This window comes from Haemaphysalis longicornis, unplaced genomic scaffold (genome assembly GCF_048455015.1).
Source record: "Haemaphysalis longicornis isolate Haplotype H1 unplaced genomic scaffold, Haemaphysalis longicornis Haplotype H1 scaffold_10, whole genome shotgun sequence".
Taxonomy (NCBI): domain Eukaryota; kingdom Metazoa; phylum Arthropoda; class Arachnida; order Ixodida; family Ixodidae; genus Haemaphysalis; species Haemaphysalis longicornis.
Window position 1 is genome coordinate 81,032,151 of NW_027526204.1, and position 72,089 is coordinate 81,104,239.

A 72,089-nucleotide genomic window follows, 5' to 3' on the forward strand; every position below is an offset into this window, starting at 1 on the left:
TCAGTGCTGTTGGACAGCCTGTTATGATTATCCAGTTCGTACGCAAGCTTGCACGACTCAGCGCTCCCAGATCACGTGGAATATATCCGCAATATTTCAGCGCGCTCATTCTAATAAAATTCAGTCACGCGTTGGGGTTCACACGGTTGCAGACAGGTGGTTCGAGCACGTTATACCGTCTGTCAGCAAAGTTGCTTTTATTGTCACTCTGCCATTTTAACACCGGTATTGAGCGTACAAGCAAATGATTCTCTGAACAGGTGACGTGCAAGTTCTCTGGTTATAAAAACACCGGTCTCAACACCTCGTGATGAGTTTATCGACAGGAGAACCTGGCGGCGCGTTTCATTAACATTTTGGCAACATTTGCGGATATGTTTAGAAGTTTAATTCCTGAAATCGGAACTGATTTGTGAGTCTTACTTACACGTACGCTGCTTGGTTTCAGAACTTTTGCAAAATTTGTTGGGAAACGGCACGAACGCGAACCTTGGAGGCTCTTGTTCTCAAGCCGAAAAAAACTTGTAGTTGATTCCTCTGTCATAGGAATCGGTAAAACACGAAATCGAAATGTGCAGCGAAATTCTGTAGCGGAGCATGATTTGGGAGTCGGCGGCTGTCTTGTGGGTGTGCTTGGCGAGCGACGTCCTGCTGGCGGGTCGCTTCGGCAAAGGTGTACTGGCGTCATTTCCGTGACGCATATGACGTCAGTGAAATGTTGGTGTATCCGGGCATAAAACACTTTCGTGTCAAAATATAAATCCCCCAAAACGAACACCCCTAAAAATAACGCACTTTTTGGTTCTAAAGGTTGCTTCCCCGCAAGAAGACCCTGGGTGTGGGGGTGCATGCTTTACAGGACGCTTTCTTCGTTGTACTGGCGTCACTTCCGTGGCAGATATGACGTCACTCAAATATTTGTGTATCCAGGAATAACACACTTTCGTGTTAAAAAACAGTGCCCTTCCGAAGAATCTACGAAGAAGGATGACTAACGAAGCTGGGCGTAGTCAAAGCAACGCGCAAATAAAGCACGTTTGTTTGTAGTTTTCGATTTCGCAAACTTCCAAGCCAATTGGCTGACTGAAACTTGGTAGGACTAGAGTTTTAATCTAACGGACAAATGTGGGGCTCTCCGTTTCCATCTTGCGTGTTACACAACTTACTGCTGCGTAACACACTAACTCAAACATCTCGACCTCGGAGTACAGCTGCCAAGTCTCATCGGACCGTGAGATGTCCACGTTTAAATCTCCCACCTGAACAACGGGCATGTCATCGGTGGGCACATAAAGCTGGCTTGCACGCCTCCCCCACTCACCCCATGCGCGCATAACTGGAAACCGGTAATGAAAGCGTGCTTAAATGTGAAAGACACCGGCCAAAACGTCGCTCCGGAAGCCTTCGAAACTGTACGGGAAAGACGCCCGCCAAAATGTCCCACCAGGAGTCCTCCAAGAAGGAAACACAAAACACTAGCTCTTGGGTGCGAAGAATTTCCATTATACGCCAATTTGTCCACACACGCTGTATGTGGAACGCGAGGAATATGCAGCTTCGCTCTAAAAAATGGCAACAATTTCAGGCAGATGGGATGAGCAGCTAACCCTTTCGAACGGCGAGAGATCTATCCCGTCCCAGATAATAACTCACGATTGCGTCAGTTCGAGGTATGATCTTGTAGCCCACCGCGCTGTACGTGTGGCACGTGTTTCTGCAGCATATGTTGTCTTCAACTTTTGCCCAGTTTCGAACGTCAAGTGCAAGCGTTTATTGCAGTATGAAGACACACCGCGTTCACGCCACTCATTTGGCTAATGTGTGGGGCACCCCACGCAGCGTACGTTGCAGCACCTCACAGACTCATTTCCTGTGCAGTGAATGGGCACCGCGATATGAAGTCGTTCATGAGAGCCCCGTCCTACGTCGTAGAAAAATAACATACGAACAGTTGTTGCGCTGGACATCTCGACGCCGATAACTGAGAGGATGAAATGACCCGCCGGACCCTTTAAAGTAAGACATATTGGCAACAGAATTGTCGTACCGAATATCGCAAACCGTTTTGAGTGTAATAACCGATGCAGTATCATTGTGTTTGCACCCATTTCGCGCACTTTGCGCGCTGGACGCCTTCGCAAAGGCCACAGTCAACGGCCCTGCATATTCAAATATTCAGCGCACGATGCCCCATCTCGCTGCTTTGCAGGCCGTTAAGACGAGCGTGCTTATGCATACGAAGTCACACGGACGCGAAATCACTACCTCAAATATTTATTTTTAGCGCCATTTTTTGACGCTCCAAAAAGAACGGCGGAGGGAGCAGTTCGCAACCTTGGCGCCTTGGTCTCCAAACTGGGCGCGCTTTTCGGCTCCCCCTCTATGCCTCTTTCGTGCGCATATGCGATGAGCTAGCGTTGGAACGAGGTAGTTAATTGCGACGTCGGGCTGAATAGCCCGAGATCCGCCCGACGCCATAACCGAGAGCGCAAGGCGCCCTGTGTTGCGTCGGCAGGCGATATACCTCGGAGGGCTCATCATAAGCCCGCGGGTGGGAGAACGCTGAAAGAGGCGAGCGAAAATTGCGAATGAAGAAGTGATGTAGGGGCGGTAAACGGAAGCGAGAGCGCTACTTCCTGCCTCTGCACCTGAGACCTCTTCGTGCGGTGCTTATATATGAACACCCTTGAAGCGGAGGAGTCAAGCGCGCGTCTGCGAGTGGTCGATTCTGTCGGCTGCGCCAGCGCCGGTGACGTAGGTGCGTGGCGCCGACTGGTGGAGGCGCGTGGAACCTTTGTTGGATCACTCTGCTCCCGTTTCAAACTTTAGCGCGGCACTGTAAAGCGTGCTTCCTGCTTCGTGGGGTGCACTGTAGAGTCTTTGTCAAAATTTCCTAGGCCATGCCTTAAGCGCACAGGACCCAAGAAAATGAATGCACAAGGTTACGTCCCGAGCGAGGCTGGAACATTTTGTGCGGGAAAGCGAGAGAAAGCACAATTCTTATTTGCTGTAATAAAACAATTTTGTCAGATTAAAGGTAAAGCAAATTTTTTGAATTATTTTGGTTCAGAAGGCTCAGGATTGGCCTACAAAATTTTGACAAAGGGTGTACTTCACTGTATTTATAAGATGATGATTAAATGGCGCTGTGCAAATGCAGTGCTTTTTGTTTTTCTAGAAAAGATGTAAACGAGTGCATTCGTTTGGTCCTTTCTTTGCAGAGATAAATTCCAGTTTTCTTACATTGACGTCAATGGCGAATACGTTTATTATCAAGGGCCACTACACAAAAAGACATAAATTGGGATTTGCAGAAACTTGTCGCGAGCCCTCCGGTTTTCAGATATTTGCTCGGATGCTGTTTCTTACCTCCTTCTTGCAAAATGTTTAGTGTTGAGACTAATTCAAATGTTGATTTAATTACAAAGTCGAGGGTGTAGGCGAAGTGAAAATAATGGGCCATTTTGCATATCTACCTGACTGCAAATTATTCAAAACTTCGTAGCCTAAACACGCCGTGCGAGCATTAAGGTTCCTGATTTCAGGGCGATCAGTACTAAAAGAAGCGGGAAGGCAGAGCGAAAAAATTAGCAGTGGCAATTAGCTCGGCTATGCCAGGATATACGTAGCGTGAGCTATGGTTCACCTGGTTATTCTTATGTTTCCTGGTTGTCTAGGATTAGCTGATTATCATGCCTACTGCTGCTAAAGTGATTTCCAATCCAATCCAGTCCGGTCCAGTACAATCTAGTCACTACACGCCGCGGTGGCTCAGTGGCTAAGGCGTTGCGCTGCTGAGCACGAGGTCGTGGGTTCGATTCCCGGCCACGGCGGCCGCTTTTCTGATGGAGCCGAAAAGCAAAAACGCCCGTGTGTACGAGATTTCGGCGCACGTTAAAGATCCCCAGGTGGTCAAAATTAATCCGGAGCCCTCCACTACGGCGCGCCTCATCGCCTGCGTTGCGTCGGCGCGTTATACCCTACAATAAATCAAATCAACAGTTTAGTCACTGCTCTTCGCGATTGCGCAGCACGGCTTTCCAGGAGCCACGCGAAACGGCTATAAAGTGGATCCGGCGCCGCGTCAGATTTGGCTGCTGCGCAACCGAGGCGCACAGCTGGGCACGCGCCGGTCCCAGTGCATCTGCCGCAGCTATGACGTCACTCGTCTGGAATGCGCAGACCGGCGAATCTGCAGACCCAATTCTCTACACACCCGTGCTCCAATTGGATTGGATTTCCAATCCAATCCAATTTAATTTAATCCAATGCAGTCCAACCCAAATCCAATCCAATCCAATGCGCCTCGCGCTTGCGCAGCACGGCCCTTCAAGGTCCACGCGAAACTGCTCAACCTCGGCCGGTGTAGCTTACGCTACAAAAGACAACAGGCAGACGAGAGCCACCATGACCTGTCCAGTTGTACATGTTTCACGTCTTTCCGTTACATTGCCGCGCCGCCTAGTTGCCTTATGAGGCCACGTTTTTATTTCAGTCCTCAATACGTTATTGTACCCCCTTACTCTTTTTTTAAGCTTTTCTAATAGGCCGGATCGGGTCCTGCCAAAAAAACTGAAGCGCCCCTATGGACCGGTTGGTCGATCGAAAAGCTCTGATAAGATCTTTGGACACACGGCACACGCGTGAAACCACACTTCCATTGTGTGAAAACCGTTACTTGAAAATTGCCAAAAATGCGCGGTTGTAGATAAGACAATACACTCATAGATGATGAAGAAGCAATACAAAACTCACGCCCCCCTCCGTATAACCACGACGATGGTTGAACGTGAAGTTTCCTCGTGACGAATTCTTTGGTTGTCTGAGTTTCGATCATGTAGAAATGGAGCAATCGGATATACGCCGGCTTCACAACGTGAGGGGCACAGGCTCGATTGCGGCCAGTAAAACGTTTCTTTTTTATTTCGGTTCATTGACGATCATTCGTCATCATCGTCAGAAAAAGTTGGCTTTGCTGCAGGGCGTTTTCGCGTTACACACGCCATCAGTGGGAACACTAAAGCTTCGCTGTAATACTATGCTTTTATCTCATAAACCACGTATCGGTATACATTTGGATCGTTCGTAGATGCGTTTACATAGCCCGCGAAAAATCGCGGCACGGGTTCGTTCGTCGTTGGCGATTTGGAACTTTGCAGGATTGACGATCGATTCGACGCGCTTTCATCGAAGGCTTGCTGCATCTTTAGCCTCCGCACTTCTTTCAACTTTCTTTAGGAAGGCATATATAATTCTTTTATACTTGGGTTACGCTTGCGTAACTCATTCCTTCGACCCAACCAATGCTTCGCCGCATAAAGAGCCCTGCAAAGGAGAAGTCTGATTTACAGGAGACTCACGTCGACTTAGACGAGCGGCACGACCTGGCAGCAGTGGATGTTAAAAAAGAAATGGCTGTGGCTTAGCTAACCCTGGATTTGCAAAGCTAAAACTTCGCTTAGCCTGTTTAAGTCTTGCTTTCACTTGGTTAACCTTTGATTAAGCTGTAATTATTATACTTTCGTACAAAGCCTGCCCTTGTCCAGGGTTGTGGTCCCGCTTCCGGCGTTTTCCGAGCCGAACGGCTCGCCGTGAGATATCTGCGGGCTGGTCAGACGCCACTTCCCGACGACGGCTCCCGCTCCCGCGCAACGCTCAGGGAAGACGGCCCAGCCTCGCTCTGATTCATTGACAAGCTCGCATGCACGCGTCGGGTCACGTGGTCAGGCGAGAACCAGCTGCAGACAGCGCATGCGCCAATCCGGCAGTGGCGGCGGCGACAGCGGCGGACGCGGTCATCGGCGGATCTCGGCCCGGCGAGTCACGTGGTGCACTGCCAAGGATACGGCGCAGCTGCGGTCCAATGAAGGTCAAATTCACGGTGGCAGCGAAACCGCTCTACGAGATTAGTAAAGCGTTGCTCGAAAACCCCGAAAACATTAAAGCACTTAGTATCAGTTGTGAATGCCAAAGCATTGATGTTTGATTGAACGCTGCTGAACCTCTTATTAGAACGAGTGTCGTATATGCGACGTGGGAAGATAACGTGGAATAAATGCGGCATCGGCATGAATTAAACTGCATGCTCTCTCTCTCTCTCTCTCTCTCTCTCTTTCTCTCTCTCTCTCTCTCTCTCCCGGCGTCAATGTAAATGGTGAAAAAACCACAAAAACGGCCAAAAGCGGACCAAAGCATGCCGTCTGTGTATTAGAGATGGATAATGATTACTAAAACTAAATATTGGTTAATTAACGATTGGTAGTAATGAAAAGTAAGGTAAATTAAGACGCTTAGGATGGCTTAACGTGGACTAATATTAATGAGGGTGGATTACCGATTGATTAGTGATTCATGGTAATCATTAGTAAGGTGAGTTAAGGTGGTTAAGAGGAATTAAGATGAAGTAGGGTGGGTTGAGACTGTCAGGGGCTACGAAGAATTCGCTGGGGGCCGACGAACGAAAGAAAATAGAAGAACGAACGGAAAGCGGAGAAGACGGCCCTGCAGCGTATACGACACCGCCACAGCTTACGCCGCCAACGCCTCCCCGAGTCGCCGCCAGTGTTTATATGTACCATCACGCGGCCCCGAGCGGCGCCCGCGTTTATACGTGCTGTGTACTTGTGGTTCGGATTTCGGACCCTCGCTTGCGAGGGTAAACTGAACTTCGTGCACAGAGAGTCGCCCCACCGCCGCGCATCCCGACGGACGTTCTCCGTGCCAATTCCCCGATCACATAACGCAATGTAATCAGTTTTCCAGTCATTAAACAGTTTAATCCATTTCCAAGACAAGTCCTTACTAAAACCGGCCACTCTGACATGGCGCAGTCGAAAGGATCAGGATTTGAGTCCACGGAACGAACGGACGAGGAAACGAACGACGCGGACGAACTGCACCACGACTACGAGAGTGCGGCACGCGGACGAGGGGCAACGACGGACTCCACGTCAACGGTGATCGACCGGCTCCTGATTTCAACGGAACGCGACGTCCTGTGTTCAACGAAGAAGCAGCAGTTGGTGAACGAACTACGATCACGAGGGCTGCCTTGCTCTGGCCGTAAGGACGACATCGTCTCGCGTCTCCTAGAGGACAACGAAAAACGTCGCCAGCTCTCCAAACGATCGAATGTGCCAACGATACTTCAGGCTGCCTACGACGACAAATGGCAGACGAACCTGCAAGCGGCACTATTCGAGAACAGGAGGCTGCGCGAAGAACGAGAACGCCTTCGGAGACAACTGGCGATATTCGGCCACACGTTTCCCACGATGTCAAAGCCAGAGGCAAGCCTTCAACGATACGACGCACACCTTGGTCCGGAGACGCGCAGCACGCACAACAGCACGCACACGAACGAAACGACGCATGCAAAACGGTGCACCGCCCGCTCATCGGACCTCTCCCAGGTGATCGCCACGATTACGGAAACGCAAGCGAAGGTCAGTGAATTCCTGGCGAGATCGCGAACAACCGCTGCTCTGACAACGAGCCAACCGACGAGCTACATCACCCACGCACAGGTCTTCCCGGCAACAAGCAACGAGACGCGCAACGTACTCAGCGCGCACGAGCCAGAACGCAGCACGTACCTGGTACCCGCTTCTTCCGTACAGACCTTGCCCACGAACGGTACCGTACCCGAATTGGTGGAGCTCACGAACGAAACGCCCAGAGCACCGAACGCAACCGAGCCAGCGCATACGAAATTTTCCGCACATGCTGTCCCGGCCCCAGTCCACGCAACCAACGACAACGCACCCGGATTGGTGGACATGGCCCCGACGAACGCGACGCAAACTACACGAAACGCATCCGAGGTGACGAACGACATCGAACCCGGATTGGTGGAGCTCACCACTACAGCCGAAACGAACAGCGCACGGAACGCACCCGAGCTGGTACGCACGACAACCCTCGCACGCGCTGTTCCACTCCAGGTACCGCCCAAGAACGACATCGTGCCCAGACAAGAGACGCTGACCACGACCAACGAAACGCCCGACGCACGGAACACGACCAAGCCAGCACGCACGGAGGAAACGCTATTCATGACACCCTCCGGTCCCGCTGCTGCCTTCCGGACTTGGCCAGCGAACGTAACAACCGCAGGAACAAACCTTGCCACGAGAAACGAAACGCCAAGCGCACGTGGTTCAACCCAGCCGGAACGTACGAGCTCTCCGGCACCCGCTGCTCCAGCCCTGGTTGAGCCAACGAACGACATCGCACTCGCGCAGGTGAACCCGTCTACGAGCAACTACGCACCCAGCGCACGCGGCACGTTCGAGCCGGAACGTACAAGTTACCCGGCGTCCGCTGCTCCGATCGAGACTCATCCGACCAACACCACCATGGTACAGGAGGATGCAGCCGTGAGCGTACGGGCACCAGGCAAACGAGACGCCATCGAGCCTACTTGCACGAGAGGAATGCCTACCGCAGCACTTTCGACCGAACTGGCAAGCAACGAGCGCTTGAGCGACGACACGGACACGGCGAGAACGACAACGAACGAGACCGACCCAGACAAAGGCATCGAATGCCCTACCGAGGAAGCCACGCCTACGACGCCAAAGATTGTGGCACCGAATGGACGAGGCGAACTACGCCCATTTTCCCACAACAGCTTCGCTTCCGAGGGCAACCACGGCGAAGGCGAGCAAGGAGTCGCAACGAATTTGTCCGATCAGCCGCGCCACTTCACGACAACGCCACGCCACCGCAGGCTGAACGAAAGGACAAACGGCTCCCGAACCGAACGAAACACACACCTCGAGCAAAACAACGCCCTCAACGCACCGAACTCCGCGACTTTCACAGAACGCATCTCGCCACAAGACGAAACGCACGCCAACGTTCCCACGCGCATCAAACCCGCAAGAAGCTACACAGACTCAATCGCCGACGGAAGCGACGTGACCAACGCAACGCCGTAAGTGCTCCCAAGTTCACGTCCGACGAAACGAATCCCACGGTACGCAAAAATCAAGTCAGTCTGATATTCACCGACCTCTTCGAAACGAACGCCCACTAAACGAAGTTTATCCGGAGCAACGAAAAAAAAAACGCCAGCATCGAGCTACTGCGCAAACGTTCGTGCACAGTTGCGTCTCTGGATACGAACGGACGTCAAACAACGCGGACACCCACAGAGCTCGCGGATAGCTCCATCGGGCGCCAACTCGGTGAAGGACCTGGGGACAGATCCTTCTAAAGGGAGGTCGTGTCAGGGGCTACGAAGAATTCGCTGGGGGCCGACGAACGAAAGAAAATAGAAGAACGAACGGAAAGCGGAGAAGACGGCCCTGCAGCGTATACGACACCGCCACAGCTTACGCCGCCAACGCCTCCCCGAGTCGCCGCCAGTGTTTATATGTACCATCACGCGGCCCCGAGCGGCGCCCGCGTTTATACGTGCTGTGTACTTGTGGTTCGGATTTCGGACCCTCGCTTGCGAGGGTAAACTGAACTTCGTGCACAGAGAGTCGCCCCACCGCCGCGCATCCCGACGGACGTTCTCCGTGCCAATTCCCCGATCACATAACGCAATGTAATCAGTTTTCCAGTCATTAAACAGTTTAATCCATTTCCAAGACAAGTCCTTACTAAAACCGGCCACTCTGACAAGACAAATTATGGTGGATTATGGTAACATATAGGAAATTAGGGAGAAATAAGTTGTATTAGGATGACTTAAGGTGTAATAAATAGGTGGTATTGAGGTGGACTAAAATGGGCAAGTACTGCAGGAAATGGAGCCGTGGGCTCGGTTATGCACTGTGGCTCTCCTACATTTATTGCGGGTGCGCAAGGCCCGGCCGGAACTTCGAGAGCGGCGAAGACGACCTACCGCCCAGGCGCTCGGTCGTGTTCGATCTGTGTGTCGCGTATCACTGTTCACGCGGCCGGGCAAGCCCCGCTGATGATGATGGTGGGATAATGCAGATGATGATAGTGGCGCTGCTAGAAGATGAGGTGCACGCCACTACAGTACAATAAAATACAGCGTCTGCTGTGTCGACGGGTGGACGTCAGTATAAAAGGACACCGGAAAGCCACGCTTTCGCTTGCAAAACCCGTTAGCAGGCTTAAGTGCTCCGAGAAAATTTTGAAACGTGTAGGGCACCATGACTCGCAGGTGACTGCTGTGCCGCCGGGCGAGGGGAGCACAGGCGACCGGAGTGCCCAAAAGAAGCCATATTGCCACCGCCGCCGTCTCCAGTTTTCACGTACGCGGCTTTCCGTTGCCCAGGCGTTGGTACCAAGGCGCACGTCCTTCTCCTTGGGCAGTGTCGTTCAGGATAGCTTTTTGACACGGAAAATCCAACTCGCAAACACCGGGTATCCGCAGCCTCCGTTGACCTCAGTAACTGGAAATTTATTAAAAATGAAAAGGGCAGTCCCTCTAGTCAACAGAAAGGGAGACTGCGGGGTTTTCTACAATGCCCGCAGAAAAAAAGTGGCAGTTATTTTTTACCCGCATGAGCTAAGCTGCAACATCAAGCACATTGGTTCACATAGAGGAGTGAATGTGCTTTCAGACACTCGCCAGACTTCATTAAAGATCGCTCTCTCTCTCTCTCTCTCTCTCTCTCTCTCTCTCTCTCTCTCTCTCTCTCTCTCAGACACTTGACAAACTGGCAAGACTGCCGCCAAGTCAACTCCAGCGCAAGACAACAAAACAGAGGTGCGACGAAGCACCGTGGCTAGTTCATGCACTGCACATCGTCAGATGTGTATGCTGTTCTGCAATCCTCTAACAGAGAATACGTTAGGCAAACTGCACGTTGTCGTCATGACAGGCGCCGAGAGCAAAATGTGAATAAGAGCAATCAGCGGGTATCTTGGCACACTATGCCACCAGTTATTCCAGCAGACTGGGGTGCTGGCTAAAAAATAAGGGTTAGTTGGCAAGAAAATTATTGCAAGCCAAATAAATTTCTCCCCGGGATGAACAGCAGCGTTGCCGCTGTTCCACTTTTGGTTTGAACTTCCTAGGATCTTGATGGCGTCCAATTTGTATTGGGGTACCTACCCAACAAGGACCGTAACTTCATGCGTTGATTCTCCGGTGGTGTTTTGTTGCTGGAGTAGATTACCAAGAACTTCGACTTTTACGGCGAGTACAAGTTTCTCTACAACTTCTATTGCTGTTCTTAGAGCGTTGAATGCCCACGTCCCTGCCGTCTGTAGTCAACAGCATGATGTCGTTTGCGTACAGACTGTGGCGGAGACCCGGGATCTGGTCCAAGTGCTTTGGTGGATCGCACATTGCCGCGTCGAAAACGAATGGAGATAGGACGATCCGAAATAGGAGGCCTCGCAGGGATGAGCAGGTCCACACCAAGTGCTCTCCCGAATCTTACTCAAGCCGAGCGGGGCAGAAGGGGCACGCCAACTCCAATGGGGCATGGGACTGAGGTGGCCCGGTCCCCGTCACAGCCGGCGTGAAGGCCACGTCGGAGCAGGACCTCATCCCGCCAGAGAGATCCGTACCGCGTGGGGGTATCAGTGGGCACGCAAAATGATCCTTTTTCGCTGGCGAGGCGAATAGCCGCTGAGGAAGCTGCCACTGGAGCGGGATATGGCACACGCGCGGGCTGCTCTTGCATGGGTGGCGTGGTATAGGGACCGGGCAGCTGGACGGGTGGCGCCACCACTCGGCGCTCCCTTCGTTAGTGGAATGAGCCGGTGCATTGGACTACGCACCCTCCCGTTGCATTTCCCGTGTTTGCTTCGGTGTTTTCAATGTTTTGGGAGTGTTGTGGGCGGACATGTGCGGGGAAACAAAGTCTAGGCAGATGTGGTGGGTTCTTAGATGCAGTAACGGCTACGCAAACTTGTCGGACGCTTCTATATGGGCTACAATGACATGAGCACTTTTTGCAGCGATCTACGCTTGGCTCCACCCTCTCTGAGTACGAATAAAACTACTATTATTAGCATTCATTTCTTCTTAAGTGCACTAATGGCTACGTAAACTTGTTGGACGCTTCTAAGTTTGGGAATGGGCTACATTGACATGAGCACCATTTGCAGCGCTCTGCGCCTGGCTGTGCGCGATCTGAGTAGGGATAAAACTCTTAATATTAGTATTCATTTCTATCACTTTAAATTATGTTCACTGATTTCAGTGACTACGGTTTCCACTCCAGCCGCGGCAACGGCTGGAGTGGAAACCGCCGTCACTGTGGAGTGGAATGGAGTGGAGTGGAGTGGAATTTACCGCGACAGCGGAACCGCTCGACGAGATTACTAAAGCGTTGCTCGAAAACTCCGAAAACATTTAAGCACTCATACTCGGTTACAACTCATGAACGGCACCACGTCATGTAGTGTATCACTCCGCCAAAGCGCCGGACCCGTGACGTCAGTGCGCGCGCGTTTTGAAAGGGGTTTGCTATGAATGCGTGATATCGTCTGTCTTGTCTCACGCAGTTTGTTTGTCGTCACTGCAGTCGTTTATAAGCATATTAAGTTCAAAAAATCACGGGAACGGCTCACGCCATGTTCAAAATATTCCCAGTAACGCCCTACCGTGCGCCGCGCGGAGAAACATCCGGCTACGGTGATAAGGCTCAGTGGCAACTTCCCGTGCCTAATTCTTAAGTTGTCACCGAGTATAGAGCTTTCTTTTACCCTTGCTACACTAGCGTCCGAATGTCATTTGAACTAAATGTCGATTGATTGATTGTAGGGTTTAACGCGCCGACGCAACGCAGGCGATGAGGCGCGCCGTAGTGGAGGGCTCCGGATTAATTTTGACCACCTGGGGATCTTTAACGTGCGTCGAAATCTCGTACACACAGGCGTTTTTGCTTTTCGCCTCCATCAGAAAAGCGGCCGCCGCGGCCTTGAACTAAATGTCATTTGACTCAAATGATAAGTTGCGCTGCTACACTAGGTTTTGAAATGCCATTCGGCTCGAATGACATTCGCGCCAAACGAGCACCGAGAGAGACATTTGGGATTTCAAATGCCATTTTCTAGCACTCTCGCACGCAGCGTCTTCGATCGGCAATAAAAAAAAACATAATACTTCCATACGTAAAACAAACAAGATATTTTTGTTTGTGGAAGTTTGTTCACTGTGCATTTACTTGAAATGTGAAATCAACATATTTAATTTTCATGCTCTCAAAACCAGTGGATCAGTTTAAAAAAAAAAACTACGCAAACAGCCACCACATTAGAGTCAAAACTGGTGCCTCTGCTAATATGATACCATTTTACTGCCTTATACTGCTCTTAAAGTTGATTGTTGCTTTATTGTACGAAAACGGAACGGGGCGACAACAGCGCCACTATTGCACGGCGAGCAATTGTGAAAGCTTTGAAATGCCATCGGAATTGCAGTGCACGGCCGATTCTGAATTGCATTCGAAGCGCCACAATTCAGTCAAATGACATTTGGTTCAAATGACATTCGGACCCTAGTGTAGCCGGGTATTACAGATGTCCAGGTATAAACTGACCAGATCGCTCCGTTTTTCGCGCCGCATACTACCCCGGCGGGCCCGGATACTCGCGACGTCTGGTTTGTGCTGCTGATCTGCCGGTGGAGGGCGCTCGCGCGCCCGCGAACGCAGGTCACTGACCCCGTGGGGGGCAGCCCGGGATCCGGGGACGCTGCCCGAGTCCCGGGAAGGGATCCCGCGTCGCTAGGACGGATCGATGAGAGACCGTGACGTCACAGACGCTGCCACCACCACGCCGGGAGCACGCGCGCGCGCTTCGGCTTCCAACCGCGTGTCTCGGGCTCCCTCCGACGCGCGCCAGAATTCCTCTGTTCTTATCCCTGCTCCCACCCTTCGCTTTGAATCTTCCCTTCGAATGCGGCCAAGCTATTGTCGGAAACAACGGCGCACAGTCGCGGTACCAAAACAAAACAACGCATTATAAAAACGGCAGCAGAAAAGATAGCGAACAAATTTGTTCCGGTTGTAGTCAATATTGCGACGCACAGACTTTTCTTAACCATTCGTTTCTTCTTTTCCATTGAGCAGAATTTGTCACAAGCCAAGCCAGTCGTGGTTAGTATTAAAACTGCAGCAATTTCATACGCCATTATTAAGGGGAACTTGCACTCATCGTCGAAATAGGAACAAAATACTAGAAAATTTAATAAGTAAGCTCGTGAAATGACCCGATGTCTGGATTTATTAGATTTATAGCCGGGATCCTGCTAGTTATAGTTATCCAGCCGAGGATGGTCCGCAAAAAGTATAACGAATTATCAAAAACTATGCGCGACATTATACAACCTGTTGCGGCAATTCAAACACACCTGGACGCAGCCGCTGTCGCATCATTCTGGGGCACCTATCCTAACCTTCCGGCTGCGAGCCTCCCATCGGCATTTTCTTTTTTGAAAGGCGAAATATTCAAGCGCCCCGTTCTGCGAAAAACCGACGTTGTTGTCGTCGCGTGCAGGAAATGGCCGCCATTGCAAAAGGTAGGTAAAAGGCGCGTCTTAGTTCGTATGGGACTTCAACCCTGGGCTCCAGAGGACGAGCCGAGGGCGTTACCTCCGGGATACCTTCACTCCTGGTCAGCGGTGTAACTAAAGTTAGACCAGCACCGGCCCCCTGACGCGTGAACGTGACGCCCCGTGACTAAAACAGGGACGCTCCAGCCACGCAGAACTCTCCTTCTGGGCATCGCCTCCCGTATTGTTTCCATGCCAAACGCAGCAGCTTCGACCGGTCAGCAGCTTTCCTTCTGCAATTGGGGGAGGGTGGCAGGCCACCCTCCCCCAACTGCTAGCTTTTTCGGTGCTTTGGTCACGTCACTGGTTAATATCGGGACGACGCGTGGTGGAAGGCGGCAACGTAGGCAAAACGTGCTCCATCGCGACGCTGAGTTTTCTATCGCTGGTCAGAGCGCCACTACTTCGGCAATCTGAAACACCGGTTACCATGGCAACCAGGCACAAGCCGCTCTCGGATTCAGTTACGGTGGGGTGATCCCGGTTAAGCTTAGGCCCCACCTTACGACATGTGGCCGAAACAGGCGTTCCACTCAGGCGTTCCACTGTGAAGCGGGAGAGGCGTTCGGCTTTGAATACAGGAGGTGATGTTCTGGGGAAGCCGCGACAGAGACGCAAAATTAGTGAAGTAGTGAACAAGTTTTTCATTAGCATCATTAAGCCTTCTCCTTCATAGCACATACATAGACGCAAGTTTTCGGGAATATTTTTTGCAGTCGTTTGCGACTTGCTATAGGGTGTTTCGCCGAGAATTCGTTCGAGCCAGGGTCGACCGTTTGGAATCGCAGAGAACAGTCCCGGTACAATGTTAAGTGAGCCCGCCTGCGCGGGCATGCTAACACGTTGTTAAAGTGTCCATGAAGACAAATTACAAGATTGGTTAATGAAAAGGCTAAACTGCTTTGTCCGGATAACAATGATACCAATTCTATCGTTGACATCAAATGAATAACCGACAAAAATCATGGAAATCTTGTTTCTCTGATTGGCGGCTACCGAGTTAGCCCCTACAAAGACGCATGACCGCACGGTTGCAGTGGGGGCTCTTTCATTGTATGAGTCGAATGCTAATGTGCAGTTATGTTAGTAGAAATTGGTACAAATTAAGAAGAAGAAATGGACGTGGGCAGGGCATGTAATGCGAAGGCAAGATAACCGTCGGTCATTAAGGGTAACAGAGTGGATCCCTAGAGAAGGCAAGCGTGGCAGCCTGGAAGGCAGAAAGCTAGGTGGGCAGATGAGTTCAAGAAGTTTGCGGGGACAAATTGGTCGCAGTTAGGACAGAACAGGGATAATTGGAGATCTAAAGTAGAGGCGTTTGCCCTGCAGGGGGAGTAGACAGGCTTATGATGATAATGGTGGTGATTATGATAATGATGATTCAGTTAACACACTAACAACTATGTTTGAGGGCTAGCCCCTAATGACGCCCCTCCTGCCCATATCACGTCGCGGTAGCGCGAAATCTGAAAACTTTACTCTATTTCTTGCATTATTAGTTTAAAAAACGTGTTTCGCGGCTGCAATCGGGCTTAGTGGGGTGCTGAAGCCTAGTTCTTTCAAATTAAACAGTTGTATTAGCACGCATCATGGGAATAACCATTCGCATTTATGGCTGCCGCCTAACCACGCTAGCAAGGCGTGAAGCTGTTATTAATCTTCCAAATGCAGCGGAACAAAACAAAACACAGAAGGGGGAAAATAAATTTGTTTTTAAGCGTAAAACCAAGGTGCGGTTTTTGCGCTTGGGGAACTAGCACAGCAATAAGCAGCACAAACACACATTTCCGATCGCTTTTCTGCCTAAGGATCTACAGTCGCTAGTGAGGAGAAATGAACAATGAAGCTGTGGTTACTGGCCGTAGGTTCAGTGTCGCAGAAAACTTCCTGAGAGGAACGCTATCACGCAGCTGCCGGATCACCCACTCGAAAATGGAAAGAAAGACAAGTGATAGCGGTCGCCGCAGCGCTCGAGGTGAGCGTTTCGCCGTAATCGTCGCAGCACCACGACGGAACGAGAAAGACACGTCATAGCGTGCGCTTCTGGGTTCGTTTGTGGAAGAGTCACTTCTCGTGTCGTGCGCATGCGCTTAGTTCGTAGAAGAGCCATTTACGTGGCAGCGTCTGCCGAGTTCTCGACATGGGTCGGTCGCGGGTAGCTAGCGTGGTCGAGGAAGAAGAACAGGCCGGGCTCCGAGAGACTCGGCGTTCTTAACACCGAATATGATACTGAAGCAACTATGTGGTCGTAAATGCTAACCTACAAGTTCGGCATTGAAGTCTTGCGCGTGAGTGCAAGTTTCCCCTAATTTTTGTTGTAGGTATTTCGGGGAGGATTACTATACGAGCGTTATTCAAGAAAGAGTCGTTTAAGCTGCTGGGAATGTTAACCTAAAAAACATGATCAGGCTATACAGTTTACACATTATAATTCTCTCCTCGACCAAGCTGCCATTATCGTTGAGTGGTCTGGCGCCGTAGGTCCTTGTCTTGCAATTCGCAATTTCGAATCCCCGACAGCGCCTGTTTTTTTCTTTTTAGGTAGTTTTTGTTTTGGTGTAATATTTGTTATACATAATTAACCATTTTGCGCTGTAACTTTCATTGCTCCATAAGCGAGTTCTCAGAATGCATGCAGACTTGCACTGGCGAGTGGGCGTGGTGTTGACATAAGCACCGACTGCTTGTGGGCACAGTGCCGAGTCAGACGACTCTCGGCCTGGTGCGAACGCACCTCTTACGACACAGGGACGACCCAGACAGTTCCAAAGATGGGGTAAAAGCGCGTCGCATTGGAGCGTCTGCGGTGACGCGGAGAGCGTTCATCCCCTGCGTACGCCTCGGCTAGGGCTTATTACGTTTCCAAGCCGTGCTGACCGGCTATTCTGATGCATTTTACAGCCGAAAAACATGACAGAAGCGCGCAATGCCCATTATTGAGATATCGATAATGCCAGTCCCATAATGTCAGATGCCAAGCATGTTGTTTTACAGAACCGATACCAAAACCGGTTTGAATTCTAATCTTGGACATCGTCCAATCACGTAGCACCTTGTATTGACGTCACGGCTGTTATTGTTGCCGCCACCGCAAAACCGCGCTTGGTAGTTTTTTTCTTTCAGGCTTTATTAACGGTATCTTTTTATCGACCACTGGATAAACGATGATAAGTGTGTTTATTTGAGCCGATCTACGCAGTGCAAGCACAAACAGAAGCTTGAGAAATCCACTTCAGTGTCCCTTTACAACAAGCACCCTTCCGTGTCGCAAACACCTTTATGGCAGGTAACCTGATCAGTGCTCTTCACCCCTGTGCCCCTCCGCGGAGATGACGACACCATCTGTCAAACTATGTGGGCGTGCCTCCAAAGCCCGTTACCCTGAATCATGGAGCAAGAATTATTCAGGAGGCGCAACAGGGCTTGCCCCAGCGGCGCGAAAGTCACGGCGCCGGGCACGGCACCGACACGTCCTCTGTCGCGAGGCGCCAAAGAGAAAGGCTCGCCGTTTCAAGGGCAGTTAGTGCATAGCCGGCTGCCGCCGTCGGCAGACGACGCCGACGAATCCCCAGCGCTACTGAACTTTCATTGGAGTCGGTTTGCGGCGGAAGAAATCATCGCGTTTCAAACATTTTTCGTAGGACGAAGGGGCTTTGATTTTTGTTCATAACACGAACCAAAAAAAAACAAAAAAACAACTGGTTGAGAATCTAGGTATGATTAATTCAGTGAATGATTGTTCTTATCCTCTATGCCATTAGTTCATAATTAGACTGTCCTAACTTCGCCGCCATTCCTGTGCAACATGAAAAGCGCGCGCAATTGAGAAGCCGCCCGCGAGAGGCGAGAGAGAGCGGCGAGAGAGAGAGAGAGAGAGAGAGAGAGAGAGAGAGAGAGAGAGAGAGAGAGAGAGAGAGAGAGAGAGAGAGAGAGAGAAATAAACGTCTAAAAAATCCCCCGCATTTCCCCGAGGGGGAGAATGTGAAAGTGCGAATGCACGGTTGTCGGCCCGCTTGCGGCGCTTGCGCTCGGCCCCCGCAGCCCACCGCCTTCTCTTCCATCTCTTCCATCGGGTTTGTAGTATCACGTGTACACCACGCAGTTATCAAGCCGCTATAACGCCGCTGAGTCGCCAACGCACGCCGCTGACGACGTAGTTTGAATGCGTTAAAGATATAAGGCGCGTTACTCACTCTGATATCAGCGTGGCTTCCGTGGCTTAGTCGGTAGCGCGTCGCGCTGCGGCCGCAAAGTCCTCGGATCGAAACCTGGCGCCGGATGCTGTTTCTTTTTTAAATGTAGAGGAGCACTGCGGACGCCAACGCCGCCGACGCCGCCGCCGCCGCCGCCGCCGGCGGTGGATGGTTTGGGGTCGCTTATAAAGAGCATTCGCTCTTAATAAATATCGGCAGAGACGCTCAGTACGGCTTACATCCAGGAATGCGCATGCCGAGCAACGGCGCCAAGCACCGCCGCGCTCCCCCACTGCGCAGTTCCCGTCGCTGAGGTCATGTGACTTTTGGTTCCATTCGTGTTGACGCCCACGGCGGTCACTGTTCGCGTTTTATGAAACATATAACGCTTTCGCCCAGCTGCAAGACAGGTTTTATTGACACTAACTGCTAGAAAAACTGCTTTATTTATTGGTGCAAGACGAAATACCGGCAGCCATATCTCGGTTTGATCAACGCGAAAATCATGAAATGCATAGGTTCCCTAGCGCGACAATTTAAACCTGATGGTAAATTCAGACGATGTAGGGAGATTAGCGTGGCTTGTACTAGTCCCTGGAATTTGTTCACGCCTTGTTTACGAGTGATTGCAAGTTTTAAAGGGGCATCGCAAACGAGCTGTGGCAAAGGCACTGTTCACGTGAGCTGAACCCACCGTGATCCGACATTGCACTAAAGGCCGCACTTGAACGGTTCAAACGAAACAGAGGTGCATCGCAGTCGCCATGCACACTTCCTCTCCAGGCGCGGAGTACCTAGGTGGTAGATTTGCTCTAGAGGGCTTCTTCAAAGCGAGCTGCTGTGGTGCAATCATGCAAAACAGACCAGACGGAAGTGCGAACAACGGGCACAGACTTTCGGCCCCCTGGAAGAGTGCGTGTCCGCACAACGCCCACGACGAATCATACAATGCTGCAGAAAGAGCCCGTTACGTATTATCAGCAGCTCTGCGTCCTCACTATGAAATGCCAGTTTACATCGTTACACCGAAAGGTGTCACTGCACGTACCGAGTATAGTACGGTCGCGTCATCCGTTCATTCCTTCACGTGGTGACGGTACTCGCACGCCTGAGAATCCATTGAAACATCTGACGAAAGCAAGCGTTTCTTTAACGTCACAGCCTCGCCTCGCCATTACTCCATTTTGGAACGCTGTTGCAGCCACGAGTTGAAGGAGGCGCTGCCAAAAAGCAAAAAACACAGGAGGAACGAATCCGAAAGTGCGTCGTGTGAACACTTCTTATGATGCTGCCAACCAGTACAACACAGTGCAATGTAAAAATTGCTTTAAAATGATACGTCCGGGTCACCTATTTATGTGCATCACCATGTGCCTGCTACCTTGATTGAGTACTGCCAGTTTAGACGTCACCTAATCACCCCGATACTTCGTACTCCTGGTCCCTACGTTTTAAAGTTTTTGTCGCCCCCCAATTTTACCAAACTCCAGCGCCCACCTTCGAGCTACCTCGGCTTTCTCGACACGCCGGCCACTCTAAAGCATAAATCTACGAAGCATTTGATGATCGTGTCAGCTTTGGCGTGGCCTGTCTCCCGTCCGCCGGATGCCTCCAGGCCCTCCCAATTACCTAATAAACCTTTCTTTCTTCGCCAGTCTCTTATCCGCACTCCTTCCCCCCTCCCCCACCCCCTGCCGCCATCTTCGGCTACCCATTAACATACCGACGTGCCTCCAACACGCCGTCTCGTTCGACGAACCCTGTCGCATCTCTCTACGCGTTCAGAAGCCCCGGCGGCCCGGGCATCCCCTCAGGTCGTGAACTGTGGCCGCCACTTCTCCCTCCATCGGTCGTTGGACTCTGGCGCCCTGCGCCCTCAGCGAGCGCCTAACAGGTATCGGACGTCGCCCTCCCGAAACGGCGACCCGCGGGCGCGCTCCGCCTCTCACTCTATTAGGGAGTGTCGCCACATGCGCGCTCCCTACCGCATCTCTCCTTCCTTCAAGCCGCATTCGCATCTGCTTTCCCAGTGCACGATTACTCCGTTCCGCGGCACGTTTGTACCCTGCCTCCCTTTGTTCCGACCCTTCATTCCCCTTCTTTCCTCTTGTTTTCTTTCGATCCCTTTTTCATCGCTTCCCCAATGCTACATCGGAGTTCTTTTTTAATTTTTGCAATTTTTTGTTCAACTTCTAGCGTCTGTCCTTTTGCTTTTCTCAAGTCCGTTATCTCATTATCTCTCTCCCTGCTCCCTCGAAATGCCTCGCACTTCCTCCGGCTCGCAAAAAATCGTTAGCTCCCCCTCCACCATTCCCATTTTCGTTTCCGTTCACCTCGCATGCCCTTCTTCCCGCCACCCTTCTTCCATTCTTTTATTTTCCAGCTCATTGTTTGCGCAACCCCTCGTTTCGTTATCCCTAGTTTACTGGTCCCGCGGCTCTCCTTTGCGCGTTAGCTTTTCCGCGATCCCCTTGCTTGTTCCTTCTCTCTCCCTCCCCATCCGCTCTGTCCACCGCTTTCAAAAACTTCCTCTCTGCATACCACCAAAGTTTTAATGCTTTCCTTTTTTTAGCGCGCCACGGCTAAAAAAAGCCAAAACAGAATTGTCTGCTCCTGTTTTTATCTCTCTCTTCTCTCTTTACCCTGTCTATCCCTTCCTTTTATCTTTTGCCTCGTTAACATCCCGAACCGCGTGCCCGGGGATGACCGGGCAGACGGGATGGAACGAACGCCCGGCAGACGGGAAAACAGGCAGCGTCAGGGAAAACGCCACCGACGCAATAAAGGATTCGGCGAACCCGTCTACACTCCCCATTTTTATTGCTTTGCGACGGCACTAGCTGGCTCACTTGTGAACCGGAGGAGCGTCCATATCTTGGACAGTAACGCAAGAAGACGTGGGAGGACTCGTCCCTAGCAGTGGATGCAGAGATGAAGCATCTTTACCATGGGGTGTCGATTAGTCTGCGCCGCAGTGGTTTTGGCCGACGTCGGCACCTGTTGGGCTGTCTTCGCAAGACCGCCGTTCGACGCCCTCTTCGGACACACACCAAAGCGATGAAAATGGCGTTCAGGCAAGTTTTCTTCGGGTTGCTTAATGCGGAAACAAATAGGAACTGCCGGTTAGTTAGTTAGTTAGTTAGTTAGTGAGTGAGTGAGTGAGTGAGTGAGTGAGTGAGTGAGTGAGTGAGTGAGTGAGTGAGTGAGTGAGTGAGTGAGTGAGTGAGTGAGTGAGTGAGTGAGTGAGTGAGTGAGTGAGTGAGTGAGTGAGTGAGTGAGTGAGTGAGTGAGTGAGTGAGTGAGTGAGTGAGTGAGTGAGTGAGTGAGTGGGTGAGTCGCTCAGTTAGTGGGTGAGTTTAGCATTAAGCGTACTGCAGGAATTTTGTCTGCTTCTAAATGCTACGCAAGACAGCAGTTAGCCCTCTTCTGGCGCCAAAGGTGGAATTTCAGAGCAGCGAGCTGCCGAAAAAATAAAGAGCATCAAGGTCATTTATCTGCCCCCAAAAGACTTTCACCGTGCTCATTTTAATGTGTAGCATTCTTCGCCGAGTACTCCCTCGCTCCGCGTTTTCACAAAAATGCAGATTCGGCGGAAGTAACCCCTGGAATCGTTATAGTAGTGTAAATGGAGATGGTTGGTCGAACAGAACTAAAAAAAAAAAATAAGAAAACTAGAAAAAATAAAATTTTCACAAAAATGAACTGACACAATGAGAAATATGCCTATTATGCCTCTCCCCCAAATATCCAAGAATAATCAAAGTCTCAAAAGAACGTTGGAGATACGTATAAAAATAGCGTAAATGGGTTAACTCTGCAGTAACCCTGGCTTCTTCGGAAAAGAATAACAATTATTGAAGGAAAGACGAAGTGGTATTTGTAAATATATACATAGCTGGCGTAAAGAAATAAAAGAAAACTTTAAAATAAAAGAAATATTCCGACGTCTTTTGCTACTCATAGCCATATTTGGATGTAAATAATCACTCTCTAGGCAAGCGGCATCAGAACGCTACGCATTAGCAGACAATCCTCTTAATTTCTGCGGATTTTTCATTCCTTTTTCGAATGCAATGGAATTAGTTTCACCCAACGGGTACGAAGGAATATGAGATCAGATCCAAGCCCACTCACTCGAAATCTAAGTACTCGTATGTTTAATGGTTCTAAGCAGCAAACACCTTTAAAACAGAATTATGTGCAAGCCGTTGCGTTAGCTTGGCATGGTCGCTGCATTTCTCTCAGGACACGTTTCAACTGCGGGCACTAGCCAGACCGGCAGAGAAAAAATCTAACTGGTTAGCCGCCGCCTATCGTTCAACTTATACCCCTATCACACGTCAGATCTAATGACATTTAGAGCAAACGTCATTTGCTATTAGTTCGGCGCTACACGAGAACACTAGACATGTAACTTCTGTAATAACCCAAAGAACACTGTTTTCAGAACTGCTAGTAAACTTGTATTCCCTTTTCATATAATTTTAAATGCAGAGCATCTGTATAACTCACGATGTCACCGGTGCATCGGCGTCCGCAGCAGCCAGCCTCCCCCTAAACTATAAAAAGAAAAAGAAATAACAGTTACCGGCGCCTGGTTTCGATGCCACGACCCTGCGGGCGGAACGCAAGGTACATGGTGCTCTACACACTGCGCCACCAAACGACACAGAATCAAAGGCTACGAACGCGCCTTATATCCTTGACTCATTCAAACTACGTCGTCAGCGGCGTGCGTTGGCGACTCAGCGGCGTGCTAGCGGCGTGATAGCTGCGTGGTGTACACGTTCGGGGGGGTTCAAGTGATGGCAATAAATAACAAGTTGACGTTATACCTACTTACGTCTCTCTCCTCTCTCTCTCTCTCTCTCTCTCTCTCAAACCCAACTACCACCACCAACAACTACCACCAACAACTACCACCACCACCACCAACAACCCTACGCCACGTAAACGACCCCAATGCTCTGCTTTTACTCGTGTCCCTCGCGCGGGGGCATGCGACGGAGGATTTTTTTCACACAGCGGCCACAAAAGCTCTACGTTTTGCCATTTGTTGTATGCGATGATTTCAACGACCATAGTCATCATGTATGCGCCTCGAGCGCTGCCTGAGGAGCCAAGTGGCGGCGCCGCTGAAATCCCCCTAGCGGCCCGTTTAGTAATCAGCCGCGGGAGGCTCCGGCCCGCTCCCCACTGTTGCCGCTGCTTTTGCAGCACGTTCATGACTGGGATTTACCGTTCGTACGCTTTAAAAATACGTACTTATGAGGAGCAGTCACTCTGTTCGAAAATGTGGTGTATTTACGAGAGTGAAAGCGTTTCTGACACGATCTTAGCGAGTTACATTAGGATGTATGAGCGCCAGGTGTGTAAACTTTTGCCCATGTTTCCTATCCATTGCCAACGCAATAGAAAACAAGAAATGAAAATGAACGCGACACAGCCACGCACATGCCACTCAAAGTCAGAGACGCCTCCTGGGAGAAAACCGGGCGGAAATCTGACACGCCAAAGTTTTGAGGTGACGCTACGAACCCGTGCACAGTCATGCGGCGGCCACGGGAACCTCGCCTGACGGCTTCCCCTGCACTGGGTTGTATGCAGGTGAGCTCCCTGCCGACCTCAAAATATCCCCGGTGCATTTCCTTTCCTTTTCCTGTCGCAAACCACAACCACCACCATCACCAAGATGCAGTACGTGGAGGGCGAAAGTACGAGAAACGGAGATTATAGGAATGGGCACCTCGGCTCTTTTGAGGTACTCTAGTAATGACAGCCGTCATTTGCCGTGCCGGGTAACCTTAAAGGGCATTTGGAAACCTAGCTATAAGGGAATTCGTTGCAAATAATGTTGCGTTCTGTTTAATATTCATCATCTTCATCAGCAGCAGCAGCCTGTCTACGCCCACTGCAGGGCAAAGGCCTCACCCATAGATCTCCAATTATCCCGGTCCTGTGCTGACTGCGACCAATTTATCCCCGCAAACTTCTTGATCTCATCTGCCCATCTAACTTTTTGCCGCCCCCTGCCACGCTTGCCTTCTCTAGGGATCCGCTCTGCTGCCCTTAATGACCAACAGTTATCTTGCCTTCTCATTATATATATGCCCTGCCCACAACCATTTCTTCTTCTTAATTTCTACTAAGTTCTACTAATAGAACTGCACATTAGCATTAGCACATTACCATTAGCAAGATGCAGCGGTCATACACTTTCTTCATCAGGGACAATGGTAGGCTGTCATTCATTATCTGAGAATTCCTGCTGAATGCACTCCACCCCATTCTTATCCTTCTAATTATCTCTGCCTCATGGTTGGGATCGGGGGTCCCAACTTGGCCTAGGTAGATATATTATTACTAGGATACTAGAGGATATTTACAATTGCTCCAGAGCTAACATCATCCTCCATAAGGAGAGCAGCAAAATACCTATAAGGAAGGGAGTCAGACAAGGAGACACAATCTCTCCGATGTTATTCACAACTTCTTTACAAGAGGTATTCAGACAATTCGATTGGGAACAGGTGGGAGTAAGGGTTAATGGAGAATACCTGAGTAACCTCAGATTTGCTGATGACATTGCCTTGCTTAGTAACTCGGGGGACGAAAAGGAAAGCATGCCTACCGCACTGGACAAACAGGGTAGCACCGTGGGCCTGAAAATTAATATGCAGAGAATTAGTAATGATCAATAACCTCGGGACAGCACAGCGGTTTGAGATAGGTGGCGAGGAAGTGGAAGTGGTAAGCGAATAAATCTGTTTAATATTAATCGCTATATAGTGCAAAGTTCCCGAATTGTGTTATTCCCGCGGCTTCCTAGTCATCTGCTTCAGCAGAACGGAATAACTCAGTAATTTGTACGGAATTATTGCACTACCCTGTATTATCTATGGGAGTCGTAGGTGCGGTGAAGAGCTGAGGAGGTCTTTCTGCTATGTCAAAGAACAACCAGCTGCAGTTAATATCGTTCTCCGGTCTGTAGTTGTGTCTTCAAGCAGCAGTTACCGATTGTCTCTTGCACCAGAGCCCGTTGTTACCCCTAAAAAACTCGGCTAGGACAGAAAACTACAAATACACTGATTGATTGATTGATTGATTGATTGATTGATTGATTGATTGATTGATTGATTGATTGATTGATTGATTGATTGATTGATTGATTGATTGATTGCGAGGTTTAACGCACCGACGCTACACAGGCGATGAGGCGATCCGTAATGGAGGGCTCCGGATTAATTTTGATCTTTAACGTGCACCTAAATCTCAAACTCACGAGCGCTTTCGCTTTTCACCTCCATCAGAAAAGCGGCCGCCGCGGCCGGGAATCGAACCCGAGTCCTTGGACTCGGCACCACAATACTACAAATACACTCGCTGGTGGTACTAACAGCATTGCAGACGACTAAAGTGTCGCAGCCGAAATTATTTACGCCACCCTACACTTGAACGCGACTTGGCACATTCGTGTGTTTATTTCACACTCTTTGCAGAAAGCATTTCCGTAGCTGAGTGTTTGGGCGCCACTCTGACTAAGATTGCTGGGCTCATTTCGACGGTCCAGGACAGATCCGCTACCGCCCCAAGATGACAGGTTGCTGATAGAGCCATTCCTGTCTGAAAATCTGTCATTCTGTCTGGCATAAAATTCCTGATTCCCTGAGCTAAAACTCGTGAAGAATACTGACCACAAATGTTCTGATATTCCAGATGCAATGAGGTCATGGAGCGTCACGAAGTTCAAGCACGCTACCCCAACTTGGGTGAACTTTAAGTGTTGTTTTTCTGCAATTACCGACCGAAATGCGGTACAACTTTAAGCCGCAAACCATTTTGATTGATATGGCTGGTCATGGTTATTAAGCTTTTCTTTTGCTGTCGAATCACTCTGCATTTCACCTTAACCTGGGAAAATTGCAGCTGTGGCGTGGATAATTTTCACGAAGAAAATAAAATTACTTACCCACAGTACGAGGCTTGTGCGCTACTTTTACTGCAAGTCAGCAAGTTGTCGTAAAACATGCTGCTGAACTAAATACGAATTGAGCATACATATGCCTAAACGACAGTATTTGGTGTCTATAAATTCCCTCTCGCCCCTACATATCAGATGCAGCATCCCCGGAATCGACTCCAAAAAGAGCATGCCTCAAAGCGTACTCTTACAATTAACACTTCAGCATATCAGCTGGCTGTACTCTGACGCAAACCACATCTTCACAGATGGCTCCTGCACATCTGAGCACAGTTCCTCCGGAATATTTATTGCCTCTACTGGCCAGACGTTCTCCTATCGCCTCGAGCGTGCGACATCATCGATGACCGCCGAGCTTCACGCGATCAAGGAAGCTATACGCTACATTTTACGCCAGCAGCCAAAGCAATGGACTGTTTTCACAGACTCGAAGGCGGCTCTCCAAACCCTGCGACGCAGCGACTGCTTCACCCTACATGAACATGCCTCTCGCAACATCACATACCTGCACCACCTTGCCAACGACGCTGGACACCGTATAACGTTTCAGTGGCTTCCCGGTCACTGTGGTGTTTTAGGAAATGAGAAGGCGGACGAAGCTGCTCGCAGGGGCCTGGAAATGCGCAATGTGAGGAAGATTTTTTTCACTAAGCGTGATGCCACAACTATGGCGAAGGAGCTTGTTTCAATGGAACGGAACCGCCTCTGGTCCCTTCCAGATCACCACCATGCCTTCCTACGCTACATAGACCCTGAGCTCAAGATGAGGCTGCCAGAGGTACTTCCGCGCCGATTAGAGACATTATATCACCGACTTCGTCTATACGCAGCGCTTACGAAGGCATACCTTTTTCGACTTGGTGTCACCACAAACCCTTACTGCGACAACTGCGGGTCACCGGAAACCGTGAAGCATTTGCTGCTGGAATGCTCTGCATACATACACGCAAGATGCAGTCTTGCGCAGAAACTAGAGCGCCTCAGCCCAGGACCAATGACCTTGAAAGTACTTCTTGGTCCATGGCCATCTCCACCAGCTCAACGCAAAGTACTGGAGGCGTTGTTCGACTATCTGGACGAGATTGGCGTCGCTGCAGTGATTTAGAGTTTAGAAGACGGACTTTGTAATCTTACTACTCACAAACTGAGTGTCATTTTCTTGTTATTTTTCTGTCTTATTTTATTTCTTCTCTTTCTTCCTCTTTCTTCTGCCCTGTAATCTATGGGGCCTTTTCTTTCCCCCTCCCCCTTCCCTCGCCGAGTAGCATGTCGGTGTCGCAATTCCGGCAAACATCTCGGCCTTCTTTTCTAATAAAGAGCCTTCTCTCTCTCTCTCCTATAAATGGCACATTTCAGCGCCTATAATAGGTACCCAGAAAGGTAGATTTTTCGTGCCTAAAGGCCAGGTCTCTAAGTCACATTCCCAAAACCTATTATTTCTCTACGGCGTATGTGTTCGAAACGAAGCCGCATTCGTTGTACGCGCTGCAAAACGAAACCAACCTCTCACTGTGCCAGTATCAAGTCTACACGAGGCGACAGTAGAATTCACTTGTGCCTGGCGTATTCGTAGGTGACAGTGGTGATATGCTGCTGCCATCACCGACGCCCGTACAAGTGTCTAAGATTCGCACAGAACCGCGTCCACGGATAGCTCTTGTTGGCGTTCGAGCACTCTACCAAGACGCATGTGTTCTTGGAAATGCCCTACACGTACTATTTGCTTAGAGGTGTCACCATAACAATTTGTTTATGGCGTGGGAAGGCAAAAAGAAGCAAGAGAGAACCAAAATACTGCATCAGCCCCTATCAGCCACGCAGCGCTCATCCCGTAAGCGCCGAGAAGCGTCGGCGAAGACACAGCCATCGCGAAGCTCGAGGCGCTGGCGCGAAATGTCATTTCCCGGCAAGAAGGCACGCCGTTGCAAGAAACACTGCCATGCGTTAAACAAGAAATGTTTGAACCTGGCCACTGAAACCTAGGCGCGTTAACATTTAACGCAAAAGAAGAATACAGACAGAAAAAATCACCGTGCGAATAGAAAGCGTGAAACCGAGGACTCGAGAAATAAAGAAATATAAATGAGCCCGGATTCATTTTCAAGTTTCCTTCCTGCCGTTGTATTTCATCCCGTATGCGCCAAGTCTCTTAGGTTTCCACCCTGCTTCGTTTTCGCTTGAAAGAAGTGCGATTGTCTTTGGTTTCCGAATAATGCGTGGAAAATTGACCGCAGGGATAGCCGCGTCTGAAAGGACCAGCAATGAGCGAACGGACGAGCAAACGAGAACCATGCGATATTAAATTTGCAGTTAACGCCCCGAAGGCACACATGGATTATACGAGCGTCGTAGGAGAAAACCACGAAATTAAATTGATTTAGCTGGCGAAATCTGACGGGACTAGAATCTACGACCTCTGGTTCAAGAATACGTTAGATACTGCCGCCACGCAGGATGCATAGCGCTTGCACGAAACGCACGAAGTCACAAAATTTCAGCTTTTGTCACGGTTGCAAACAGGATAGCAAGCAGCGACTGCATGCACGACGGCTACAGCCGTGCATTCTCTTCCGCTTTTGCCATGTGCGTCTTCGATGCGACGAAAATATAAAATCAAAAGTTTCCGCCTTTTTCTGGTTTAGAAGAGCGCGCTCTGCATGGAGGAAAAAAAAGCTTTTCTTTCCTCCATGGCGCTCTGTAGCAAATCTCGGAACTGGGCGACCTAGAGTGCTCAATAGCGTGTGCAGATGGCGCTAGCGGTTCTGCGTCAGAAATTACGGAGGCGGGAGTCTGCGGTTACCTTCGCAGCCTCTTCCGCGTGCAATTCTTTCGTAATAAAGTAGGCGTTTTCGAATACATACTCCATAAAGTAAAGGTTTTCGAATACTCAAAACTCTCAATACTTCGCAAGTAGTGTTTGCTACATGGAATGGTTTGCTATTCGAAAGAATTCGCGGCGCGATGTTTCCGTTCGAACTATTAGAAGCCTATTTATTTATCTATTTATTCAACCATTTATTCCAAATTCATGAATAACAAGGCTTTACAAGTTCGCTCTGCCGCTTGACCTGAAGGATTTCAAGCTTCACCGCACGGCTTGTTCCTCCGGGTAGTCTTCTTCGTACGGCGCCGAGGCTATGCAAAAAGCGTGAAACGTGTAGCCCTGCGCGAAACACGTTCTTTGCATAAGTGGACCCTTACGTAAATTTATAAGACGAAATGAAATTTTCTGTCAATACAGTGGCCCGAGTGAGAAATCAACAGCCACTATATTGGTTGGTTGACTTGTAGTAAAGTCATAAAAAGTCATTACATGATGTCTTGCAGTACGGCCAGGCCTTCTTTTATCACTTCTGTGAGGAAGAAACACGTTTACATCTGATATGGTCTTATTGAAATGCTCGAACGCCTCGATGTAACGATGTCCGCATTTCCCAGGTAGCAAGAAATACGCTAAGTCACAACTGCAACCAGTTCCCGAACAGTTCATCGAACGTTTTTATCCAATGCCGTGTTATCGAACCACCTACGTTCGTTTTATAGAAATGGTGGTTTTGCTTCTTTCAATGCTATTTTCAATTTTTATTTTGTTTGAGCAGCCGTTGCACTCACCTAATCTGCAGATATCTTCATTTGATAATGATTTCATGCAGTTGTCGTGCCTGTTCTGCCTTTGTTGCCTTCAATCGCTTGCCGTGTTTTGTTATATAGTAATTTACGGCATGTCCATAAGTAGCTTTCAAGCATGCGTTTTGTGATTACAGTAGAGCTGCCTACGGCTAGGATGCAAAGAGCGAGCGCAGACCAACAATTTTCAGCGAATGAAAATAAATTGAAAAAAAAAGAAAGAAAAACGAGGTCCTACGTCCTCCACGTTTTGACTTATGGTGACGTATATTGTCGCTGGTACAATATCTTTTGAGCAATTCATTTGTATGCAGAGGTGAAGCAGACTCCCGAAATTGAAGTAAGATTGGTCTCTGCAAGCTGGTTTATCGACATCGTGAGTTCCACAGTGACGCCTGGCCTTTTGCGGAAGCAGTTTGGTTACAGACTTACTTTATGCTCTTCTTCGCCGCCTTTGCTTTCTTTCTACGCAGGTCGTGTATTCTCCTAGCCACGAGAGGCGTCTCCCTCCTCCTGCCATTGCGCAATGCCGCGCTATCTTCGGCGGTCGTCTGTGCGCGCGAACTTGATACTGCGCTGTGATTGGCGTAACCGCGTTGTAATAGAACGTCATTGTCTCTACCGACCAATCGTGCGTGTCGTTATTCTGTGACGTAGAAATCGGGCCACTGTCTTCGTAATTCAATATAGCGAATCCCCGACACAGCAAAACCCCGACATAGCGAATCCAATCATAGCTTTGATGGACTTCCCTCTCACAAAGGGGAAGGGCTGATTCTTATCGACACTACATTTGGTAAATGACGAAACGTACGTCAGGAATCATGCGAACGTCGGTTTCCGGTTGTGACTAATATACGAGACTTACCACAGATTTCTTTTTTGCTCGCAGGCGATCAGTGATGCTTTTAACTTTGCTTTATCTGTCCATAGTGTTTATGCTAACAATTTCGTGACCGTACACTACGATAACACTATATAACTAAATTGGTAGCCGTGAACTACCGCGCGCATTGGGTCGTTTTATTGTACCAACCTATTCTCGATTTCAAGTTTACTCAGCATCATTACTTTCTTTGTCAGTCTACTACCGGAAGCGATACAAGTACTATCTGTACTTCCGCATCCCATCTTTTACCGCGTGTGCACACCGGACGTCTCTTTTAGATGTTGAGCTTTGCCGTACAACGCCATTTCGAATAATTAAAATAAGGCTTTTCCAAAAATTGACAAGGATGAAGACATTTCAAGCGAAATTGGGAGTTCACCATTGTGCGAAGAAAAATGAAAAACAGCACATCGCTCAGATGTTCGTGGCCGCATAATAAAACGATCCACCTAATTTTTAATTTCAGTACCTGTTTTAACACGTCTCTACAGCGTTAATGCGAGCCACCGGGCTACCGAAATTAATTCAGCCTGGAAAATGTGCCGTGGAAACAACCATTCCTGATGCATCCTGGCTCACAGAAAGACACAATGTTGAAGGAACAAGCTTTATTTTGCAAAAAAAAAAATAATAAAACAGTTAGAGTTGTTGCACTTGCAATGTAATCAAAAGCACCAGATAGGTTTACGCTTAACGGCTTAGCGTGCTGTTTTCGCCTTCCAAAGACATGGAGAAAAAACTCTAACACAGCTCTTTTTTTTCCACAAGCTCTTGGGATTCTTGTTACAAAACTACAAAAACACTTGCTACAGAAACTTCAAAAAAGAAAAATTTTGGTAGAAGACACTGCAGCCCAGTGGCTTCCCGGTTATAAAACCCTGTCACGAGGAGCAATTGAGCTCTTTGCCGCAAGCTCAGAAATAAATAACAAGCTTGCGCTCTCAATATAAGGAGTCTGAAAAAATCAACAGCAAAAGAATTCTTTGCTTGCTTCTAGCAAATAGTTTGTGCTGTCGCGATGTACTAAAGCTGGCCCAAAATGACAGACTATATGAAGCTACATGTTTTAATCTTTTCTGGGTGAAACAAGTATACAAATCTTCAGACAATTCACACCACATCATTAGCCGTTTTTAACAGTGAAAAGTGGAAAACGAATATTGGAACGACAACAAGGTCTTATTGTTTTTTATAATCATGCCACTGCCCGAGTGAAGCGGATAATTGGAAGCAGGCGCAAGTAGCAAATCGGCACAGGCTATATGCATCTTATTATAAGTTGTGAAACATTTTCGTCCCAGGTTTCCGACAATTGTTGACATTCGATCAGGTTGGCATATTGCTGCTATGGGCGAAATTGCGGCTTAGCCATTAAGCAGTCCAAAGGCTTAAATTTTAATGCTTGAAAATTTTTATTAGTTTGAGTTTGGCTGAGTTCGCCAATAGATTCAAATTTGCTGGCTGAGAGAATGGAGGGAACAAGTGAGTACAAGAGGCGGCCGATAGTCCTTAGCGCTGGGTGGCAGTGTCACAGAAGCCAGGAGGCAGCTTCTGCGAGCCATTCCTAGCGATGTTCCGGAGGAGGCAGAGGCACTCCTCAGCATCCATGATTCCCCAAGAGACAGGGCCGTTGATGAATTCCTCGGCAGTCATGGCCAGAAAGCGCAGCTTTGGAAAGAAGGACCGCATCAGGACCTTCAGCTCCTGTGGCTTTTCCGAGTTGAGGCTACGGACGCACTGCTCTTGCGCCCAGCCCATCAGGGCTTCGGCCACCGAGATCTCCTTAACGTTCCTGGGATAAGAACAGCAATGTGGGGAGGCACATCATGCAACCAAAATATGAATTTCGCGCTTTTCGGTTGGGCGTACTGGACTTTTGCAGTGTTATTCACAAACATCGAGTTCCTTAAGTATTCCTCATTTGCTTATGGTGAAATGAAAGCGCGAAGAAACGACAACCAGGAGGAACGATTACAACGGGACAGACCGCTGCAATTGTTCCTTTGTTGTTGTTGTTCCTCCGGGCTTTCGTTTCACCATGAAGCCTTACCAACTCACCCAGCTTTCTTTACTTCAGCTTACTTGCGTAAACCACAATCTTCGCACACACAAGTTTCATAAATACCACCCACGGACGCCCTGTAAGTAATCTTGGAACTGGCGTTTGTTTGACGCTGGATGGAATACGAATTTTCTTACACTTCTTGTAAAGAAAAAAGTAACGTCTTCATGCCCGTCTTTCCAAAGCCCTTTAATTTTCTACAACTGACCATGTCTCTTGCAATGTTTTCATTACTGTGGCAATTTCGGCTAAAGATAATATTTTTATAGATCCTATAAAGGCTACGAAGAGAGCTTTGGTATATTCTCTGGATTCCTAAATTCACTGTCTGGTAACATTGTAAAGTATATTAGAGGTACGGTCCCTAAATCATGCGAGTTCTGTCCGTCTATGCAAGTCTAGTGTGTCCCTTATAAGGTCAACCAGTCGGCCAACTACTTGTGTATATACAACAAAAAGTTTAGGTTTGCAATATTTACGTTCTTTAACACCGCCGTCCTTGTGCATATAGAAGTTGATTGGCATTTCTTCAGCTGCACAGGAACATTAAATTCCTGAGGCACTGAAAAATACCTACTATCTTAGAAGCCTTCCCCAGAATTCCTTTTCCATGTTTCAACAAATCTTGCCAAGTAATCATCTTACGCACTCGTCTTTTCCCCTCGTTTTTTTATATAAAGGCACAACACATCGCAAATATTAAAAAAGAAACACTACACGGTCACGGAATCCCAAAAATTTCTCCCACCTCCCCTCGCGAGAACCCCTGTGTAGATGCGACGCATAGGGGTTTCCGTTGTTGTTTCCGTTAGGTTGATTCTCCCATCGCGTGAAACGTGCCGTGAACCCCCTGCCGCGGCTATGACGCAACGTGGCGCGGCTATGACGCAACACAATCCACTTTAATTCAATCCAAGCCAATCCAATCGAATCCAATTCAATGCCCCTCGCCAGAGAGTGTTCGCTATCGGAGATGGGGTGAGCGGCGGAGAGCGCAGCTCGCGCGGAGAGGAGAATGGGGAGGGATGTAGACGGACAACAACGCCGTATGGAGGGACAAGGCGAGTGAATGAGATGCAGTCGCATCTAAAATAATCAGTGATTGGAGCCTTACACTGCACTGCTGAACATAACTGAAAAATTACCAACAAGCGTGCATTATTCAACAAAGGGAGAAATATTTCACTGGCGACTTCAACTTCATCCTTTTTGAATGTTCATACCTGTCTTCAGCCAGCATTTTTCGTTTTATGAAACAGAACTCCCGAACAATAAGTAAACCACCTAAGGCCTAGGCACCCGACGGAAAGAAGTGATTTCGGCATCGCTGATCTCAAACTCACCTGATGTTGCTTAGGATGAAGTCTACTGTGCATTTCTGTGCCAGAAGAAAATTTGTTGAATTAAGGACATTAAGTGCTTCCCCGGTTAACACTGCATTCAGTGCAGCGGTGTCCTTTTCAGGCTCTTGGGTTGTGCCGTAGTAGTTAAGGTAAGTGCAGATGTTTGCATAGTTCAAGCCATTCTTGATGTAGTCTGTGCAGCCTTCTACAAGGGCAGACACGAGGTACTTCCTGGCTGCTGCTCGAGCATGTAGCGCCTCTTCGATTCTCTTGAAGGTAGCCTTTCCCGAGTACAAATACCTGCGAGGTACCGAGCAACCGACTCAGGACTACCCGTTACAGCACTTGGGCCACATCAGCAAATAACGTAAGCGTGCCCTTCATCCACGCAATAAAGGAACATCTTTCGGCAAATATTTCTGAATAAACGAAAGAAAAAAGAATCATTGCAAGACAGAAAAAATAACATCACAAGAGAAATGCTCCTCCACAAACGACTGCCAAGTTTATTGCGAACAATGAGCGCAAACATCCCGGACATGGTGAACTGCCGGACGTAATAGTTATTCTTAAATGTTACAGTAACTTGCCAACATAAATTAGCACTCTATTAGTAGATTCAGCTTAATTAGGCTATCCAGTGTTCATGCCATGACTGGTTTGCCAATGCTTGAGGTTCGTCTTCCGTTAATTTCCACAGCACATCAGCTGAAGATGTTTAAACTGGCCCCTAGCATCTCGTGGAACCAGTCTGCAAGACCATGAGAAGAGCTCAAGACGCGAGGAATGTCGTAGAAAAGCGAACACGCAAAATCTCCTCCCCAACCTTCCAGTATCGATTGCTCGTTGCTTCCACAATACCTCTTGCAGGCGTGGAATACCGTACTCGAACTAGCAGCAAAAATTGGTGCTGCATTACAGCGCCATATGGTACAAAATCTAAGGACCTGCCTCCTTAATTTTTGTTGTTTACTTTGCCCGAATGAATCACCGTCCCTAATATGAGCCATTTGTTTAATTATTAAGTCTTGCTATGGAGTGCTCATGCCTGCCAGTCACAATGGAGGTACCAAGAACTGGCCCATTCACTCTGCACTCCACGAACTAAGCCTTTAGATATGCTTTGTGCTTTTAACCTTTCCTTTTTCTCTTTCCACATTGTGACCGGTGGTACTGTTTTTACAGTAAAAGGTATGCTAAATCTCACCCCCTAAAAACCGTTTTAAGAACAAATTCTAACCTCAACAGGACGTTGAAGCCATCCGGGTGGACATCCACGATGTCCACCGGTCCTTTTTCAGCAAGGCCCCCATAGAACATGGAGTAGAATACCTCATTCCGCATGGCAACAAACAGCTTGTGACAGCGAAATTTCCGCTCCGGAACTTCGGGGAACATGTCCGAGCGAACGTTCAGCTCGACGTCTGTCAGCAGTCCAGTGTCCAGGTATTTCTCTACGCTAAACTGAGGGAAAAGGCACCTTGCAACAACGGCAAATAAGCCAAATGCATCCCAAATGCAGGGCTTGCAAGACACCACAAGATTGAGGGCAGAAAACGCCATACAACAAACACCGGTAACCATATAAATCCATACTGGAATATATTAGGAAAAAATTTGGTGCCAATGTCAGCGCCAGTAGTTGGAGTGGCACATTAACGAGCACGTGCCTGTATATTAACTGGCACATTAACGAGCATGTAACGAGCATTAAGTGTACGATTAACATAAAAGATACCTGTGGCGCATGTGCCTGTATATTAACTGGCACATTAACGAGCATGTAACGAGCATTAAGTGTACGATTAACATAAAAGATACCTGTGGCAACAAACAGTTCTTTTGTACTTAAAGTATTTCTAAAAGTTGTTTTATCGAGATGTAAATGCAGTAATTGAAACAAACTCACTATTAACGAGCATTAAGTGTACGATTAACATAAAAGATACCTGTGGCAACAAACAGTTCTTTTGTACTTAAAGTATTTCTAAAAGTTTTTTATCGAGATGTAAATGCAGTAAGTGAAACAAACTCACCAAGGATTTTCCAAACGCTGCATGCAACCCGCCCAAGAAAAAAATTAGTTATAGACGTTCTTACTCTTATTGTGGTCACAGAGCTGCGTTGCCATTCTCGATTTTGGTCATTGTTCTTTCCACTCTGATGCCATTATGATTGCCTATAAGATTTCCCGCGTGTTTTTCTATCTTAAATGTGGTGAATTGAGCATGGCAAGCATGCCGGCTGCCTTTTCGGAGCCAATAAAAAGGGCTTCCGCTCAAATTACGAATCCACAAAAAATGTCTCGCATAGAGAATGGCCCCAAAACTTGCGACGTCCCACCGTTCAGAACGTGCACCACAAGAGGGTAATTAATTTCTGAAAACCTAAGCACCATGGTGCAGGGGTATATGGAATAGGCAGTGTCCCTTCAAGAAAAAGGGCCAAGTAATGACCGAAGCAGTTTGCTTGCTGTAGAGCTCAACCGAAATTGCTCATACAAGCAATTTAAAGGTGACCATAAACTATAGGCCACTAAAGTTCCCAGGCCTCGGCTTTGCATAATGGAGCCCCTTACCACCCAGTTCCAACCACTGTAATGCTCATGTGCCCAAGTACCGTGTACTTACGTGATGCTGAATAGAAGCCTGCAAGGACAAAGCAAAAAATTATATTAGTATCACAAAAAGAAGTTGATCGACTTCAGTGTTTGACGAGATACTTATGAGTACGCAAGCGCATTTTTGGTATTATTTTGCGTAAAAATGTGTGCTCGTTTTGAATAAAGTTCCCGGGCCTCGGCTTTTCATAATGTAGCAGCACCTTGCCACCCAGTTCCAACCACTATAATGCTCCTGTGAACAAGTACCGTGTACTTACGTGAGGCTGAATGGAAGCCTGCAAGGACAAAGCAAAAAACTATATTAGTATCACAAAAAGAAGTTGATCGACTTCAGTGTTTGACGAGATACTTATGAGTACGCATGCGCATTTTTGGTATTATTTTGCGTAAAAATGTGTGCTCGTTTTGAATAAAGTTCCCGGGCCTCGGCTTTTCATAATGTAGCAGCACCTTGCCACCCAGTTCCAACCACTATAATGCTCCTGTGAACAAGTACCGTGTACTTACGTGAGGCTGAATGGAAGCCTGCAAGGACAAAGCAAAAAACTATATTAGTATCAGAAAAAGAAGTTGATCGACTTCAGTGTTTGACGAGATACTTATGAGTACGCAAGCGCATTTTTGGTATTATTTTGCGTAAAAATGTGTGCTCGTTTTGAATAAAGTTCCCGGGCCTCAGCTTTTCATAATGTAGCAGCACCTTGCCACCCAGTTCCAACCACTATAATGCTCCTGTGAACAAGTACCGTGTACTTACGCGAGGCTGATTGAAAGTCTGCAAAGACAAAGCAAAAAATTATATTAGTATCAAAAAAAATCGCGCCAATCCACCCAGTGAATTTGGTTGGAAAGCAAAGCTGTAAAAGGCACCCATAACAATTACTCAAGCGACGTCACTTAAAATCACCCACATCGCTCTACAAATATGAAAACCCGAGAGAAGTGAAATGCACGTAACCACACCATTCATTACTTCAAAGAGGTATTCTTGGTAAGCTTAAATCAATGCATGATGCATGAACGGTGCTTGGTTGAGTTGTATTGGTATAGCACAAGAGTGGAAACTTGTTTTTATAAAATCAAAGTAAGCTCCAACCCGGTGTTAGACGATCTGATTTCTCCGTCTCTGCACCGTGGACAGAGGCGACGAGACGGAAAGGTACGGGTAAGGAGAAGGTACGGTCTGTCTCAGAAGGCGATAATGCTTGATTATCTCCCTGGACGTGACAAGCGGGTGGCTGTCCTCGTGCAGCTCCAGAGCACGGGAGGTAAAAGCGCAGGCTTGTTGGGTGGGCGTATTTGTTGCCCTCCATTGAAGCGTGAGGTGGTGTCCAGATGAGCTGAATGGAACCGTTTGGGGAGTGGTTTTTTAGCAAGCACAGTGCAGGTCGGGACACCCAACCCGACTGGTAATTCCAGTAGGCTTGCTGGGAATCGGTGACTACCCTCCGAACCCCTGGTTGAGTGAGAGCCAAGGTGATAGCTGCGTCTTCTGCTGCCGTCATTTGTTGGGTCCTAAGCGAGGTACACGCAAGGAGGTTGGTTCTGGAGGTAGCCACGATGATGGCGTGTTGCTGTCCTCGATCTTTTCAGGAGTCTGTGTAGATAACTGCATGAGCCGCACCGAGGGTGGTGTTTAGCGCTTGAGCCCGTGGTTTTCGTTGACCCTCGTCATGTGAGGGGTTCATATTTCTACGCAAAGGGAGCATCTTTAGTTTTAGTCGCCAATAGTCTGAGAGTACGTCAAGCGGAGTGACATTCTGCGCTGCCCAGCCAATCTGGTGAAGCATGCGGTTACCCATGGCAGTTCTGAGTCGGACCTTCTGGTTAGAAAGATGGCCTTCTATCAGCTCTTCCACCGTGTTGTGGAGCCCGTGCTAAGCAGCCTCAGTGTGGACGCACTCATGAGAAGACCAATGCCCTGCTCGATCGCCTTTCTAATCAATATATGAAGCACCTCTATGTCTTCCTCGTCGAGAAGAAGATAGGGGTTTGTCGTAAGTAACTCTCGAGAGGACAAAAGCTTCAATTAGTCGAAAGGTACCGGATTCTTTTAGGCCTCGCTTCTTGGTGGCAACTCGCCTGATCATGTCCATTATTAGATTAATGCTGTTTTTGAGGCGGTGCAAGGAGACGTCACTCTTAGTGTTGGCCTGGAAATGTAGGCCCAGGATCTTGATGCTGGGGTTTGGAGTGATGGCCTGGTCATCAAGGACTATTTTAATGTATTCCTTGATTTGGCGTGAGGGCGGACGACAAGGAGCTGTGATTTTTTACGTGAACGCTGGAGGCCACGGGCTTTAGCGCATTGGCGTACGAAAATTGAGATTCCATGGATTGGTGTGAGCTTCGTTTAATTTTTGTAACTCTTAGCACATGAGCAAGGTGCGCACAGGGCCGCTAGACGGGCGTGAGTGGTCGTGTGACGCTTTCACGTGGCATTCAGCGAGAAGGCAGGGGGTAAACCCGTAGATGTGCTAGGTCAGTACACCATTTGTCTTCCCATTTTCGTGTGGGCTCGTAGCTAAATTGGTAAGATAACGGGCTTTCGCTTTGTTAGTCTGTTAGTTCCAGGTTCGATTCCCGGCGGTGCCCGTAATTTCTTTTATTTGTTAGCTGGAGTTTTCTGGTGACACCAACGGTCGCGAAAGAACCCTTGGGGGGTAGAGGTAGAAAGCTTTGCTTTAAAACAGAAGTTGATCGATTTCAGTGTTTGATGAGATACTGATGAGAGCGCATGCGCAGTTTCGATGTTATTGTGCGTAAAAATGCTTGCTCGTTTTCAATAAATCCCAGTTTGTTAGCAATCGTCCTGTATGGTTCTCCCCCTTGCGTTCACGTCAAACCGCGCTGTTTCTTCACCATGTGGCAATACCAACCCGCCCAACCTTCCATGCTACTGCATGAATTTGCTGTTGCTCCTACAATTCTGAACACAATTTCACCGAAAATGTAACAGTAAACATTTCGTAACACGCTAAATGTTTCCGAATTCCTTTAGCAATACAGCACAAAATCATATCCTAATTTTAAGGCTGTTGACGTCTTTTGCCCTTTGTAGTACCGGCATAGCGAAAATGTGAGCTGAGCAGTGCGCATAGGGTGGGTTGATTGATTGATTGATTGTGGGGGTTTAACGCGCCGACGCAACGCAGGCGATGAGGCGCGCCGTAGTGGAGGGCTCCGGATTAATTTTGACCACCTGGGGATCTTTAACGTGCGCCGAAATCTCGTACACACGGTCGTATAGGGTGGGGGGGGGGGGGTCCCGGCAGGCGGTCAATTTTTCCCACCACCTGCTCTTCGCAGTCACTGCCGTTATGGTCTTCGGGTAACACGGTTTCCGTAAACGACGACTCGTGATGACACACTCACATGGGGATAACAAACGTAGTTGTTCCCAGGTTGCCTTACCGCATACCACTGTAGCCAGAGTTGCAGTGCGTTATCTTTGCAAGGGTAAACGACACTTGTGGCCACAACAGCAAAACATTCCCCGGCATGTTTGGCTTCTTCCTCGCCCATGTGAGAGCGGAAAAGCTATGGTAAAGCGGTGGAGCAGAGCCTATGCTCTTCGGTGGAGCAGCGTTTGGCACCGCCTACGGTCTATTTGAAAGGTCGAAACAAGCCAAGCAAATATGCAGCGCTGCACACAATGGGCACGAAGAGGTAAATTCGCGCTCAATACACTGCGCGCCAGACTGGGCTGTAGTTTTTAAAACAGAACAGTGGGTCTTCCTGCATCTGCAAGTAAAACACTTCTTGTCTACGACGTAACTACTTGACTGTCGATAGTGTTGGTGTCGTGGATCATATTGAGATCAAGTGGAAGTAACTTCATTTTGGGAAAATTTTGAAGATTTACCGAGCCCGACAACGCGGGTAGGTTTCCCGATCGCAGCGGCCGCTTTTCAGGTGGAGGTGAAAAGGAGTTTTCGGCGCACGTTAAAGATACCCAGGTTGTCGAATTTAATCCGGCGACCTCTACTCCTGCGTCCCTCACCGCCTGGGTAGTGTCGACGCGTTAAACCTTGCAATCAATCAATCAATCAGTTTTGAAGATTTGATGCCGGAAAAAACTTGGCTACACTGGTTATAAAATTTCAGTATTCATGACAGATAGAGCACTGGGGACAATGTTAAGGGGCAATACGATGCGCGGATGTGGGGCGAGTTGCTTGACGAAGGTCAAGCACCACCGAGGACAGTCTAATCCGAACCCACTTAACCACACACCTAGACATAAACACTGGCATCTCGCGACGAATCAAGCCCTCGGGATTGCACGGGGCGTCTCGACGTGGCGTTTTCAGTAAATTACGCTCCTGCAGTCGTTTTTTGCACCCGCTGCGGTGGCTCAGCAGGGATGCCCTGCGTCCCCTCTGTTATTTTGTATGTTTTTGGAACCATTTTGTTTAAAAATAATTCATGACACTGAGTTGCGCGGCTTTCGTTTTCACTCGAGTGAGGTGAAACTGCTTACATACGCTGACGACGTAGCTGTTTTCTGTGAAGACAAGGAAAGTATTAGCAAAGCGATAAGGATAACTAAGGATTTTTGTCATGTGACGAATAGTTCTGTTAACCGGTCGAAATGTACCGGTTTTTTTCGTGGGGAGTGGGAATCGGCACCTTGTGTGTTTGAGAACGTGGTGTGGTCGCGCACGCCGGTGCGCTATCTGGGGTACCTTTGGACCAGTACGAACAAAATGACGAGTACTGGGAAGGGGAAACAGCAAGGTTGCGTGAAAAGACAACAAAGTGGGGTGGTCGCGCATTGTCGGTTTTTGCTCGTGCCACAGTCTGCAATCTTTTTCTTTTAGCCAGAATGTGGTACGTGTTACAAGTCCTAAAATGTTCTAGAGTTCATGTTCAGAGAATACATCGTGTGTTTGCTGTCTTCATATGGTCATCGGTGTGGGAGCGCTGTAGTAGAACTAATCTCTTTCGACGGGTGAGGGAAGGTGGTGTCGGCCTATGTCACATTTATGTCAGATATCCATGTAGTAATTGAAATAAACTCACCAAGGATTTTCCAAACGCTGCAACCCGCACAAGAAAAAATTTATTTAAGGTGTTCTTATTCTTATGGTAGTCACGAGCTGCGTTGCCATTCTCTATTTTGGGTATTTTTCTTTCCGCTCCCATGCCATTATGATTGACTATAAGATTGCCCGCGTGTTTTTGGATCTTAATTGTGGCAAACTGAGTATCGCAAGCATGCCGGCTGCTTTTTTTTGGAGCCAATAAAATGGGCTTCCGCCCCAATTACGAATCCACAAAAAATTTCTCACGTAGAGAATGGCCCCCAAACTTGCGACGTCCAATCGTTCAAAAGCAGCCTCAATCCGCGTGCACCACAAGAGGGTAATTAATTCCTGCAAACCTAAACACCATGGTGCAGGGGTATATGGAATGAGCAGTGTCCCTTCAAGAAATGTGGGCCAAGTAATGACCGGAGCAGTTTGCTTGCTGTAGAGCTCAACCGAAATTGCTCAGACAAGCAATTTAAAGGTGACCATGAAATATAGGCCACTAGAGTTCCCGGGCCTCGGCTTTTCATAATGGAGCACCTTGCCACCCAGTTCCAACCACTGTAATGCTCCTGTGAACAAGTACCGTGTACTTACGTGAGGGTGAAAGGTAGTCTGCAAGGAAAAAGCAAAAAATTATATTAGTATCAAAAACAGAAGTTGATAGATTTCAGTGTTTGGTGACATAGTGATAAGAGCGCATGCGTAGTTTCAATATTATTTTGCGTAAAAATGTTTGCTCGTTTTCAATAAATCCCAGTTGTTAGTTAGCACTCGCCCTGTCTGGAACTCGCCCTTGCGTTCACTTCAAACCGCGTTGTTTCTTCACCACGTGGCAATACCAACCCGCCCAACTTTCCATGCTACTGCATGAATTTGTTGTTTCTCCTACAATTCTGAACACAATTTCATCGAAAATGTAAGAGTAAACATTTTGTAACACACTAAGTGTTTCCAAATTCCTTTAGCAATAGAACACAAAAGCATATCCTAATTGTAAGGCTGTTGACGTCTTTTGTCCTTTGTAGTACCAACATAGCGAAAATATGAGCTGAGCGGCGTGGGAAGGGGGGGGGGGGTCCCGCGTAGGCGGATATCTTTCCCACCGCCTCCTCTTTGCAGTCACTGCCGCTATGGCCTTCGGGGAACACGGTTTCTGTCAATGACGCCTCGGGATGACACGCCCACAGAAGGATAAAAAAAACGTCGTTGTTCCCAGGTTGCCTCACCACATACCTCTGTAGCCAAAGAATTGCAGTGCGTTATCTTTGCAAGGGTAAAACGACACCTGTGGCCACAACTGCAAAACATTCCCCGGCGTGTTTGGCTCCTTCCTCGCCCATGTGAGAGCGGAAAAGCTTGGGTAAAATTGGTGGAGCAGAGCCTAGGCTCTTCGGTGGAGCCGCGTTTGGGGCCGCTTGTGGTCTATTTGAAAGGTCGAAACAGACCAAGCAGATATGTAGCGCTGCCCACAATGGGCACGAAGAGGTAAATTCGCGCGCAAAACACTGTGCGCCAGACTGGGCTGTAGTTTTTAAAACAGAACAGTGGGCCTCCCTACATCTGCAAGTAAAACAGTTCTTAACTACTTGACAGTCGATAGCCCAACGACGCGGGTAGGTTCCCCGATTGCGGGGGCCGCTTTTCAGATGGAGGCGAAAAGCGAAAACGCCCGTGTCAAGGTTTCGGCGCGCGTTAAGGATCCCCAGGTTGTCGAATTTAACCCGGCGCCCTTTACTTCTGCGTGCCTCACTGCCTGGGTAGTGTTGGCGCGTTTAGACTCACAATCCATCAATCAATCAATCAGTCAATCAATAGATTAATAAATTTTGAAGATTTGATGACGGGGAAAACTTGGCTACACTGGTTCTGCAATGTCAGTGTTCACGACAGACAGGGCACTGGGGACAACGTCAAGGGGCGATACGATGCGCGGGTGTGGGGCCAGTCGCTGGGCAAAGCTCACGCAGCACCGAGACAGTCTAATCCGAACCCACTAAGCCCCACACCTGTACATAAACCCTGGCATCTGGCGACGAATCAAGCCCTCGGAATGGCTCGGGGCGTCTCGACGTGGCGTTTGCAGTAAATTACGCTCCTGCAGTCGTTTTTTTGCGCGTATTTTGGGTGGCAGTTGCGGATGGCGTCGTATGCCTAAAAGCAATCTTGTGCACTGGCTGCAGAAGTATACCTTTCGTTTTCGTTCGTCGTCACGAATGAATTTGAAGACGCCGAGCTGGTTGACAATCACGAAGATTGTGCACGTAGAGAGTAACTCAGTCAAGTGCTAAGACAGTAAGGTTCTCTCACTCATTCCGCAAATAACCTTTTGTAAATTAGTGTAAATATTTTTCTTTACCATTGCATCCTGCCGTCGTCGTCTTCTGCTCCATCGTCAACACCAGTACCATGAGCGAAGGGTTCGTTCGCCGATAAACTAACCCGAATTACCAAGAAAGGTTTACTCCAATGTTGTAGAAATAAGGTGGCAGCGGTAACCACACCGTCATCCGTCTCCTATCAAACTGGACGTAATTTGCATTAAGGGATGCGCATTAAGGCTCGATTTACAGCATTCCTTCCCGAATTAACGAGGCTGTCGTAACCATATGCAGAGCCAATGATATTTAATGACTTGCATGTGAAAGCTCAATTCTTAAATAACTAAAATAGACCCATAAAGTCAGCATGTAGAAATCTATATTCAAATAAACATAAAACCCTACACGAAAGTGTCAGAAATTGCTAAACGGCAGTCATATTGAAGGTGGCAAGTTTCTTCCCCCCTTACGGTGGAGCCAGCGGTGACATATAACGTTACTTTCCATTGCCATATTAACGAACCTCAAAATTTTCAGCATTGCAATGTCGTCGTTCACTTCACTTATGCCTGCATTTTTGAAGTATAGAGAATTATTTGAGTAAATGGATGAGCTTCCCCCGTGCTTAGAAGACAAGTCAACTAGCTGCGTTACGGAAGTAAATTGGTTTCAGCCAAGTAGACGTCTGCCTTCCGAAGAAAGGCGAAAAGAGCTACAGAAATAAAAATCCAATTACAGACATAGCTCTGTACAGACATAGCTCTATGTACATAGCTCTGTGCACAGAGCCATGTACATTTTTCATACATGGTGGATGTACACTTACTTTTGTGGAACCAAAATTTGGCAGGATTAAGTTGAGGACTTTTTTTTTTGTTACTGAGGTTTAATATCAGCGTACACGCATTCGTGGTCCCACGTTTCGAACAATTTCCAATCTACATCTTAAAGGAGTACTGACACGAAATTTTCGTGTTACATTTTTTTCGCTGCTATGCGTGCCTACCAGCCCACTAATCATAAAATGACACATTCATTTACGGCGTTGTTTGTTCGGGTCAGTTTCGGCAAAACGAACGCCGAACGGCCGCCATGACACAGCAGGTATCACGTGACATCACCATTCTTGCCGCACCGCTGCCGCTCAGGACGCGCCCGCCCATAGAGGTCGAGGTCTTCACCGTCTCCACGCGCCCGGGCAGCATGACATCAGTCCCAAAACCATGACGTGTATACATACACACGCCGGAGCAGCGCGCGCCAACCACAGCTAGCGCGTCGGCTTCCTCTTTATCACCCGCTTTCTCCTCTCTAATCCTTATATCCCCCTCCTCCCCCTCCCCACCGCACTGGGTTGTATGCAGGTGAGCACCCAGTTGGGCTCAATAATATCCCCAGTGCCCTTCCTTTTCCCTTTCACCCGAACCACCCAAGAAGAAGAAGGCTTCGTCACGGGAGCCCGTCGTCGGCAGCTCTGGGCTTTCTCGTGCGGGCAGAGACTAAAACGGATTTAAAATATGTTATACTGAAGGCTATTGTTGAAACTTGCTGATTAAAAGGAAGCATCTTACATTGTTATCTCAGCTTTGAAATTTCGTGTCAGTACTCCTTTAGGCGAAGATTCAGTGTTCCCACTGATGCGTCTGTAACGCGAAAGCGCCCTGCAGGAAAGCCAATTTTCTCTGACGATGATGATGAATTATCGTGGTGAAGTAGAAAAGAAGGCTTGCGGTGGCCAAAATCTAACCTGGGTCCACGGCCGCTCGATGTAAACTAGGACCTAGTTTCCATCGAGCGGCCGTGCCTGGGTTCCTTGCGTTATGAAGCCCGCGTCTCTCCGATTGATCAATTCCGACATAGTCAAAGCGGTTTGGAAAACTCAGTCACGAGAAAGCCTCGCGTTCAACCATCGTCGTCGTTAGACGGAGGGGTGCATGAAACTCCATCTCGGCCCTATGTACGTAGGCGTGCTCCGAAGTTTAGATCTCCGGAACAATAAAAAAATTTTCAAAGAAATGTAGCTGAATGCTTCCGAAATGCGCAGTGCGAACAAGTGGCGAGAGTTCGTGACAAACCTTGGTATGGAAAGAGCATCGTGCGCTGGGCGCTCAGAACGAAATAAAAAATAAAGGAATATATAGCTGTGTGCGCCGTTTTCGCTTGCGTGAGCGGGCGCCGAACGCTGTGGGAAGGCAAACCAAAACGCTCTCGCCGAACGACGGTGTTTCCATGTCAAAGTTGGACACACAAACTCTCGTAACTTGTTCGCACTGCGCATGCGCGGCCCACCGCCAGGATGCGCGGCATGTACTGAAAGCCGCGCGATACGACGTTGTTCGTATTTCAATTTTTCAAGATGTTACATAGCAGCAAACAAGCAAACGCACAGCACACGAACGGCGTATCGAACAAGCTCCACTAGAGAAACGCGACCGAAGCGTTTTCTAACTGGCGGTCACACCGACAACGAGCAAACCCTACCCAACCAATGAAGCCGTCAATATGATGCCAATGGAGGGTTTTTTTTCCCGCCACAATGGCTTCCGAAAGCGAGCACGAACACTACCACCTAGGCACGAAGCGATCACAATTTTGGCTGTTCGACCACGCAGCCCTAAGACAACGCCGTGAAGGTGCACGAGCGGATCTTTAGCAGTGCGTCTGTTCCGCTGTTGACCGGGACCCGACTGCGCCTGCGCGCGCGGAAGGGCGAGGAGGCGCACCCCACTGTGAAGAAGCGCCGACATGGCGAAGGCCGGCCCGCGGAACTAACCTCCCTACCGCGACGAATGCACAAGTGCCCAGACGGGTCCCGGTCAACACGGCAACTACGTACACGACGGAACAGACGGACTACTGCAACTCTCTAATATGCTGAACGAAAATGTCACCGACACCCTCACAGCATGAAACGCACACCGTAAACGCGCCTAAATCTGCGACCTCCTCAGACCGCAACTCGCCACCGGGCAAAAAACGCGCCTACGTTTCCGCACGCCTAACCACACTCAACGAGCTACACGTACGCAACCGTCGACGACAGCGGCATGGATAACGCAGCGTCGACACACTTTGTGAACTTCGTCCCCGGTAGGCAAAGATCTTGCCAACCTCACCTGGTCGAACATTCCCTCAACAAAGTATACGGAACATCTGGCGCTTGCCAACCTCACCTGGTCGAACATTCCCTCAACAAAGTACGGAACATGATCTGGCGCAAAACCGCGCACGTCGAGCTACTGCAACGATCCAAGGGATCGTGTCATAGATGTGAATAAGCTGACAGTTTACATGGACACACCCGCCTGGCGACAGACACACGTGTCAGCCAATTCCGAGCCTTCGAAGAATCCGCTTGCGCCGATTAGGAAAGAGACACGCCGCGGGGGCGAAAATAAAATGCCCTCCATTACTGTCGTGCAACCCCGGGCCCCGCGAGTGCTTATGCGCCATTGTGATCCACATTTCTGCATACTCCCTCGCCCGGTGCGTGATATTAGCGAGGCGGTCGCTTGACGTAACGCGACGGAATGTTGCCAGTGGCTAGACCTTCCTCGTCTTTAAACGTTTTCAACTATCTTAAAACGAAGTCATATGTTTTCTGAAATGTTATTTTGCTTACACGCGAAACGGCTCGGGTCTGACGCACATATCCCACAGCAAAGCACTTTGATTCGACGTAAGCCGGCAGCGCCGCGATTGTTGACAAGATGGTAGACGAACATTGTGTGCACGTACCATTTTCTCTTCGTTACCGGCGACGACTTCCCAGGCGAAATAACACTGCCGTCTGCACACGCAGGTGTAAGCTGCGGTGGCGTCCCTCGAAGTAGCGCCCTGAGATCGCGCGGCAGGCCTCCAATAACGAAACTTCCGAGGCGCAACTGGACCGTACCGCAACTCTAGGCGAAAATGCGTAGCGGAAAACGTTGACGGAACAGAGATATGGCGGCTACTAGAGAGAGAAAGAGGGGGAGGGTTTATCGAGCCCACTGAGCGACGAAAAAGCGGTGTGGTGAAAGGGAGAGTGCTTTATCGCCAGCGTTCACGTTTCCAGAACAGCCAAGAGGCGGCGCTAGCCTTCCGGCGGTGGCACGTATGGCACGTATGGCACGAACATTGACCTTGGACTCCGTTTCGGATATCGTGGTGGGAGATGTTTACGGCATGGAGGAATTGTTCACGGCGCTTCACCTTGTGGACTCCGCAAGTTCTCGGATGCGCACACGGCTCCCGATGCGATGCATCCGGCTTAGACATCGTGCTGTCGGAGGTCTGGGTAGGGACTGCTGACACGAAATTTTCGGGTTACTTTATTTCCCGCTGCTATGGATGCCTAGGAGCCCAGTAATCATAGAACGGCCCATTAGACGGTCCATGGCAGCGTAAGCAATCATTTACGGCGTCGTTTATCCGTGTCAGTTTCGGTTTCGACAAAACGAACGCCCAACGGCCACCATGACAGGAGGGCGCCCGTGACGTTAAAGCACTGCACGGGCCCGGGCTGGCCCGAAAGCCCGGGCCCGTCCGGCCCGCGCGGGCCGGGCCGGGCGGCCCGAAAGCATTCATCGGCGGGCTTGGGCTCATTGCCGCGGGCCCGGGCCGGGCTCGGGCTTGAAGCCATGGGCCTGGGTTGAACCCAGGACCACTCCTTAAAGGGCCTCAGGCAGGCCTTCGAGCACACGCGTACGTGATGGATTGCATGAACCAAGGCCTTCTGTGCCAAGCTGAAGGGGCACGTGCAACTTCAAAGCGCAGGCTCTTAGTTCACCTTAGCAACGAAAATTCATTAACATAATGTCTTAACTTTTCCCTTTTCCGCAGAAACAAAATTTGTTTCCGCGTGAGCAAATATTAACTACACAAAAACCTCTCTCCCAGCCATTTCTTGTTTGCCGCTCTTACGAATGTACTATTAACACTTCCGATACAATGATATTGATGCAGCGGCAACGCAGTGGTATCTCTTTCAACTTGTACTTCTATTTCATTTTGTACGCTTTTTTTTTAAATTAGTGTAAGATTAAGGCAAGCCCATGCTGAACAGCACAAACATAAAAGCATAGCCTGTGGGTCCGACCGCTAACATCTCCGTGGGAGAAACGAATCGTTGTACACTGGAGGTGATTAGACCATGAGGAGGTGGGGCTGACACATAGGGTGCAATCTGTATGTGAAAAATCGAAAAGATATTTGATGCTCGTGTCCTGCTTTGCTGCGCTTATAAATGTGTTGACCGCATTTTTCACATTAAGCGCTTTTGCGTTGAAGGTGTCCATTCCGGCTACGACGCTTCGCTTGTGGCCGGAGGCGAAAAGCAAGCATAAGGACCAGAGGCCGGCGGAGAAGCCTACGCGAACCACTCGACACCACCGAAGCTGCCGCGCGAAGACACGCAGAAAACCTAAATTTGATGCCACGGGTGCGCCGAGCAGTACCGAGCCCCTCAAGAGCCCTACGCGCCCCAGACTGCGGTGTTTTATTCCCGGAGAACAGAAGGTGACGCCGGACTCTCATGCACTCGCGTGGTACGTGCTGTTCGCGCGGAGTTGCCCCAGCCCCCACGCCGCCCGAGGCCCGAGCAGCGCGTCAGACTATTTCTTCGAGTGCTCCTTTCATCCTGTATACGTAAACCCAGTTTTGCTGTTGATTAAACGTTTTTAAATTCTCCAACCCCAGATTCTTCCAGATTCTTCCATTCAATATGAGCCGCGACCAAGCTAGCTGGCAAGAGAACCAAGAAAAGATTTCTTTTCATGGACATCCTAATTTCGTAATTGTTTTGTTCGAGGCGCGCACTTGCACCATTGGAGCGCAGCAGCGTGTGTCAGCCAGTTCCTAGGCTTCGGAGAGTTCATACGCGCAGAAGAACAATAACAAAACACAAATCGCTGCCAGCGGAGTAAAACGACCCCCGAACCGCCCGTAAGAACGAACGTACGTCTTGCCGAGAGACCACGAAACGTCCTGGTGTCCGGAGGTGCCACGACTGTTTACGCGCGCAAGAGTGCGTCTCGGATGGTTCGGATTTCAGACTTTCTCGGTGGCGCTTGATCTTAGTGCCGTGCGTCACACAGCACAAACTCGCCATCTACTGAAGAACAAAAGTAGGGTTGGTCGGTTCTGCCGTAGTTCGCCAGAGCGCGCTTATTCTCCGGATGTAACACGGTTACCGGCGTTGTATAGATCTTGATTTCTCTCCCGCACGCGTGGCATTATGAATGCTGCTGAGTTGAGGGAGAAGCTCGCTGCGGGGAAGCTCAAGCTTGTCGCAAAGCAAGAGGAAAAAAGCCAGGTTTGGAACCATTTCCTGGAAGTCCTTGACGTCCATACCCTCTCATCAGTGGGGCATGTGCAGTGCAAAAGCTGCAAAGCTTTCTTCGCTTGTGATGGCGGGAAAACAGGATCGTCACACCTAAACCGCCACAAGTGCAAGACTGCAGGCAACACTGCAGCCATTACATCGTTCTTCGCTGAGAAGAAAACCCAGGTATCATCTAGTGTCAAAGGAAACGTGACCACTGCTTGCGTCAAGTGGTGCGCAAAGGACATGCGCCCATTTGACGTTGTTTGCGACGACGGATTCATAAAAGTTGCTGACGAACTTATTGCTATCGGTGCCGAGTACGGGAGCGTCTCCGCGAAGACCGTGATTCCGCATCCTACGACGGGGTCCCGCAGAATTTCTGAAGTTGCAAACGAACTTCGAGAAGCACTGATGCCTGAGATCCAGTCAGCGATGAAGGACGGTCGCTGCTCCATGAACCTTGACATGTGGACCGACGACTGTATGAAAGTGGCCTATATCACTGCTACCGTTCACTACGTTAGTGCAAAATGGGAACTGAGAAGCCTTGTTTTGTTCACTAGTGACTTTCCCCCGGAGCGAAAAACCGGAGAAAACACGCGTAAGGAGGTTGTGCGAAGGTGTGCGAAGTTGGGGATCGATGAAGGCGTCCTGAGAAATGTGGTATTCGTGACAGACCAGGGTGCCAACATCATCAACGCGCTCCGTCCGTATGCCAGAATGAACTGCAGTGCTCACGTGTTGAACACCATTCTTCGCAACACGCTCGACGAAGCGTACCTCACTCGGGAGCTGCCTGAACTTTTGGAACAACTGCAAAAGGTGAAGGGTGTCGTGACCTTTTTGAAACAGAGCGGACTGGCAAGCCAGCTACCACATGGAGTTTGCCAGGAGGTGAGCACGCGGTGGAACTCGAAGCTCACTATGATCAAGTCCGTGCTGACGCAGTACGATGAGATAGAGAGCTTCTTGGATTCAAGGGGCAATCTACTCCTGGAGGACGTCAATAAGGCCTTGTTAATGGAGGTCGTTGATGTCCTGGAGCCCTTCAAGGAGGCAAGCGGAAAGCTTGAGCTGGACAAAGTGGTAACGCTGCCTGTTGTTCTGATGTACTGCGCGAAACTTAAGAAGCACCTCACTACGACTTTGACAGACTCGCCAGGTGTGTGCAAGCTTAAGTCTAGAACGCTAGAGTTCCTGGAACTGAAGCTGACCGTTGGAGAGCTTCATAAAATTTCAACGTTCTTGTGGCCGCCTTTACGCAATCTCCGCATGCTTGATGAGCAGGACAGGAAAAATGTACACGACAGGGTGCGCGAAATGCTGACTGACGTGCATCTACGTCTGTCTCAAGGGGGACCAAGCACGGAACAGCTGGATAATGAACCCGCAGCGAAACGTTCACTCCTTCAAGAATTTAACGAGTGGCAGGATGCTGCGGAAGCGCAGACAACCGACAGTGAACTCGACAGTTACCTCCGGGACAGCGACTCGTGTGAGGACATTAGACGGCTGCTCGAATGGTGGGGAGCCCAGCGTAAGAAATACCGTGGACTTTCCTTTCTTGCTAACAAGGTTCTTAGCATCCCCTGCACGAGTGCCAGCAGCGAAAGCAATTTTAGTGCAGCTGGATATGTATTCAAGAGAGGAGGACCTGCTTGAAGCCGGAGAACCTAGACAACCTGCTGTTTTTGCACAAGAACATGTAGATTTTTGCTGGCCTTTGTCCAGTTCTTGTCGTAGAGTACGAAACTGCGGGGATTTTGTCGCAGCGTGTTATTTTATATTCATTGCATGAAAAGGGAGGAACCCTTCATCTGAGAGAACCTCCAGAATGGTGGGTAGCACCTTCATTATATATAACTTTTCGTGACGAAGTGAGAATATGCAGGATTTGCGTTTGATCAGCTGCTGGTTTCTGTTTGTCATATATCTAACTTCAGGCGTTTTTTACATTGCGGCAGCAATGACCTAATCAAGAGCTGCTTAAAGTATTGCCTGATCGTTAATATGTTCTGTTTCAAATGGAGAAAAGAGCACTGAAAAGAATGTTTTGAGTTTACTTCCTCGTGCTTATTGATGTATGTACGCATTGTCTTTTAAAAATGTTTTTTTTTGCCAAATCTGGTAACCACTGTACTCTTATTCCAATTGAATCTCATGTATTGCAGCAAGGTTTTATATCGAAGCCTACGATTACGAAGAACGTCGTAAAGGGTAACGAATTGATTCAGACATCCTGGAGCTCTGCACCTATATCTATGTACATGTCGCACCCATCCAAATGCAACTGCCGTGGGCGGGAATTGAAATCGAGTGCTAGAAAAACAGCAACTCTAAGCAACCACTGGAGGTAAAATATTTATATGCACGCAGATAGTCGTGCATTGAAAAGCGGCATAAAAAATTTGAGCATACAATTTCTGCATGAGACAACCACGTGATGTCGCCAAGAACCGGGTCAACAGACACGGTGGCGGCTGTGGTGCATGAATACGAGTTGTTATTACGTCGATGTTACGTAGACTGAATACGGTAGAAGTTAAAGTACGTCTACTCCGTAAACCTAAATTTTCTCATTTCAATCCATGTGTGTTGTACAGATCAGATGCTCTGTCTGATTTCTCGCTACGAATGGCAGCGGCACTCAACTAAATAAAATAAATTTCCTTCAGCATCCAAACCCGAGGCTGGTCACGCACAGGCGGGTTTTATGTAGGTTTAGAAATAAATGACCGGGCCCGGGCCCGGGCCTGGGCTGAACTCACTCACAGGCGCCCGGGCCCGGGTCGGGCACGGGCTTCATACAGCGGGCTTGGGTCGGGCCCGGCCCTTAAAAGCAGGCCCGTGCAGGGCTCTACGTGACGTTACCGTTCTTGTCGCACCGCTTCCGATCTGATCGCGCACGCGAGCGCCCAGACCGGCCGATGTCTTCACCATGCCCAGGCGCCCGGGCAGCGTGACGTCAGTCCCAAAACCATGACGTGTACACATGGCGTAGCAGTGCGCGTCAACCGCAGCGAGTGTGTCGGCTACGCCACGGGAGCCTCGACGTCGTCAATTTGGGGCAAGAAGCAGACGATGTCATGTTGGCCCGCTCTGGGCTCTCATGCGGGCAACGATTAAAATGGATTTAAAATATGTTATACTGAGCGGTTACTGTTGAAACTTGCTAGGAGATATCTCCTGATAAAATAAGGCGCGTCCGTAGCCGCCAATTCTGTGTTGGCTTTGTACCGCAGTGGTTAGAGCACCAGGTACATTGCGTTCCGCCCGCAGGGTCGAGGGATCGAAACCTGGCGCCGGATAGTATTTCTTTTTTTTATATATAGTAGGGAGGGGTGCGGTGCGGACTACGGACGTCAACGCGGGTGACATCGTGAGTTACTGAAATGCTCTGCATTTAAAAGAAGCATTTTACATAGTTATCCATGCGTTGAAATTTCGCATCTCTTCTCCTTTAAGCTACGTGCACACTAGCGTCGAACTTGCCATGCCGCCCTGCCGACGGCCGCCAGCGGCGTCGCGCCGCACTGCTGCGCGACCGTCGGCAGGGCGGCACGGCAAGTTCGACGCTAGTGTGCACGTAGCTTTAAGCGTGCGCTTGATTAGGTCGGTCGATCCTAGACCACTTCAAAGCACCTAGGTGCGCGACCTGAAGGTTTGTTTATGCAGGCTTGCAAATGAGGCCGTTGAAAATAGTTGTGCCGTGAACCAGAGACGACCGCGCACCACTGGCACTCGGCGAAATGGACGGATTTTTGTCGGCGACGAAGCAATAATCTTTTTACGTTTTGTACCAAACAGCGCGTCTAATTTTAACACAGCCATAAGTTGCAACTGTCCACTTGAATAGAGGAAGGGCTACTGACAGGTTTAGCTATAAACCTGTTTCTGGCTAGATAAGAAATAACGTAGCCTTATCTTTGGACTAGAATCCATAGAAATTACGCCATCTGAGGTAAGTGGCAATGCGACGACTACAAATCCTTGCCGATGCCGACAAACAAGGGAACAGAGATGCAGTAATCCCTCGTTATAACGAAATCGCTTTACTCGAAATATCGCTTTTTTCGAAATTTCTTCTGGTCCCAACCCAAACGCGGGCATTTTAGGCCGCATTACTCGAAGTGCACGAAGAGCTTGACCCGCTTCGAGCGAAGTGGCGAGCGGAAAGCGTCGTCGAGCGGCGGGAAACCAGCGGCGAGTCAGGTTGTCAAGATGGTGGGAAAATGCAATCTCGTGTTTCCCCGGCGATCTTCTGGAGCCGGTCATGCTCGATTCGCGCCATCCGACTTTAGACAAACGACCCAAATGTGTGGTATAGGGTCACCGAATTTTGTTCCTTGAGACATTTTTCCATGGCGGGGACGCGACGGTGCGAGAACACCGACGACACTCGAACTGTAGAATTAGCAGTATCGTCGGCAAGGGGGCGCCGAAAGACTCTCGTTTTGCCAATTGCACGTATGCACACCTCGGGAAAAAAATTGCCCAGAGATCATTCAAAGCCATTAGTGAAAAACCAGCGAGTTTTCATGATTGCGCTGTGTACGCACAATGAACGGTTAATAATAATTTTCTGAGCTCAACAAATACAACCTCCTGCAGGCTCAAGCCACGGAATTTCCGGCGCTTTCCAGCGCGAGACTGTCGTAGAGTTACGTGACGCCCGCACTCCCCCCCTTCCCCCATAAGAGTGGCCTTCCCCTTCTCATTCGCTCTACAATCTGCGAGTCACTGCTCGTTCTTGCCATCATGTCATCTCCTCGCCCCTTTGCCTCCAGTTTCGACGTCGCTGCACTGGCTGCACCTCCAGAGTTCCTTCCGCGTCGCCCGCTGTGTTCAGTCACTTGGGCGCCGACGGCGGGTGCCTTTAGCCGCGGGAGTACGTGCGCTTGCTGCGAAATAAAGTTGAAGGCATCGACCACAGCCTTGTAGAATGCTTGGTCAAATTGGAGCAGGGGTTGCTCGCCCCCAGCAGGAACTTGAAACAGCCAAAGCTCACTGCCTTTTTTTGCACCTGAATATGGTTTTACTTCACTGAATACATTGTGTTTTGATTCCTCGAGTTGTGGCGCAGTTAAAGCTCAACTACTTCACCTCTTATAGAGTGGTCGCTTACATCGAAATACCGCTTATAACGAAATTTTTCGCCGTCCCGCTGACTTCATTATAACGAGGAATTACTGTACAAATTTGATCGCAAATAATCCCATCCGACACTGTTTCTGGTTAAATCTCGGAGCCCGCTTCCTGACAATGATGTTTCATGATTAAATAATGCGATGTCCAGCATACTTTCATAATTTCTCGTCTGTATTATACAACTCTTCGAATTCCCCGCCCTGCGAAAATTCCCCAGCTTATGACGTTTTCAATTACGAGTCATTTCGCCGGAACAGGAGACGACCTCCTGGGGGATACTGAGAGCGGCAGCCTAAGCGGCATAACGTAGCCGAATGGTAGTGAAGGCGGCTGAGTATCAGACGTATGCCGTGGGTTCACTGTCGGCACGTATTTTTATTTTGAATGTTTTCCAAATAAAACTTTATTCCTTGCGCCCGTCTCGTCGAGATACGGTAGCGAGAGAAGAAGGAAGCTCACACTAATACGTAAGACTTGAAGGTACCCAAGCTGTACGCAACAGAATCGTTTTTCCCCTTTTTCGCCTCACGGCGTTGTTTAAGCCTCGCCGCTGTATGAGGGAACACAGCTTGATGTTCCTCTTCCTCCATCGTACATGGTTCTGCTCCGCACGTGGCCTCGCGGCCTTCATTCGTGCCGCACGCTTATCGCTGCGGAGGCGGCCTCCTCGCCTTCCTCCGCCACGTGCCCTTTCCCTTCTCGCTTATCTCTCCTCTGCCGCCTATCTCTCCTTGTTTAGGGGGTGCTGCTTCGTGCCGGGCACTTGCGGAAGGGGATGTGGGTTGACCTCTAGCGCTCAAGGGCAAAAATGGTCACCCCGCGAAGACTGCCCGAGGTCGCCTCGTGTAGCTCCCGCTACAAAAAAGTGGTGGTTGGGTGGGGGGGGGGGTAATTTATATATTGGAATTCCTCAATTTGGGTACGAAGATCGTGGAAATGCGGGGGTGCTTAGAATCGAGTTAATACGGTAGTAACTACCGCCGTATGTAAGAAGTACGTCAGGTGACACGTTCCATGATCCTATATATATATAGTGCACTCTGATATTGGGCCCTCACTCCCCAAATCCGGGGTGATAATTCTGGCGGATGCGTTCCCCCCCTCGATGTCAAGGAAGACGGCTTTTTGAAGTTGCACAAGCAATGTTAAAATGCACCACTCACGCGAGATGTGTTCACACGTCTGCTTCTGCAGACACCGCATCCAACGCTTTCCAATCTTCACGGAACCACGTATACAAGCGACCACGCACAAGCAACTGGCTTCTGCGTGGCGGCTGCTGCGCCGATATCGGGAAAACGTTGCGCTGGTGTCGAACTCGTCCGCTCCCGAGATCTCCCCTTTGACGTCCTGCGATGAAAACCACATTAGACAGTTTTAGCACTCCGTAGGCTCCGTTATTGTCCAGAGGAAACTAATAGCATCCTCGATAAACCGCACCGGTGTGCACCGTCTGTCCTCGATAAACCGTGGTGCACCCTCGCGGGGCACTTTTTGGTTGCCCCGTCGCGCACCGAGAAAATCGACGGTGCGCCGGGGTGCATTCCCATGAGCCATCATGGTTTCCGGTCGTAAACATTGCGATTCCACGCCTCAAGCACCTCAAGTGTGCTCGTTGTCGTTCCTATCATAACGAAGCTAGTTTGGCTATGGAGCCTTTGCGAAAGCGTAGGCGAGTTGCTGCTGTGATGGAAGAGTTTCTAGCAAGCTCCTCGGACAGCGAAGACGACGAGTTGATGGCTGCTCTAGCAGAAAACCAACGTGACGATGTGCCGAAGGCCAGAGACTTTGTTGACGGAGTCGTGAGTCGCTTCGACGATTTCGAGGTAAGGCACGCATAGAGCCTTTGAAAATATTTGTGGCAGTAATATACAGCAGCTTTCACTTAAGCGATTACGTTCTGTATGTAGCGTTTTTTTTTTCTTCTTCTGTGCAGTTCCGGAAGCACTTCCGAGTGCCTCGAAAGGTGTGCTACAGCGTAATAGCAGAATATGAGAGCTAGAGATTTTATTATAAGACCACTGGGCGCGGACCTTACACGCAAAAAACTGTAGAAGAGCACGAGCTCTCGTTCCTGTGGTAAGTGCTTCATGTGGTGCCTGGTGGCGTGTGTACAATAAGGATTCAATTTTTGTCTTTAGGTTTGCTGAGAACAAAACCAGCGAAAGGGCGGCCGCGGTCTTATTTGGCATGGCCGAAAGCACCCTTCACGGCATCATCGACAGGGTGGCAAGTTTTCTGGAAAGCATCAGCGAGAGGATTATACGTTTCCCTGACAGTAACGAGGAAAAGTCCCAATGTAGTGCCAAATTCGAAAAGGTACGCTGTTTTTTTTTATTATGCCCCAGTCTTCGTGAATGCGGGCTTTCCTTTCTAATACACGTTTTTGCTAGCAGATAAACATTCACATGAACGTCTACAGTTGTTTTTTTTTCTTTTGGAGCTTTTGTGTAATAATGCACAAGTAATGATCATTGTGTACCTTCGTAGTGCATCTTTGAAGTAAACAGCCATGAAGTGATGAATTTGAATGAATTTTTAGATTGCAGGTTTCCCTCAAGTGCTTGGATGTGTTGACGGAACGTATATGGAAACCAGGTGCCCTGCACACAAGATTGCTTCAAGATACACCAACAGGCACGACAAAAAAGCCTATGGCTTGCAGGCCATATCCGACAGCGACAGAAAATTTCAGGTGTATTCCTTGGACACACTGGCAAAACACACGATGCCCAAGTGTTCAAACGCGCTTTTGTGTTGGACAAGCTTCCTGTTATTTGCGAGGGAAGCAAGTTTCATCTTCTTGGTGATGCTGCGTACCCAATCAGAGAGTATTTGTTAACTCCATTCAGAGATTATGGCAATCTCACACCTGAGGAAGTGCGTTACAATTTTAAGCTCAGCCAAACTCGTGTAAGAATAGAGAATGCGTTTGGCTTGCTCAAAGGACGTTTCAGGCAGCTCCTTTATTTGGAGTTTTGGACTGTTAACCGGGCAACTCAATTCATCCTTGCGTGCTGTCTCTTGCACAATCTGTGCATAGATGCTGGGGACCTCGATTCTTGTGCAGATTTTGAAAATGGGGGCTCGGATGTAAAGCCAGATGAGGCATTACCGGCCGAGAGGACGAAGAGGGAGAGCCTGCTCCGACAGATTGGGGAACAGAAAAGAAAAATCATTGTGCAGCTGTTGCAGTAAATTGCTGCCACCTTCCATGCTGCTGAGCCTTCCCATTGTGGTGTGCATTTGCTAGCTCGGCAGTCCCGCAAAAAATGTGGGCATAACAAATATAATGCTTGCTTACCTTTTTGGCCCACGTTGACAAGCAACTGAGCCACTATGAAGCACTAACTGCAAAAATTATACCAAAGTTTCCAGTAAAATGGGGGGGGGGGGTATATTTAACGTGCCGAAGCTACTTTTTAACTCCAGCAGCACCAAGATTTAGGTTATGGATGGAATATGTGTACAAGTAGCAAATCTGCATGGCACCCCCTCCCCCCGTCCATAAGCAGCATTAATACCCTTTGCTGCAATACCTTGTCACCATTGAGCATATATGACCAGGCCTCTGTAGTGATGAAAAATGTTTATAAATTCCAAGAATGTGTTTCTATCAAGAAAGTGCGGTCAAAGGCGGGTGCAGGTTCTGCCGCACGGCTCCACGCAGCCTCTTGGTAGGTCCCCTCCGCCCACAATGTACAGCATTGAAATGCTTTCCTACTGTACCTTGTGTTTAAGTATGTAGTATCTTGTGCACCTCTGAATTTTTCGACGTTTGTACTGTGCCGTTATGAATCCTTGCCAGCCACGTGCAAACAGTAGCAGAGATCCTTTAATGCAATGGCTTCGTTGTTACTTGCAAGAGCAAGGAGCTCTTTTGACAAGTCGAACACATGAACCACCATCTATAATTGTCACGTTTGTGAAGGGCTAGTGCCCTACCATCCTCTGTCACGTCTTAAAAAATTATGTAATAAATATACTGCTAGCTCCAGGTTATGCTAGTGATAAATAAATGACAATTAACAAAATGTTGAAGTCATGCATAAATTTATTACATTCAAATTTCAAAGTTGAGCTCTTCCATGCTCTTTCACGCGAGCTCATGGTTACCAGGGTCATCCTCCACTCCGAGGTAGCGGCGCAAAAGCTCCATTTTCTCTTGGTGCCTGCGCTGCCGCTGCTTCTCGCGATCCATGTGGATTTTCCACAGTGTGTCCACAACCGAACACCTCGGCCTCTTTGCTAGTGGTGATGTGTCGCGCTCGGTGCTGGCCGGGCTGGTTGGCGCCTTCAACTCTACACGGCCAGGGCCCCTCATTAGCTCCGGCTCCATGCTGTCATCGATAGCGGCATTTTTAAGTGCGATGCACTTTATAAGCGACCCCAAACCATCCACCGCCGGCGGCGGCGGCGTCCGCAGCCCTGCTCTCCCTAGCAACGGCGCAGAGCGGAGAGGAGCGTCGGTAGCAACGGCGCAGTGACGTCACTCACCACGTGACGCCACGCCCTCACCGCTCCCTCGCGGCGCGGCGGTGTGCGCCGCGCGCATCCCTCTCCTCACCCGCGCCGTGACGTCACGCACCACCTCCTCTCCCGGCAGCTGCCGTGCGCCGCTGCGCGCGTCCCCCTCCCCCTTCGCTCGCTCCTCCTCTCTCCTCGCTGGCTGCAGCTGCGCGCGCACCCCTCTCTCTCGCGCGCCCGCCTCCTCTCTCAGCCACCTGGCTCGGCGCGCTCAGCGCGGCGTACCCCCCTTTATATGCAGCGATAAACCGCCAGACCTCCGTGGGTCGGCTCGCGCGCGCTCTCTCGCTACAGTCTCCTGCTCGCTCTGCTCCAGTTTAGACCGTTCGCTGGCTGGGCGCCTCTCAAGGCGATGTCAGAATTACTACGGCGTGTACTCTCGGCGCAAGAAATGCATTCGCACTTCCTCACGATTCCCTTCGGGGAGGTGGGGGCAATTTGTTTTCGAGCTCCGCGTCGTACTCGACAGCGACAGGCTGCACGCCCGACTGCTGGTTGTGGTTGCGGCTGTCGGTGCGGCGCCTCTTTACTGTACTTCAGCCGGTTCATAGACTGCATGGGTGTCTTCTGCACTCCAAGCTGCTGGAAGATCTCGTCGGCGATATGTTGCCACATGGCCTTTTTATGGCGGAACCGCTTCATTGGCCCCACCATGTCTAAGTACGTGGCGTATTTGTCCAGGAGCATCAGGGTCTCTCCTTCGCTCCACTCATTGCCGTTGGTTTTTGTTGGTATTTCATCTGCAAGTAGAATGTAAATTTCTGTGAACACGAGAATATGCAAAATAAAAAGTCTTTACCAAGCCCCATTTGGACTATCGCATCTGCTTTTTTTTTAAGCCTGGCAGGGTGCAAATAGGTAAGGTGTGAAGTCGAAACAAATTGAGGTGTAGCGCTCGAAGAAGCTAGCTTGTTAACACGCGGAACCATTTCAGGCTTGCTTCGTGCGCATTTACATGCTCAGCACGCGTTTAAAAAAACATTTAAGAACTATGACACGCACCCAGGGCGGCTCGTGGAGGCCCATTGGTACTGGTGCCTGCTTGCGGCGTGGTGTCCGGGTTGACCAATGTCGAGTCAAGCGTGGCACCGAGAGGTCCATGGCTCCCACCGGCCACCGGCAACGGAGATGCTTTCGTTTGGTCTGTAGACAGGTAAAATGAAAATCGATCAAAATGAAAGGCCATCACCAATAAGCCACAATTTTTTAACTAACAAGTTCATCTCTGCCGAGTGCACCGGAGATTACGATGGCAGCAAAAGTCCATACGCACCTTCCACGACTGCCGAACGAGCCGCAGGGTCTGTTGGCGGGCAGCTTGGGGTGCCGACCACAAACGAAGGCACCGTGCCAGCACCTGAGGAAGTCGAGCTTCCTGTAAAGCTCGCGATGAAAGCCGCCAGCTTCGATCGATCTGTTATACGGGAAAAGGGCAGAACTAGCTAGTGTCATACACTAGGCAGAACAAAGACCATCATGCAATGAAAACAGACGAAGCCTTCACTTCTTTCGCCGCGGTAATTGCCATTCAAAAACTTACCGGAAGTCAGAAGGTTAAATTGCGCTTGTGGCAAAACAACGCGATGTTTTTTGCCTTCACACACAATTTTTACTCCTACGTTTCCACTCATGGTAATGCGTAGCACGCCAAAATGAAAATGGCGCGCCCAAATTCATCCAACCGAACAGGAAACGCTAGGTGGCACTCGTGTCGCTCGTGTTTCGGCGCACCTTCTGTCCTCGATGAACGCCCCGTGCCGGTGCGCACCGTCGTGGGGCACTGCGCACGGCGGCGGTGTTGGGGGCAACCCCGGTGCATGTTAATCGAGGACGCTATAAAAGAAATGCGAACAACGGGGCGCACACGCTCCGACGCATGCTGCGCCATCTGGCTACGAAGTCAGTAAGCTGCGCGCATGCGCACTCCTTCGAGTTTGAGAGTGTGACCTACTGTTAGGGGTTAGGGGAAATGCTTGATCAAGAAGCGACGCCGCTCGTTTATTTTGAGACGCATTTTCACGCTGCGTCGCAACTGAGTAGGAGGATCGTTGAGGCAACGTTACTAGTTGCTTCTATAAACGTTGCGTTGAACGGCATCATGTCAGCTGCAATCAGCCTGCTGAGCGCTTGGCTCCCGAATGCAGTAGATAACAGGATGCTCAGTTGGGACGGAGCATAAAAAGGTGCCTCAAAATAAACAACCGGCGTCGCTTCTTTATCAAGCGTGTCCCCTAACAGTATATCTTGCTCCGTGGGCCACACTCTCAAACGTTCTGACGGAACTACGCATGCGCGCAGTTCACTGACAGTGCAGCCAGACGGTGCAGAATGCGTCGCAGGCTGTGTGCTCCGTTGTTTGTATTTCGTTTGATCCCCCCTGTACGTGCCTGACGTGTTGACCGGGGCCCGTCTGGAACTTTTTTTTCACACCCAGGTGATTCAAAAGCGTGTCAAAAATCACGTTTCCGTTGCAAAAATGAAAACAAAACTGATTTTGAAAGGCCATTTTCTGATCTAACTCCAAACTGCTTTACTTGTTCGACAAACGCCTGGAACGCTATGAAAAGGCGCTCCCAAAAGTATCGATCAAATTGATCGATTTTGATAGGCGCGGTCGCGAAAGAGTTAAGGACATTTTAGCAGAAAGAAAGAAGAAATGGACGTGTGCAGGGCATCTGATGCGAAGGAAAGATAACCGTTGGTCATTACGGGTAACGGAGTTGATCCCTAGAGAAGGCAAGCGTAGCAGGGGCGGAAGAAAGCTAGATGGGGAGATGAGATAACGAAGCTTGCGGGGATAATTTGGTCGCAGTTAGCCCAGAACCAGTATAATTGGAGGTCTATGTTAGAGGCCTTTGCCCTGCAGTGGGCGTAGATAGTCTGACGACGACGACTATGATGATGATGATGAAATAACTATCGCTGCACGAAACGAAACCCCAATTCGAAATTTTTGCAGAAGGAACGGATTTAGGGGGCGAACGCATGCGTGCGTGCTTGCGCGCGTGTGTGTAAATTGGAACTGTTTTGTAAACTGCGTGGAAACGGAAACGATGAACTGACTTTTCATTAGGCCACTTTGTGGTTGGAGTGAAGACATAGACCCTCTACACCAGCGGTTCTCAGATGGGGGTCCGCGGACCGCGGGGGTTGAGCGGGGCAATTTGGGGAGTACGCGAAGGCCACCTTGAAACTATATGCCTACTCACTCCCATTCTTTTGTAGCGTAAGGCAGGGCCGTACCCAGAAATTTTTTTCGGGGGGGGTTATGAATTTTGGGAAGGGGGTAGTTTTTCTGAAAGCAACAGTAAGTATTGTTTACGTGCTGCCTGGAAAAGATTTCGGGAGGGGTTTGAACCCCCAAACCCCCCCTCTGGGTACGGCCCTGGCGTAAGGTATACACTGGCCGAGGTTGAGCAGTTTCGCGTGTGCCGTGAAGGGCCGTTCTGCGCAAGCGCGAGGGACATTGGATTGGATTGACTTGGATTTGGATTGGATTGGATTAAAGTGGATTGTGTTGCGTCATAGCCGCGGCAGACGCACCGGCGCCGGCGCGTGGCCAGGTGTGCGCCTCAATTGCGCAGTAGCCAAGTCTGACGCTGCACCGGAGCCGCTTGATAGCCGTTTCGCGTGGCTCGTGAAGAGCCGTGCTGAGCATGCGCGGGGAGCAGTGACTGGACAGGACTGGACTGGATTATACTGAATTGGTCTGGACTGGACTGGATTGGACTGGATTGCTGAACCTTAGCTCACGCTACGTATATCCTGGCATATCAGAGCTAAGCCACTACTATTTTTTTCTTCTAAGGCGAAAGCCTTAGATCTCTATGCTTGAAGGTCGCGTTGTGCCCCCCGATTTCTTTTCACCTTCTGGTCCGTTCAGTCTTCAACGAGAGATAACGCGGTAGACAGTTGGAACAGCGGGCTTTCGAAAGTTGTCGGAATCGCACATCCCGACTTTTGGCGCTGTTCCTCGGCCGTCTGCAACAGAAGCGAAAAGCTGGAGACGTCTGGCTAGAAGCACTTTCGCGAAGCCAGCAGTTGCCAAAGCAGAGATCGGCTGCACGGGCCAAAGAAGCGGCCCTCAAGCACCTCTCAAACAACGGGCGAAACATGCCGGTAAGAGAATTGTTGAGGACGATTGCTACCCAACTAAAGCAGCGACCTCGTTGTTGTACGCTTTTATGCAATTGTACAATGTAGCTACATGTTTAGGTTATTTTTTCCTTGCCAAAAAAAAAAAAACTTCTTTTAGATTTCTGCCAGTAGGTGGATGGATTTTCTGTGCCTACGTGTGCATTCTGGCAGTTTGTGCTGTCAAACGCTTCGCAGAAACACGGTTTCAGAAAACCGAGGGAAAAAAGGCAATATGAGGAAAACTTCTGTAAAGATCACACAAAAAGCAGCGTTACCTGAAGCGCGTTCGTTCTGTTGCAGATTGCCGATAATGGCCACGGAAATGTGCAGTGACGTCGACTTACTCTTAAGGGGGGACGCGGCTTTCAACTTCGCAAAAATGACCAGAACATCGTGTTTTTGAAACCCACATATTCGGCTTCTACGTTTCCTATTCTATGCGTCTGCGAAGTTTTTCCGCTGAAAAGCGTCGCAAAGTGGCATAAAAAATACTTTTGTCAGGCGCGGTGACAAAATATCAGCGTAAAAGGGCGAAAAAACGGTAATTTTCGGAGCGCTCTATCTCCGCAACGGTGCCACCGGGCGCGGCTATTTTGATATGGTTAGATCGGACGAGCGATCGTCTTTCCGCTTCCGCTGGTCTCTTTTATCTTCGTTCATTCACAAACGCATAAACGGCAGAAAATAAACGACGCACAAACGAAGCTAGGAAGAGATGCTGAAGCGCGATTGGTCCTCCGGTCGGTGCGCAATACAAAGACGCTCCTGATTGGAGGTCGCGGGCGCAACGCAAGATGGCGGCCGCCTGAGCTGCGTAGCGAGCAGTTTGAGTTCATTTTCGCCGCTTCGATCGGCCGAGCTTCTGTTCAATCTGTGGTATTCAACACGGACGTTATCGCGATGGGAATGCCAGAGATAACGAGCCAGATTACGGGAAGTTGTGTGGCTCGAAAGGCGGAGGTCATCGAACGCTTCGTGGTGCGCGTGACTCTACCGTCGCCAGACCCCGGAGGGTGACGCGGTGTGCGCGCTTGCGATAGCTGTTAGTGAAGTGAACTTTTAGTCAGATTTGCTATGTTTACACGCTTAGTTATTGCTGTATTTTGAGTGTGGGCTCGGTAGCCTTGGGAAAGAAACGGTCGACGCTTCAAACGCTGCGGCGCGCACGGCATAGCCGACGCGCTTTGGAGCATTACATGACTTGGCAACCGGTTACGATTGAACGCAAGTAGTTGTAATTAATGCCTACGACGTTAGATTTAATCTTAAAAGCGACCTGACCAGCCATACCAGGGATAATCAAAGTATGATATGTCGCGGTAAGCGTGCGCTGCGATGCGTGTGAACCATATCGCCTTTCTTGCGCAACGTTTCCCGTGCACTTGTAATAATCATGCAAACGGGTTTGAGTTAGTAATATAGGAATAAAAATATGTTCTCTGCGTTAAAAATGTACGTTACTGTCGCAGCATTTAACAGTGATTTTTTAGGGAAATTATTGATATCATTGCTTAGGGCATACTGGCTGTGCTGCGAGAAATATTGGATGCCTTGAATGTCAAAACTAGTAAAAAAATATATGCTCTTGCATTGAAGTTGGGAGTTATGCGGAATATACTACTAAGCTTCAAAGTAGCTCATTTTCATCATTGTGGTATTCAAACTTTTGGCAATGAACACCAGCGCGAATGAGTACTAAGTTGCTGTGCCAGGCAAGAAGATAAAACACAAAAAAGCCAAAAATTTTCAAATTGAAGTAAAAAAAAAATTCTTCACTTGTTGCCATGGTGACAACACTGCAAACGGAGGTTATCCAGTGTGATACAGCCAACCAGCTAACCTACGTTGCACTGAAAGCCCATTGAAACCCATCTCCCTCTCCGTTTGGTCTGCAAACGGGGGTATGCACTCTTCAAGGAGGAGCTGAAAATGATGTTTTGTGGGAAGAGAAAGGCTGTAAAAGGCACTCCAATTTCAAGACATGGCCTTCCAGAAGCCCCATGTTCAAAAGGGCACGCAAGGCTACAAGGCTACAACCCTGACGACTTTTGATAAGTGAAACCTATGTTGCAACTTCGAAATCAGTTTTCTCAGAACAGTTTTTTTTTTGCCACCTGTGTCGCTTGTTCCAGGGATTTCTTCGTGACCGCTGGGTCTATTTTGATTCCGTTTCTTGCATTGCATTCCTTAATGAACAGTTCAGGTCGTGACACTCTTGGTTTTCCAGATTTGTTTTTTGTGATTTTTTTATTCAAATATTCGTTCACAGTCGACATGCCTGTTGCACATTAACCTGCAAAAAAATGAAAACTAAACAACATTGTGTTGTAAAAAAAATTCTAAAACTGTCGCGACCTCTTCCATTCATTTGGGAATGCAAAGCACTTCGAACAAGTTTTCTATCGTGTTTTATAGGCCGCTCAAGCTCGGTACAAGCAGAACAGAAAGAAAATTTATTAAACACAAAAGTCGTCAAAATATTACTTTAAAATTTTTATGGTGTTATCACAGAAGCATTTCCAGTTCCTGTGCCAATATTCATCAAAATGCACAAAGAAATAAAAAGGTGCTTTTGAAAGCCACGTCCCCTCTTAAATAATGCGCGGTTTCTTTATGCGACCCTAAAATATTACGAAGTATTTCAGGCCTCGTGAATCCCTTGATGATCAAAAGTACTTCAAATTTTGTCGCAGATATATTAATCGCTCCCGAAGCTTCCAAACAGCATTTGATGAAACGGGCGACGTCACTTCAACGAAAAACGCTCCATGAATCGGCTTCGGTGATAAGGACATGCCTTGGATGAATAGGGGTTCCACGAAACGGTATTCGATGAATTGTCGCGTATCCTATTTGCTGTGATCACCACAAGACGGCATTCCTGTCTGAATGCACTACTTAAGAGCGGTTTTGGTGACTTTAACATTTAATTTCTTGAAGTGACTGCTCTAAAAACATTTTTTTATATATAAAACAGTGCAGAAAGCAGTCACACTTCAGAAATTTGTTGCGCCTCATGCCGTGACATAATTTTTTTAAATAACTGAAATTGCGCCGCTTAAGTTCTATTAAATAAAAAAGACAAATATTTTGGTAATGACGTCTGGTTTGAATTGTTCGCGGAGACCGGAAGGCTTGTGCACCAAGCAGCGCTTTAACGTTGCATTTTCTCAAAAATAGTGCAAGCGAAATAACAAAACTGAGCCAGCTTTCGCCATCACCGCATCTTCAAAGGTTAGTCGCACGGCAAAAAAAAAAAAAAAAATAGAGAACCCTGCACTCAGGCGCAAGACTTGAATGGCGAAGCTTTAGCAGGTGAGCATTGCCGGACTAGTTAAGTTTCAGTATCATTGTTTATTTGCATAGTTGCGGTGCTAGTAATTGTCGTCATATGCATCGAAAAGTTGGTCGTCTTCTTCGCGGCGAGCTGTGGTTGCAAAGTCACCCTCAGTATCGTAGGTTTCCATCCACCTCAACTGGCGAAGCTTGCATTAGGTGGCGCAAGGCTGGAAACATAGCGAAGCTGCAGGATTTGTTTATACGCGAGCACTGAAGGCCACATTACCACGCATTAATTGTACAATTAAGTTTGAAATTGTTCATTTACATGTTCCGTCGTCGCTTTGCACTGTACTAGTAGTAGTCATCGCCATATACGCATCGATATCGTCGTGTTCCTCATGACAAGCATTACACCCGCGGTAGCGCTTGACGACAGGCTGGAGTTTTTTTGTTTGTTTGTTTTTTGCTAAAGCCACTACGCGAGCTCGGGATTCGGCGGCCCCCGCGAGGCGCGCTCTCACGAGCAGTCGGCATTTTATTTTATTGCTCCATTTTGCCACAGGGCATAGGTAATAGGAAAACAATGGACAAAACAGGACAGGGGTACGGCAAAGAAGGAAAGCGAAAAAGAAAATTAGCGGATTTTTTTTCGTGCAACGGCGAACTTACGGCCTGCACAACAGCTGAAGATTTGTGCGAGAAATACTAAATCCGGAGATTTTTGGGGACATGGTAATTAACAACGATTTTTTTTTACAAACATTTGAAAGGGTCCGACGCCAGTGCTCGCACGTTCGACGTGAACTTTGACCCACAGCACAGAAGAAATTTTGAGAAATACGAAATAACTGATACTAATCTCCTTAACTAGAAAAGTGGATTTGGCGAAACAGCCTTCGGTAAACTCTCCGGGTCTGTACGCAAAGCTCTTCCACGTAACCGTACAAAAATCCTCCGGCAGAAGCCCGCCCAAAATTTATTAGATGTCTTCGTTCGCAAAACACCGTTCTGCAACCAAGACATGGCGTACCACGAATAGCTATTCGCGTTATCATCTTGCGGTGGGTTTGTCACTTTTTATCCCCGCTTTCTGTACAGCTCGCTGTGGTTTCCTGAAGGAGTAACAAGCACGAAATAAAAGTGAAAAAGTACACGCAGATGCGATAGGAATGATGGACAACTATCGCTAAACATGTCATCGATGAATTTATCGGGGAAGCACCTTTCTCACTTTTATTTCGTCCTTGTCACTCCTTCAGGAAACCACAGCGAGTTGTCCAGAGAGCGCGGATAGAAGGACAACCCCACCGCAAGATGAAAACGCGCCCGTTTGTCTCCGGAGAGAACGGCAGAGCGCATGCGCAGATCGCTGGTGGAGAAAGGTCAAAGTTTTTTTTCCTCCACTTCCTGGTACTGAATCGCACGACCTAGGACCACAGCCAACTTCAACGTGACCGTCCATGGCAACCAGGCGGACCCTTCTCTGATTAGTCGAATCTCGTGAGTCTCCAGAATCATGGCTGTTCAGCAATACCTCGGGAAAGGGAAAGTAATTGAGTTTGAACGCACCGTGACGACCACCCAGAATGGAAGCGATAACAGCCGTTGCTTCCGGTCAGAACAGACAATGCCCCCCGTATCCTAGTAGGCACTTTCGTGCTAGGGACGGCTTTGTACTTACAGGAAAGGAGGCATCTGGTAGCAGTGACTCTCTCGGCTCTTGCGGAGGGGCTGTAGAGTGCAGGGTGAAGACGCACTGAAAGACGTCGGTGAGCATGAATTCGAAACAACAGCTGCGTTTTCAGCTGTCACTAAGCGCGTTTTTAGAAGGAAACGAACCGCACTCGAACGTACGGGCAAAATCTGTCCTTTGTGATTAACAAGATGCCACACGTGCAAATCCTGGAATTCACAAAAAAGAGAGAAGGAGACAGGGGTGTAGTTCCTGCACATCTTGAACTCCTGATATTGAGAGCCAGTGAGACAAACCATGGAAGACGTAAAGACCTATTTATAGCATGCTCAAGGTGGCCATGAGTCACCTGTAGGCAACAGCTTCGTCATCATCGCGTGTTTCGTGCACATATATGCTAGGCGCCACTGCATGCCGTCTTTGTCTTTTTGCCACGGCGTGACAATATATTTTACATTCCTGTTATGAGTTGCAGGGCCTTGTGTGAATGTAGATTTTTTTTTTTACGTTATACTTGTTAGGTACGGCTGAGAAACAGCGCGTTTATCTTCGAATGCTTACAGTAGTGGAGCCCAGAGCCCTTTTTCGCTTCGCAATGAAATGAACTTCCCTGCACGTATATATTTCGGAAGTCAAGTGAGATTTGGCCTGGACGGTTCCTTCCGTACAACTGCCACTTGATCGACCCGTGTCCATACGATCCTGTTATGAATACGGGTCGATTTATTTATCCTGTCCAAGAACAAATACTCCAGACGATCCGCGTGTCTTTGAAATGAATGTCCCGGTGTTTGCCAAAGCCGCGCGGTTCAAAACGTGATTCGTACCTCAAGATTATGCTTCTCATCACTTGGGTATGCATGTTGAGCAGATTAGATAAAAATATGCATCATTTTCAAGATAAGTACAGTACGAACGTGTCTTTCTCAGCGATGACCGCCGCCAAGGATCAATCAAAAGGTATGAAATAAAAACCAGGCTCGCTGGTCCTCAACCTTCACGGTGTGGAACGGCTCATGATATTTTCTTGTTTTTTTTAATCCTCGACAGAAGCCTTCAAGTTCATGCACGAATATAATATTACACATTTACATCTTATTCGGCCAATAAATGTTATCGTGACCTCTGCGATGCGCTCATTGAGTGGCCGTTTTGCACTGCCTGTCGGCACGGTGTCCGAAATTCCTGGCGTTTCGCTGAAAGCTACCTTCCCAAGGTCGGTTAGCCCGCACTTTGGGGCTTTGAAAGCAGTTCGTCGAAACACTCGAATGTGAATCGGAAATTAGTTCTCCTCACAGCTGATGTTCCCTCTGGCGATGTCCCCCTTGGCCCGTCTGTACATTGTTCCGCGTCCGGTCAGTTCGCTGACCCCCCTCTTCGACTTTCAAGAACCCACGTGCAGAAAAAAAAAAAAAAAGCGGCAAAGCAATAGTTCATGCACGTGCGCCGCAAAATGAACAAGAAAAAAGGAAAACAAGAAGAAAAGCTGCCCTGCCAGGCTTTTCGCCACGAAAAAAAGTAGTAGGCATGAGTCGTATGACAAGCAAAACTCCATCTGCAAAATTATTTCGTGTTACGCGCCACGCAGAATCAGTCCGCATTTTAAATGCGGACTGATTGCGCATTGTAAATATTGACCATGGAAAAAGGTCATTATATTTACAATACGACATGCCGTTGCCAATCGGTGTCGTTGGTTGCAAATGAACAAGGCTTGCAAACTACAATCTCCAAAACCTTACTGGGGCAGAATTCGTCACGACTTGTCACAAATCATTACGCAGGCGCGTACGTGGCAGCGCTGTCACATAAACGTCACGCATTTCTTTTTCGTTTTCTCTACTGCTCTAAACCCAACGCCGTTGATGACCCGTCGTAACAATAAAGGGACGGTGGTGAGCTTTGTTGGGCCAGGAATAATAAATCCCTAGGAAAAAAAAAAAACGTTAATCCAAATTTTCAAAACGCCCGCTCTGCGTTGAAAATAGTTTAACTTGCACAGTAAGCTCGCTAGCGCCATTCCGATAGGGGCTGCAGCCTTTCTATTGTGCCTTAGTAAATAAACGTTACTTTTTCAGTTGTGCACTTTGCACTCGTTCTCTTATTTACGATCTTTGTAGCGTCCTTTATCGGCAATGTTCGATTGGATTTGCGACACAGAAAATCCGTGGCTCCGATTTTAAACTCCGCGAAAATACCGGGCAGGTCCATGCTTTGCAATGGAGCCAGAACAAACATTTTATTAGGAACGGCAGAAAAAAAGACAAACAAAAAGAAAAGAACGCAGAAGGCGTGAAAAATTACACCAGAACCGACGGGCAAAATTCCCCCCAAAATTTTCCCTTTCCCCCAGGCGATGAGGCACCCCGCGCCACATGTCGAAAATGTGGGGCGGGGTAATAAGAGGGTGAGAGGGGCTGGGACGGGGT

The 72,089-nt window shown here is 48.8% G+C and overlaps 1 protein-coding gene across 2 annotated transcripts; it reads right to left on the reverse strand.

Moving 5' to 3' along the window:
- Positions 1-31,807: 31,807 nt before the first annotated feature.
- On the reverse strand, positions 31,808-48,492 carry LOC144158847 (BTB/POZ domain-containing protein 6-like). 2 transcript variants are annotated; one of them, XM_077690014.1, is made up of 9 exons: positions 48,305-48,492; positions 42,843-42,860; positions 37,970-37,987; positions 37,720-37,737; positions 37,470-37,487; positions 37,220-37,237; positions 35,830-36,053; positions 34,590-34,889; positions 31,808-32,976 (listed from the first exon to the last, which is right to left on the reverse strand). In XM_077690014.1, the coding sequence occupies exons 1-9, from the start codon at positions 48,305-48,307 to the stop codon at positions 32,694-32,696; spliced, it is 900 nt and encodes a 299-aa protein (XP_077546140.1). In that variant the 5' UTR covers positions 48,308-48,492; the 3' UTR covers positions 31,808-32,693. The 2 variants fall into 2 exon arrangements, with proteins under 2 accessions (XP_077546140.1, XP_077546141.1); XM_077690015.1 differs by lacking the exon at positions 37,970-37,987 and having other exon boundaries at positions 48,305-48,491.
- Positions 48,493-72,089: the final 23,597 nt, after the last annotated feature.

Coding starts and splice junctions, on each gene's coding strand:
- LOC144158847 (XM_077690014.1), bottom strand. Junction 34,890..35,829: donor GGCTTCAACGTCCTGTTGAG/GTTAGAATTTGT, acceptor GGTACCTCGCAG/GTATTTGTACTCGGGAAAGG. Junction 32,977..34,589: donor TTCATCCTAAGCAACATCAG/GTGAGTTTGAGA, acceptor TTCTTATCCCAG/GAACGTTAAGGAGATCTCGG.